A 72,089-nucleotide genomic window follows, 5' to 3' on the forward strand; every position below is an offset into this window, starting at 1 on the left:
GATATTGGCATGTCTGGCAAGCCTGTGAATGTACAGTATCGTAGCGCATACTAAAGCGGCTCATTTGACCAACTAAGAGAGGTGTCGTGAGGCTTTTCACTTTCCAAATCGTCACCCTGATCCACACCTCAGAGAAAGTTACACATTTTCCCCAAAAAGTCATACAGACTTTCACCTATAATTATACTTGCGGGCTCTATAACCATCCAGGCCGTCCTCTCAGACGTTCCTTAATTGATGTACTAAATTGCCTAGACGATAACGAGTGTTCCAGAGGATCCACGTGAGAGAGGTGGTTGGGGCATGTTTCCTTTCACCTCATGCAACTATTCACCTAGTAGTGAAAGTATGGGTATCTCGGGTGGTGGTGGGTGGGGGTGGGGGGGGTTAGGTAACTGTTGTGGGTTGCATCATGGGGAGGGTTAGTAGGTCATTCTTGGAGTGGGGGGGTGGGGGGGTGTCTCGATACAAGCCTAACGTGTATACATACATTGGCTGCCTGTCCCCGGCAAAACGAATAAGAGTAAAATGGAATGAACACACACACACACACACACACACACACACACACACACACACACACACACACACACACACACACACACACACACACACACACACACACACACACACACACACACACACACACACACATTTACCTGACAAATGGAATGCATTAGGCAGTGATGTGGTGGAGGCTGACTCCATACACAGTTTCAAGTGTAGATATGATAGAGCCCAATAGGCTCAGGAACCTGTACACCACTTGATTGACGGTTGAGAGGCGGGACCAAAGAACCAGAGCTCAACCCCCGCAAGCACAATTACGTGAGTACACAATGCTTGGGAGAGGATATAATTCCATCACTAACACCAGAAACACACACAAACAGGATAACATCAGCGGCATATGGGATGCTGGCGAACATTAGAACGTCGTTTAGAAACCTAAATGAGGACTCTTTCTAGGCACTCTACGCAGCTTTTGAAACACCAATATTACAATATGCGGCACCGGCCTGGAATCCTTACTTTGTGAACCATAAAACTAAAATTTAAAAAAGTACCAAAATTTGCAACAAGACTGGAGCCAGAGCTGAGAGGGTTAAGCTATGAGGATTAGCAGAGGGAACTGGCCCTCACATCCATGGAGGACAGACGAAACAAAGGAGACATGATCCCAGCATGCAAGATACTTAGGGAAATATACTTAGGGATACTTAGGGAAATCCTGCCCGAAACGCTTTGCGTAATAGTGGCTTTAGGCATTGTATGTACTAGCTCTATCTATAAAGCCAACAAACTTTGTAAAATCTCTTTATGTATGTACCTTTACCTAAATAAAAATTATTATTATTATTATTATTATATAAAAGGTGGACAAAAACATTGATTGTTTGATTAAGATTAAGCCAACCCGGAGGTGGCACGGGCATGAATAGCCCGCAAAAGACAAGAACAGCCTTTTTAAAGTGAAAGTATGACAACATGACACAAGTAGAAGCTACAAGCCCAAATGATTACGAATAAGGATAGACTTGTCCCCCTTTACAGGTGATTAACAAGTGGAATACGCTGGAAGTTCAAATGAACAAATCCACAAGGGCCGTGACGAGGGTTCGAACCTGCGTCCGAAAGCATCCCAGACGCTGCTTTAATGTGGATTGATCGGCCCTTGTGGATTTGTTCATTAGATCCATCACGCTATTGTCATTTCTGTGTGTACTGGAAGATCAAGTTGTGGAAGCCGCCTCCATCCACAAGACCTGGGGCCAGATTCATGAAGCAGTTACGCAAGCACTTACAAACGTGTACATCTTTCCTCAATCTTTGACGGCTTTGGTTACATTTATTAAACAGTTTACAAGCATGAAAACTTGCCAATCAACTGTTGTTATTGTTATAAACAGCCTCCTGGTGCTTCAGAGCTCATTAACTGTTTAATAATTGTAAACAAAGCCGCCAAAGATTGAGAAAAGATGTACAGGTGCGTAAGTGCTTGCGTAACTGCTTCGTGAATCTAGCCCCTGGCCGGCTAGCACAGGAATAAGAACATAAGAACATAAGAACAAAGGTAACTGCAGAAGGCCTATTGGCCCATACGAGGCAGCTCCTGTCTATAACCCCCCAATCCCACTCATATACTTGTCCAACCCGCGCTTGAAACAATCGAGGGACCCCACCTCCACCACGTTACGCATATCGGAACAGTTAAACTATAAGGAACCAACAGGTACAAGAAGGTGATGATTGATTGATGAAGATTAAGCCACCCAAGAGGTGGCACGGGCATGAATAGCCCGTAAGTGGTGGCCCTTTCGAGCCATCACCAGTATCAAAAGATGATACTGGAGATCTGTGGAGGCGCAACTGCACCCTGCGTGACGGGAGATGTCTCCCGGACCAAGTGGTGACCAAATGGACTGAAGAAGGTGAGTATAGGCGAGGAATAAAGAGCCAGACCTCACTTCTCCTTAGTCTTTACGGGCTATTCATGCCCGTGCCACCTCTTGGGTGGCTTAATCTTTATCAATCAATCTTTCTCCTTAGTCAGTGATAGCAAGATACAGATAAGTAGGCAATTACGCGCACACACTACGGCCTTTGTTGGGGCCTTGCGGCTGAGTGGACGCCGCTCGGGGCTCGTAGTCCTAAGGGCCACAATCAAATTCAATTTCTTTCTTTATTATGCACCCCATACCCATCCCGTGGGCGGTGGTGTAAAGGATTACAGAGGCACATAATCGGTTCAGGAACTGAACCCTCTAGTTCGTTTAGCTAAGCAAATAACTAACCGAACTAGAGGGTTGAGTTCCTGAACCGATTATGTGCCTCTGTAATCCTTTACAGAAGCACATAATCGGTTCAGGAACTGAGAATCGACTTGAGAATGGTCCAGGACGGACCGAAACGTCGTCGTCCCTTCACCTTCTAGTGTGTGGTCTGGTCAACATATTTCAGCCACGTTATTGTGACTCCTCGTCTGCCTAAGGGCCCGGGTTTGATTCCCAATCGAGGCAGAAACAAATAGGCAGAGTTTCTTTCACCAATGATGCCCCTGTTTACCTAGTAGCAAATAGGTACCTGAGAGTTAGACAGCTGCTACGGCCTGCTTCCTGGGGATGTGTGCGTGTGTGTGTAGAGAAATATATGTAGTAAGACATAACAAGAGGTAAAAAAACATGGCGGTTAGAAAGGCGGGGTCCAAGAGCTAATAGCTGGATTCTGCAAAGATGTACTACGATGTGGTGAGATGGAGTGATGGCGAGATGTTGTTGTTATAGATTCAGCTACTCGGAACAAGCTCCAAGTAGCACGGGCTATGGTGAGCCCGTAACTTACCTGGCACAGGAGCGGGGCAAGTAGCACGGGCTATGGTGAGCCTCGTGATGGCGAGAGAGAGAGAGAGAGCAGCTTTAAATGATTGTTGCTAAGACTGTGCATGTTGAAAGCTCCAAGTTTCTCACGATTTTCGCAAGAACTTGTACCTGCTACTTACCTCCCCCCCCCCCACTGTCTTCCCACCCTCCTTACACCTCTCTTCTTCCCGCCAAACACACACCGAAACTACGACGTTGGTACAACGTTCGAACAAGTTTTAACACCTCCTAACCAGTTATAACAACCTCCTAACACCTCCTAACCAGTTATAACAACCAATATAGCAAGTTGTAACAACGTTCTAATACGTCATAAACACGTTAAGCCAAGATGTAACAACTTTATTACAAGTTGTAACAAGCGGAAAATAGAGACAGTTTCGGTTTGTGTTTCCAGGGTTCTGTCTCCTCCTGCTGCTCAGGATGCCCCCTACCAATCCCAGACATGCGAAGTTTCCTCCCCATCAACAGGTCTTAGCTATCTACCACACTATCCTCCAAAGGATACCTGATCAACCAGGCTATGACTCATACGTCAGGCTGCGAGCAGCCGCGTCCAACAGCCTAGTTCATCAGTCCGGCAACCAGGAGGCCTGGTCGACGACCGGGCCGCGGGGACGCTAAGCCCCGGATGCACCTCAAGGTAACTCTAGTTCACTGCCCTTCCCGCTAGGGGTCATCTTATATTTCACTTAGTTCACCTTAGACCAATTCAGTCATCATTGAAATATGTAGGAGATATTATGTAAAAACAATATGGGGTCGTGAGTCAGTACATTAGACAACCGACGGTCAGAAAGGCGGGGTCCAAGAGCTAGCAGCTTGATCCTGATGGCTACAAATAGTAAACACAGCCACACAACAAAAATATCCTCCCAATTGAAGACATTCGCGTGACTAGTTTAGCTTCAATGATAATAAACTTGATCGTAATGCCTAGGCAGACTGTTGTGAATCATGAGTGGACTTGTATCTACCTCTATAATCAATACACTTAGCAGTATATTGCTGTAGAAGTGGCACCCTGTTTGTGGCACCCCTGTCTGTGGCACCCCTGTCTGTGGTACCCCTGTCTGTGGCACCCTACTTGTGGCACCCTACCTGTGGCCCCCTACCTGTGGCCCCCTACCTGTGGCCCCCTACCTGTGGCACCCTACCTGTGGCACCCTGTCTGTAGCACCCACTATGAATGGACATCAATAATTCAATGATATATATAGAGAAACTTGCTTTCTTCCTAGTGACCAAAAATTAGAGGTTTAGTGTCCTAGATAAAAATATTGACTGGTCAACAGAACAGGTTCGTATACTCCTACACAATCACGTGATTAGTCTAACCAATCACGTGATGTAACGTGTTTCCTGCACGAGAATGCAAAGTTTGCACGTATATACATCTCTGGTGCCGTACTGCCGAGATTACAGACACCGTGTAATCATTAACCGTCTCTGCTCAACTTTCTAACCGGAGGGGACAGTGCTTAGCGGTACAGACGGTCCCACCAAAGCACCCCTATAGCTGCAGAATGTAAGCCCCCTCATTCCCTCATTGCCGCTAAGGTTATTAGGAAGGTCTTAGGGGTAGTGTAAGTACCATAATTGGGCTAGAATATGAATATGTAGTTTATAAGTCATACGTGAGTGATGTGTGTGTGTGTGTGTGTGTGTGTGTGTGTGTGTGTGTGTGTGTGTGTGTGTGTGTGTGTGTGTGTGTGTGTGTGTGTGTGTGTGTGTGTGTGTGTGTGTGTGTGTGTGTGTGTGTGTGTGTAAATTGTATCATGGAAGTCAGTTCTGGTTATCCTTATTGTCGTTGTTAAAGCTTCGCTACTTGGAACAAAAAGTTCCAAGCAGCACTAGCTATGGCGAGCCCGTGGCGTTCTCTGGTTATGCGCCACACCAACCTCTTATCTCATGCACCTTCAGCCCCGGCCGACCATCCACCCCCACCAATCAGCCCCACAGGTCGGGACTCTCTCCTCTCACGAATGACGCATTCCCCCTGCTGGCCATTCTAAACATATCGACCTGAATTTACCTGAGAGGCCATCGTCTCGAGTGGCTTTCGACGAGGACAAGAAGGCGGGCGGTGTATCAAAGATCTTTCTATTGTTCTTGCTTTTTCAATGTCAGTCATTCCTTCTCTCAGTCCTATAGTTTCTTGAAGTTGTGTGAGTTCATGGGAGCTCAGACACTGCTTTTCAATGTCAGTCATTCCTGCTCTCAGTCCTATAGTTTCTTGAAGTTGTGTGAGTTCATGGGTGCTCAGACACTGCTTTTCAATGTCAGTCATTCCTGCTCTCAGTCCTATAGTTTCTTGAAGTAATGAGTTCATGGGTGACTGACATATGCTCAGATTGCTGTAAATAAAAACAGTGTTGATGTGAATCTTGAGTTATGAAATAGGTCCCTTTAAAAGGGTCATTAGACCAGAACTCTTGGATGGATTTGAAGAAAGTAGAACAGTGCAAACTGGAGCCAGCAAGTCCATTGTTTATCACAATGAAATGTGTGAAGTAAAACATGTGGATGGGGCAAGTAACAAAGTCAGTAGACTAACAGATGTTGTCACAGCTCGTATAAGACTTGGCTACAAGTATCTCTGGCAGTTCGGCTTGTATAGGGATCTAGATGAAGTAAAGTGTAAAGTGTGTGGACAAAGACAGGGACACACACTCGAACACTGTATCTTGGACTGTAATAAAATTGAGCCATTTAGAGATAAATCTAAACTTACAGTGGCAAACCACCTAATTACCAAGGATAAAATACCTGAAATCCTTGCACTATCTATATTTCGCTTCCGGTAGATAAACGCCATATGAGATTAAGAAACAAGTAGTGTATTGTGAAGACTAAGAATAACAAACAGCAGCTCCCGGATGACTGCAATATCTCCATAGGTAAAATAGTTATGTATTAGAGAAAAGACCTACCAGTAATGTACAATGATTTACTGTAAACATATAGCTATACTGAAACAGAATATTCTCTGTATCTACCTGGAGGTGCTTCAGGAGGCTTAGTGTCCCCGCGGCCCGGTCGTCGACCAGGCCTCCTGGTTGCTGGACTGATCAACCAGGCTGTTAGACGCCAATCTAGCTGACATTGTAATTATAATGTGTGAAGGATAGACGTAATTGTTAATGTAATAATCACCCTTGAGGTCTGATAAAGACCTTTTGTGCCCTCTGTAATCCTTTTTGCGCTACCGCTCACAGGATGAGTATGGGGTGCACAATAACCCAGCCGCCTCCGCCGGCAACAATCAAATAAATCCATTGAGTGCATTAATCAATTTGCCATCGTCACGGCGAGGTCATTTGCACTGCATACCAAAAAACTCACCATATACACGTTTAGAAATGTCAAAGTTACGTTAACTAAAGTTTACTCACTGTAATAAATCCACAAGGGCCGTGAAGAGGGTTCGAACTCTCATCAACAAAGTAACAAAGACTATTGCCTTTTTAACCGTGTTGAATCCTAATAGCACTAAGTCACATGTCTTACAACTTAAAAAATAAATCAGGAACTATTAGCATCATTTTCCAGTACCTATTTGCTGTTAGGTGAACAGAGGCATCAGGTGTAAGGAAATGTTGCTCAAACGTCACAGTTACAGCTATGCTAACTACTGCGCCAGAGGTCTTATCTATTAAGTTTCACGTAGGAAGACCTCACATATGGCGTTGTTAATGTCTAGCCATGTATCTTCTTGAGGTTATCTTGAGATGATTTCGGGGCTTTAGTGTCCCCGCGGCCCGGTCCTCGACCAGGCCTCCACCCCCCAGGAAGCAGCCCGTGACAGCTGACTAACACCCAGGTACCTATTTTACTGCTAGGTAACAGATTGTACGGCTAAAGATATAAATATATTCGTTATACATCGCAGTGTGTGTGTGCCTGGCTCCATATCTCAGCTAATGATATATTCATTCACATCTCATGTTATACTTTAGATTCAATGGAATGTATTCGTGGAATTATACATTTAAGAACTCGTACTGAACGTGAACATCTCTCAGAGGCACACCAAGTAGCCTGTTCTCCTACGAAGAACGTTGCATTTCGCTCGTATGCGTGACATAACGGCCAAAAATCGTCGTACTAGAAAATAGAAGCGGCTGGCTAAAGTGACATACTGTCCCGTTCTCTGTTTTGGGTTCTCTGGTAGGTTAGGACACTATAAATTGACCGTTTTCTTAACGTTGGGAAACCTTAGGAGGGCAGACTGTACCAAACACAGGTGTGGGTGACCAGAGGATTACGCTGACTGAAGCCATACTTTATGCGACCACCACTCACTACCAATTATAGACAAATACTTTAGTCACTGTTCTATTTTGCTGCAATGTAATTTTCTTTCATAACACCCATAAACCTAAAAATACTTTCGTCATGGCTTGCTAGTATAAACGTTTGGATACAGTCTAACTATCGAAATGAATTATATTATTAACAAGCAACAATTAATACAATGATACAGCGGCCGTAATGGCAGACTCAATGAAGCCATTCTGACAACCGCGCCTAAACCTCATTCTTTGTTTTGTTTTGACTAGCAAGAAAACAAATGGTTATCAGCAAGCGAGCCACGCTATTAGCCAACCACGTGTTCTCCATAACCCGACAGCCTGGCTGACGACACCAGAGAAAATTGCTTTGCCAAAGTGGTTGTGGGAAAATAAACACACATGCATGGGTATGCCATAAGGGGAATGAGAGAAAACGGATGTTTACTAGTGGTAAGGGAGGGTATAGTGAACCAGGTTACTGTGAGAGGTTAAACTTCACAGTATACGGGGAGTGCTGTGGTCCGGGCAACATTGATCTTCCTCCAAAACCACGCACCAACGCTTCCTCTTGAACCCTCTACTCAACTCGGAGGTCCAAAACTCCTTGACTGTACTTGAGGCTTTTATGTGACACATTCACCAACACTTCAGGTCATATACTTGACTCGTTCACAGGGGCCGCAGTCTTGTACTTGGCTCGTTCACGGGGGCTGAAGTCTTGTACTTGACTCGTTCACAGGGGCTGCAGTCTTGTACTTGACTCGTTCACAGGGGCTGCAGTCTTGTACTTGACTCGTTCACAGGGGCTGCAGTCTTATACTTGACTCGTTCACAGGGGCTGCAGTCTTGTACTTGACTCGTTCACAGGGGCTGCAGTCTTGTACTTGACTCGTTCACGGGGGCTGTAGTCTTGTACTTGGCTCGTTCACAGGTGCCGCAGTCTTGTACTTGACTCGTTCACAGGTGCCGCAGTCTTTTATTTGACTCGTTCACAGGTGCCGCAGTCTTTTATTTGACTCGTTCAACGCTTAATACCCTAACTTAGCTCATTCAATACATCAGACTAGCTTGGTTCGTTCAACACCTCACACACTAATATGGCTCGTTCAGTACCTCCGTTCAACACTTATCTCATACCTCAGCAACTCGGCCTCAGTATGTTCATTCCATCCAGCGGTCGACCCCAAAGACGCATTCAAAAATTTTAACATGCTGTTCATTCAAATTAGGAATATTCTCAAATATAAATTAATATATTAGCATACTATGCGTATTTAGGCATTGGTTAGGTTAGGTGTTTAGGTTCTGTTGGCGATTATTTGTATTTGTAGTACATGGGTGAAGCATTTACAGCGTTGTGGTTCGAACACAAGTCGTCAGTGAAGCATTTGTTCCAGAAGTGTTCGAACGTCATCAGTTGAGTCGTGTGAAACCGTTTTTCATTCATAAACGGGGGTTCGGCGGGTGCATGGAATGGCCTTTGGCCTTTATTTATAAGAACGCTGCCCAAACGCGTCATCCCGGCACTCTTTGTCCAAAGATGACAAAAAGAGTGCTGGGAAGACGAGACACCACGAGCGTAACTCTCATCCTGTAACTACACTTAGGTAATTACACACATTCATATATGACCACTACAAAAATTTGTATCATTACATTCACAATTGCCTGTACTGCATTAATAATAATAATAATAATAATAATAATAATAATAATAATAATAATAATAATAATAATAATATTATTATTATTATTTTTATAGTTGGAATTGAGTTCCCGGGTCGTGTACTGGGACCGGTTAAGTTATTCAACGGCATTATCATTACCGTTATTAGTGTACCCAGTTCGTGTGGTTCCTGACCTTAGCCTGTCTACCCACAACTGCTCGTTCAGGCTCCTGCACCTTTGCCTCCATGCAGTCATAGCCTGACACCTTTGTTGCCATAGTCACAAACCGCCACAAACAGTAATTAATCGTTGCCACATTTAGATCATTTATATTCTGATGTGAAAAATGTTCTGCCTTTACAATTTAAATAATAAATTAACAAATATATAACAAAAGTATTTTTAAAACGTTAAAATATTTTAGACATTAACTTCTATTTTTCTTTGTGTGTTCTAAACTTTTGTTTAAATGTCGAAATTTAGAGAATCACTGAGATCAGAATACCTAAAGCTATTCTATGTTCTAAAAAAAATGGCAAATATAGAAATTGTCCTTGAGAGAAATCTCATTTTTCACCAGAAAGATATAGCAAGTTCAAGGGTTAGTAATCCCTTTATGTAAGAGTCTGTTCACATGAGCTAGCCTAATCCCTTCAGCTGTATCTCTGTGTATCAGGATAAATACCCAGCGGGTTTTCTTCCTATTGAAAGGTTTTTGTTCACATATACTATGGCGGTATGTTCACTCACGTGATGAGTGATGCTGCCCTGTAAACTCATCCTTCCTTTCAACATGAAAATAAATCATTGTAATCGCTATTCAGTATCTAACAAATGGGAAGCCTAAGATATTGTGATTAGAAGCCTTTTGAAAATGCTGGCTCCACGTAGCAGCATTTACGAACGAGAGTTTCATCATCTTGTATCATCTAGATTCTGCAGACAAGGAGCAAGCAGAGGGTGTGGGAGAGCAGACAGGCAGCAGGAGGGAGGGAGGGTGTCTGCACGTAATGAGATGCCTCAGGGCTGTGGACTGTCACCCGGGCCTTCAATGTATTTATAGACGGGACAGGTCCCTGTGACACTGCAACTTTCAACACATTTTTGCGCCTTAATCATATTTAAACGCGTTTCTAATTTAGCAGCTACATTAAAATATATGAAAAGTTGGTTATGTCAAGAGTTGTGAACAAATTAAATCATTTAGAAATAACTTTTATCACAAATGTACATTCAAAATGAACTACTACTAGAAATTGGGGATATTTAGCTGAATGTATCTAGTTCGCTTACTATAAGGAGTGCATATAGGTGACTGTTCAAGTTCAAATACGTTTATTGAGACAATAAAATACACCTCAAAGGGTACACCTGAAAGGGATAGAGAAGATTAGGCTATTAGGTGATTGTAATCTTTACGGGCTACTCATGCCCGTGCCACTTCTTGGGTAGCTTAATCTTCATCAATCGATTGTAACCTTTCCACCGCGGCCTAGTGGATGGATGTGGGGTACATGACAGTCAAATTCAAATTGTAGGTAACCGACTCACCGCAGATGTCAGTTGCTTTGCTCAAAGTATATGGGAATGCAAGTGCTTTAACTTATTACAGTACTTGACTGTAACCCTTCTGATTCTATGTTAAGATCGTTATCTCGTGCGATGTTTTTTTTTGTATATATAGGTTAGACTCGGGAAATCTGTTGGCTAGAGTTGGAACACTTTTGGATAGATTATGAGGCTATCTTCAAAAATACGCTGCATAGGTCAAGGTACCTCATTATTTTATTCTGAAGGCTTTATATTTAAATTTGAATTTGATAAAGCTTTCAAAGTTGGTGCATGTTGACCAGACCACACACTAGAAGGTGAAGGAACGACGGCGTTTCGGTCTGTCCTGGACCATTCTCAAGCCGATTGTAAGAATGGTCGACTTGAGAATGGTCCAGGACGGACCGAAACGTCGTCGTCCCTTCACCTTCTAGTGTGTGGTCTGGCCAACATACTTTAGCCACGTTATTGTGACTCATCGCCTGCATTTGGTGCATGTTACGGGCCTGTGGTGATAAATGATAATGATAATTTGTGATCTACCAGTAACCCAACCACTGTTATGTTATAGGGCTGAGAGTATACTTACAACTTATATGCTAACACTCCTTCCAGCTGAGGTGAACAAGGCCTGCCGCCCTCCAGGGATAAGTAATCTCAATTCAACCTGTTAAGGTATAACAATCCATTACACACTGGACACAAATTATGAACAAGTAGTTGCCACTGTTAGCTTTATTATCACAAAACCCCTGGCGTTGCCTATTGACATTTACTCTTTGAACAGAATCTTCCTTGGATAGAGATTAATACAATTATAATATTCTAAACAAGCACAAAAACTTATGATGTAAGCACAGTGTAAAGTTCTGCCAAAACCCCACAATACATAATCCTTGTCAAGCTGATTAAATACAAACACTTTGTATTCTGCTTGAAATTTCATTATTATACTAACTATACATGTAGAGTGGTGGCCAGTAAATAATGAAAAGAGAGGACTTAACTGCCATATGAATTCGAACAATATACACAATACACCAAGCAGGTCAGCCAGTCAGTTCCCAATTGAAAAACAGTGTCCTCAACCAGCCACTGCCTGCCCAAAACAGTGTTCTCAACCAGCCACTGCCTGCCTAAAACAGTGTCCTCAACCAGCCACTGCCTGCCCAAAACAGTGTCCTCAACCAGCCACTGCCTGCCCAAAACAGTGTCCTCAACCAGCCACTGCCTGCCCAAAACAGTGTCCTCAACCAGCCACTGCCTGCCCAAAACAGTGTCCTCAACCAGCCACTGCCTGCCCAAAACAGTGTCCTCAACCAGCCACTGCCTGCCCAAAACAGTGTCCTCAACCAGCTACTGCCTGCCCAAAACAGTGTCCTCAACCAGCCACTGCCTGCCCAAAACAGTGTCCTCAACCAGCCACTGCCTGCCCAAAACAGTGTCCTCAACCAGCCACTGCCTGCCCAAAACAGTGTTCTCAACCAGCCACTGCCTGCCCAAATCTTATACAGCAACGAATAACTTTGAAATTGCATTACCACCACCAAATTTTTACAACTATAGCCTAATATGATAAAATCTTCCGGCTGTTTAATAATTAACTATTTTACAGATTTACATCTCTTAGAACCAGCCAGTAGCTTATATGGTATAAATTCATCATTCTGTACCACCGAACAATAAAATGGAACCCAATATGTTGTAATTAGTATCAAAATTTTCAAACGAATCAAACCTTAATTTGTTCACAGAAACATCATTTTTTTTTTATTTTCATTGAGTAACAACGTCCCTTAAAATTGATTTATAAAACTGGAACTGGAATCGCAAAGCATCAAATTCAAAACCTTTACAACAAGAAAACCGTAATAATATTTATCTATAAGTGAAATATCACCACTTTCCAAATTATTTCTTTCCCCGTAACTTGCCGCCTGAGAAGAGAGTTCAGCCCTAATTTCGACTTGACGCAATTTACAACTTTTTATTCACTCTCGTATTCTTGAAGATATCCTCACAGTGTACCCAAAATTTGCCAGTGTAGGCTACTAAACATATGGCCCTGTATGACTAACCATCTTGCGAGATGGGGACTTTTAGTACCACTGCTACCTTATTCACTCTTGTGTTTATATCCTCATAATACACCCAGAGTCTGCCAGTGCAGACTGCTGATCACACGCCTCTGTATGACTAACTATCCTGTGTGATGGGGACTTTTTAGCATCACTTAGCTAGCTTTTTGACACACTGTACTCCCCTTCATATAGTCTAGGGTAGCTGCACAAATGCAGATCTACCTAATGTATTAATAAAACAAAATTGACGCTATTTAAGCCTCAAGGCAGACTGGCAGAGGCTACTCTACGCTGTGTGAGTTGTGTAGCCTCTGCCAAATTATATGCACTGCAGCAATCTACAGCTGATGCCGGAAGTGCAATTGTTGTGGCTGGACGCCCAGTTAACACACTCTAACTGGGCTATACTTTATGCTCCGTTGCACTCGGCTGTGTTCATACTTAAAAGTTTTATATATTTACCTGATCGCCACTATCTTTCTGGAGGCCTCGACGAGGACAGGAAGCCGACGGCTTGTCGAAGGCCCCCCCCCCCCGCATTTGTCCTGATGATTTTGTTCAGTTGGATTTTGAGACTAAGGAGCTTTTTGGCATTTACGGCTTCGGCGGATAGGCGGTTCCAGAGGTTTATAACCCTGTGGGGTGAAAAAGCATCTCCTGTTTTCAATCCTACATTGTGGCTTGTTGAGCTTGAAACCTTGGGAGATAGGGGATGAAGGGGAGGTAAGGTAATCAGGAGAATGCGCTAAGCCATTACGACAATATAGCACTAGGCAAGGATATGTGGATAAGGAGTTAGGATAGGACGGAGGAATAGTGCGGTGTTCAATCCCACTTGGACGGTCGGGAATTGATCGCAGGCTTGCAAGAATCGAGATGGAGGTGAAGTGGAGGAGGAGGGCAAAGAGGGGGAGTGGGTAGTTGTCGGGATTTTGTTGTTGTTAAAGGTTCGCTACCTAGAACAATAAGTTCCAAGTAGCACGGGCTATGGTGAGCCCGTAGGAAGATGGAGGATATGGGGAGAGCGGTGAGGGAAGAGACAGACTGTCCCGGGCACCGCCGGCTACCCCTCCTAGTTAGTTATCAGTGAGTGTCATCATTTATTACTCTTAAACACTTTGCCTGGCCTGGCGGGCCACCCGCAGCGCACCACAGGGTAGGCCGGCCGGTGCTCGTCAGGGCACAACCACACTCCAATGTTTATACTCTTTCAAGTTTTCTCACCTCAATTTTCGTGCTACGTCGTTCATTTTGGTATCACATTGTTCGCAATTGAATGCTCTAAAGAGACATAGGCATATAAGGGAAAATAGAAGAACATTACCAATACCATAAGATAAAATACATAGTCATGTGAAAAAAAACTGCTTTTCTTCATTGTTTAGTCGTTATTCATTCCTGATATTATTTGTTGCACTATATCATTCATTTTAGTGTTGCTTCGTGTTTATAAAAGCAGTAACTAAACATACCTGAGGTCAGACAACCGGAACGGGCACATGTTTTGACCTGAGGATAGGCCTGGACAGTCACCATGAGCGGGGTCTGGAAAACACTGAGCCTCATCCCGCGCGCGCAGGTCTCATGACGCCACGTGCTATATACAGAGAATGGGAAAACGTTGGTGCGTATTTTAAAATAAGTTTCATAATAATCGGACAATAAATGGAATTTTTACAAATATTTTAATTGCTGACGAGGTTAACGTCAAGATGTCCCACACTACGTGTATTATTTTTAATGACTGCGAGAACGTCATCACGAAGCCAATTAATAACTTCCTAGATCAAAATTTTAGCATGCTTGATGGCTTTTATGTCTTAAGCCAGGTACATATATGAGAATTTTTTTTATAATTCAGGTTAGAGTCTATATCATACGAGTTTTCTCTCCTTTTTGCTTCCGATTGTCAAATAAAAATCAGCAAAGTATATACAATCAAGAGTTGTTTAAAACCAATGATTTCCTGTAAGTATTTCGGGAACAATTATATACAACGAACTATAGCATTAACCCCAAGAGAGAGAGAGAGACAGAGAATAATATCCACTGGCTATGCTATCAACAAATTACCATGCAGGAGGAAACTCCTAATATATGGATCATCCAATAAAATCAGCAGACAGATTGCATCACTCAGCTGCGATAGGCTATAAATATGGCTGGCAGCAGCACTTGTGGATGTTGAGCTGACCAAGCGTGAAATTTGTCAGCAAAACCGTCCCACACCATACGTCAATATGTAACTGAATGGAAAATATATGTATGTGTGTGTGTGTGTGTGCTGAATAATTACAAAAACACGTGATTCGGTCATGCGTTTGTATCTACAAGGAAAATGACTTTTTCGACATATACATCTTCCCTATTATGATTACTTCATCACTGGAATAATGTTCCAAAATATTCGTATTAAACAAAGGTTTCCACAGCAAATAGTCAGTCACAGCTGCAGTTTGTTCAGCTGAAATATCCATATTTCCGCTAAGTTCAGAGTCCCATAATGTGCCTCTTTTGAATTTAATTATTCATCATAGCCATAACTGGAAGAAACTTTTATAATATGTGAAAATGTAGATAAATTGAGAGTTACTTAATAATATGAAATCACGTGCCCTTAAATTATGATATATGACGAAACTAATCATGCACTAAAAGCAGCAATATGAAAACAATATATATATTTAGATCGAATAAAACAAAACATTTAAATAAATAAACTTTAATATGAGGTAACATTAAATTGTAAAAATAAAACGTAATATAGAAATAAATAACACGAAGTGTTTATTAAATTATTAAACACATACGCGCATTGAAGTTTAAGACAATTTAAAAACCATGTTTATATAGCTATTGTATGCATCGTTAAGTTTTATAATTTACGGGCTATTCATGCCCGTACCACCTCTTGGGTAGCTTAATTTTTATCAATCTTACATGAACGTCTATACGGGCTCACCATAGCCCGTGCTACTTGGAATTCTTGTTACGAGTAGTTGAATCTAAAACAAAACAGCAACTTAACATACTTGATAAGTGTCTGATAATTGTTTTATCAGGTTCACGGCCTTGACAGGGACATAAGTCCCCTGTCACAAGTAGAGACTCCTCATTTGCGCGAGATTCATTTTCCTTGATGGCTCTGAGAGCATTATCTTCTGCTGTTTTCTCTGCGTGTTCTAAGAATAACTTCAAAGTCTTGATTCGACACAATCTACGCTGTCATGATGTTTAAAAACAGCTTATTTGTGTAGCCTGCAGCCAGTCTTGTTATTCAAGTTCTATTAGTTTTTATGTAAGTTCTTGTTACTTGCGTTAAACTTTAACAAGCAACGTAATGTTAAAATCACTATGACATTGGGTTGGGATTGAACGCGCGTCCAAACTCTCCATATATATATATATATATATATATATATATATATATATATATATATATATATATATATATATATATATATATATATATATATATATATATATATATATATATATATATATATATATATATATATATATATATATATATATATATATATATATATATATACAAAACTCAATGGTACTGTCCTTTAGGCTTTTCCTCCGAATTTATAATTAAAATTATCCTATTAATTTTAAGATAAAAATTGACGAAGAGATAATTAAACATTTGTTTACCTACATAATCACTTATTGTTCACGTGTGCTAAAATTCTGGGGATAAAGGAATTCGTGTAGTTTCTTACTTAGAATAAATAATAATTCCCTCGCACGCATAGTGTTCGAAATGTCACCTGTGCTGGAGTCATAACTTTAGAGACATGATGTTATATTTATACCTGACCAGCGGCCACGATATGTCAGTGACAACCAGATTATATTTGACAAAGGTTGCAAACTTTAGGATCACACTTTATGAAGGTCGAACTCGATAAAGCTCACGCTTGATAAACGGCATAGCGGATAAAGCTCAAGCTTGATAAACGTCATAGTGGATACAGCTCACGCTTGATAAACGTCATAGTGAATAAAGCTCATGCTTGATAAAGCGCTCTTACATGATAAACTTCACACTTAAGTGTGTGAGGAAAAATAAAAAACTTCAAATACATCTGGGAGGTGAATTGAGCAAGAGAGCGGGAACCAATTTATCGTAGCACCTGCTCTGGCAGCTGTGACGCATAAATTGGTAGTCTGGTAACCAGCAGTAGCCTCGTTCTCTCTCCCTACTGATAACAATGATAAGCTCACGAGAAACCTTTAGGGATGGGCATGATAACAGCGGGAATAAGCACAACAAGGCACTTGCCTCGACATTATAATGGCGGTATTAAAAGCCTCAACTCCCGTATGATTAGAAAGCGTTACAGGGTTAGATTAAGTCACTTAACAAGTTGTAATGGTAGATTGTGAGTCGTCAACACCTTCTCCTACCCCTTAGGTCAGTCTTAAATCACAGTAAGGCTCACAGTTACAGCTTTACATGTTTATTGTTCAACATACTATTGTTTGCGTGATAGGGTGTACATAACCTTGCCTAGTCGTGCTTATCTTTATGCGATAACACTCTCCCACACACCTGTACAGCCCCACCCAACCATGTACACTTGTATACAGCTGGTAGTCACACCTACACATACCTGTGTATCCACAAACAGACCTCAGAACCTCCCTATAATAAGCCTACTTATCCTGGAGGGAGGATAAGGGAGCCGGTCGGCCGAGCGGACAGCACGCGGGACTTGTGATCCTGTGGTCCTGGGTTCGATCCCAGGCGCCGGCGAGAAACAATGGGCAGAGTTTCTTTCACCCCATGCCCCTGTTACCTAGCAGTAAAATAGGTACCTGGGTGTTAGTCAGCTGTCACGGGCTGCTTCCTGGGGGTGGAGGCCTGGTCGAGGACCGGGCCGCGGGGACACTAAAGCCCCGATATCATCTCAAGATAACCTCAAGATCCTTATCCACGGAAATCTGGATAGGCTTGGTGTTGGGCGTAAGGTTAATCTCTGGAGGGTTATTAAGGCCGCCTTAAGAACTTACTAACCAACGAGCGAGTATAATTTAGTCCTGAATATAGTCCGGGACTAAAGGAAATTCAGGATGTATATATCCCGTGAGCAAATGAACATTTACATATTTGTAAAACTATGTGGCCGCAGATCCCGTTTCTAAGCGCGCCAGGATGCATGTGATCGAGTGCTGTACTCAGGATGCATGTGAGTACTGTACTCAGGATGCATGTGAGTACTGTACTCAGGATGTATCTGAGTACATACTCTCGTCCACACACGTGCACATCCACTCACTCATATACATACATACACGATGAATTTCTTGACCTTATGTATACCTTCTAGCCAGAGATATCTAATTTCTTTCTGCCTATGTATACTCACACTAAATCCCGCTCTTCTCTCAGTTGGAATAGTGTGAATACACACATGACTCTACAACCTCAATTACGGGCCAAATTAGGAGCACTTTTGGGTCCAAGGGATGAGGTTCAGGTCTCTTATCATGCATCTCAACACTAGTTTTATGTGTCAATAGCGGCATATTACACGAATTATTCACTAATTTTAATTCTTTCTTAAATTTCTAGATAGCGTTTACATCCTAATAACACAACTCAATCAGAACTCCTTGAAAACTCTTATGCGAGTTAAACACAAAATAACTAGCTAGAGATTAAATTACAATTTCTTCCATACTCTTATTTCTTCTAAATATATGTATATAAGCCTACCCTTATTTGCACGTATTATCCATTATTCACATTTTTCTAAATACAAATATCATAAGAATAATTAAACGTAAATCAGGACATTATGTTATATTCAAATTAAGCCTAGCAATAAGCCTAGCAATTAAGCAATACGCCTAGTCAGTTCACTTTGCATACGGCTTACTCTCACATTTGCATATGCAAGATGCATAAATGTGCTTACGGCACGTCATCTTAGTAACGCCTTTACTTAATCACTAACACTCTCGTATGTAAAATAACATAGACGATTTCAAATTCCGGGGCAGACATGATATGTGACAGAGCAGAGGAGGCGGGTCTCTCCTGGAACAATGCATGGAAGAGTGTGGGAGCCCGTGTGGCAGGACACACATATGATACATATGACGTGTAAAATGCAGCCACACCCATGGCTGTGGTTGGAGAGATAAGCCAAGCATCACACTCATGGAAGCCATCATGCGGCTGAGGACAGAGCATCTCCTCTCCCAACATGTGCAGGAGAGAGAATTGAGTCATTGTTAGGCTCTTTATACTGTATATTTATATATAAAATAGTAGCTTAAAAGCTCTCCAGTTGTATAAACCGAGGAATTAACACATCACACACTCTTTGCACAATCAAATATGTTTAATCAAGCGCTAATACTATATAACCCAAGCATAAATATGAGGACAGCTATTTCCTGCTGGTCTGTTGACAAGCACAAAGGCAGCTGCGGGCCACGTGTCTACTGCCTGGTCAAGGTCATCATTTGTGTGGTGTTCACACTAAAACATTCAGGCAACTGTACAAGCGTTTAACACCTATAAATCAATTAATAAAATGTTTATGAGCAAGCTAATATGACAATTATAACAAAATTATGTTAAACACCTGATTTAGACATAATTTTTATGAAAAATTTTAATTAACATTGCTAACGTCAATAACCCGATCACTCACAGATGTTCGGGCAGCTTGGCTTGGCTTAGAGCAAGACAAGTAGGGTAGTGTTTCAAGTGCAATGTTTATATATAAGTATGACTATGACTACTCTCTTCTGCTGCTACACACACTAATATTATGACTACTCTCTTCTACTACACACACACACTAGTACTACGACTACTCTCTTCTACTCCTATTACACATGCTAGTGAAATGCAACAAAATATTAACAATTTACTTTTACATACCAAGTTTTGTAAACTGAAAAAATCAATAAATGTTATTTTATGTAAAATACTGATGACTTGCGGGGGTTCTCATCTTCCCTGGAACCAAGGGCAGTTCATTTGGAGGTTTTAATAATTTTATTGGCAAACATTTTGAGCATGTTGTTAATGTCCATTTTATGTGGGATTTAGAAAATGATTTAATGGTTATCTGAGTTTTCTTATTCACAATTGGGCTTCCATAAATATGGTAGGTGTACTTGAAATATCACGTCCGGAACGCTTTTCCTGTTAATAATATATATATATATATATATATATATATATATATATATATATATATATATATATATATATATATATATATATATATATATATATATATATATATGTCGTACCTAGTAGCCAGAACGTACTTCTCAGCCTACTATGCAAGGCCTGATTTGCCTAATAAGCCAAGTTTTCACGAATTTCACGAAGTGGTCTTTCTTAGACCACTTTCAACCGTCGCAAAATAGATGGATATACGGTACATGATAAGTAAATTAATTTATATGTAACTACAAACTCACCGCAAATATTAATTGCTAAATGGATATATCAACACTGGGTACAGGACCTGGATCACAACAGTCTACAAATTAAACTGTATAAATAGCTTATCTAGACAGAAGTTTGCTTGACAAAATTCTGAACCCATTATATGTGGCTCTGTAATCATTTCCACTACCACCCACAGGATAATTATGGGGTGCAGCAACTGATCTAAATAAAAATGGGACCACTTTCTCCTGCTTCCGACAATATAAGGGGTGCGCCATATGAGGATATTTTATGCACGATTGTTTTCTTAATTACTCTTAATAATATATCCTCCTTTCTATCTTGAGTTCCTTATACAATCTATGCATATATTTCAATTTTTCTTGTCAAATTGCAAATTTAAAACTAGCATATATAATATATGTTTTTGATTATTTGCAAATATACATCTCCAGTCATATTTGCAGCTACAAATTAGTTTTCTAAGATAAATTCAAACTAGTTCACATTCACACTGTGTCTTGTGCTACCCACTACTCCCACTATTAGTACTTAATACATGCAACTTCACCTGTAATAATTTCCATCAATTTATGTGTAGTTATTATGTTAAACTCAAATTTTGCTCCAATGTACATTTTAATAAACATATCTGTTAGATGCTTTGCAAGAACGTAAGAAGACATATGTTATGAACTCTCACAATCCTATTGTACCTTCTTGTATATAAATAAATAAATAAGAGTAATGTTATTGAGAAAATCAATACATATAGTTAGTTTAGTTCATTTACTATGCACCCTATACCCATCCCATGGGCGGCTGTGAAAAACCTCACAGAGACACATCATTCACCAACTAAGCAAGTTACAGTCACGATGAGGTAGTTACAAAGTGTAATGACCATATAGTTATACCAAGAAATCAGTAATAATAATAATGAAGACAGGACATTTGCCCGAAGTTTGAAGACATAGCATTTGCCCGAAACGCTATGCATGCTAGTGGCTTTACAAGAATGTAAAATCAACTTAATTTCTATGTTCTCTGTTAACCCCCAATGTACCTTCTTGTATATAAATAAATAAATAAATAAATAAATAAATAAATAAATAAATAAATAAATAAATAAATAAATAACGAAACGCTATGCTTTTTTGCCCGAAACGCTATGAGTATTAGTGGCTTTAGGTATTGTATGTACTAGCTCTGTCTATAAATCAATCAGAATGTTTGTAACTCTACATCTATATATGTACTTTTCCTAAATAAAATATTATTGAAATTGAAATAAGTTAATTGAGGTAAAATACACACAAAGGGATGAGGTAGCTCAAGCTATTCTCACCCCATTCAGTACAACGTGTTCATACATATATAGATACAGACACATCACAAACAATAAACATATTGCCGAACATTCTGAGAAAATAGTAATAATATTATTATTAAATGTTTCCTGCCCGAAACGCTTTGCGTAATAGTGGCTTTAGGCATTGTATGTACTAGCTCTGTCTATAAATCCATCAACTTTTGTATCTTACCTTGTATGTATGCACTTTACCTGATTAAAAATGTGTATTTGTATTTGTATTGAAAGGGTACCACCTCTGGTGCAAGTGTAGGGACCCATAGCCTCGGAGAAAAAAATAAAGAGTCCTCAGAGAAGACCTTGTGGATCCTCACTGAACACTTAGATATTTTCTTCTCCTACCACCCCCTATTCTTTTGGTATGTGTGTGTATATTTATCAAACTTTACCTTTATTTGTATTATTATTATAAGATTATATATTCTATATTATTAAGATTTAGTCATTAATGTTTATCATACCCGAAACGCTTTGCGTAATAGTGGCTTTAGGCATTGTATATACTAGCTCTATCTATAATTCCATCAATCTTTGTAAAATCTCTTGTATGTATGTACCTTACCTAAATAAACATTTATTTATTATATATTATTTATAAATGAAGAGAGGGCATCCGTTTTCTGTGATGGAGACTTTCTCCCGGCCGCGGTGTGGTGCTGCAGTAGTCGCCTGGATGTTGACGGTGTCGGCCTGCAGCAATGGCCTTCGGTGGTGTTATTCCTCTTTATAGCAAACGCAGTGCACCCTGGGCTCTGAGAAGAATATTCAGATCGAAAGAGAAAGTGCTAATACTGTTGGTGTGCTTGACTTTCCTGTTTATATGCATAGGGCCTATATTTTTCCTGCCAGATTTGCGAGGGGGTCTGAGCACCCGAGTAGACCATGTTTACAAAGTGTACAAACAGATGCAGAAGGCTGGACCCGAGCTTATACTTCCCCCTCCCCCGCCGCTCTCAGGGGAGGAAGGAGCTGTCAGGAAGCACGAGGGAGTTTACCATAACTTGGTGGAGCACAATGATGTCCATCTGTCGGACGACAAGCAGAGGTTAATGGAGAAAATTAACAGTGACGATGAGTTGCGGCATTTGAGAGTGATAGAGAAGCCCGTGGTGCTGACGGTGAGCTCCACGGCGGCTAGTAAGGTTAACCCCATAGTGGAGCAGGTGGACGAGAGTGCCAGAGTGCAGGGTGGCAGTGGGGTGGAGGCTGAGAAGGCCGGCCTGCAGGTCAAGAAGTCGCTGCCTGTGGTCCAGGCTGGGGAGGATGCCGACCCCGTTGCCAGACAACGGAGGGAAAAAATTAAAGAGGTAAATTTTGCATTTAGCTTTTGAGTTAAATTTAAGGTGTCGTAATCTGTTGTATTCTACGCAGGTGGGGATTTGATTCCCCCGTCGTCTTGTGGTTGGGTGTTATTCCTTCGATCCGTCCTCGGATTCGAGATCCATGTTCTCGTGTCCCTTTCAAGGGCTGTATAGTCGTACTGGCTTGGTGCATTTCCTGATAATTACTTTGTCCGAGCACTGAACCTTTACCCGAACAGGTCCACGGAGATACGGGATAAACGTCCGAGTATGTGTTAAATGGTTGATTTGCCCAGCTGTAATATTCCTATCCCCAGGTTCTTTAACCCCATCTCATAAATGTAATATTTGAAGTGCCTTCTACTTAATTTTCAAAATATAAACATTCTCTGGGATGTCAGCTGTCTCCTGTTACTATTAATAAAGGCCAAATATTCAATGACGCTTTCTTCTACTATACTGCTGTAAGTTTTATGATTGCTTGGCCACTACAGATGCAGCATTGGGATAATGGATATCTCCCGGTAGATACCTATGTGTATGCAATGGGTAATGACTTTGTCAGAAAAATAGTTCTATGGTTAGTTATTAGATGCTTGCATAGGACCGTGCTCAGCTGATCTGTGTTGCAAAACTGGGAGCTGATGTGCAATATTACACCTTGGGTGAGGCGAGTGAGGTGTGATCACGTCACCTGCCACTATTTTACGTTAAATTGGTTGGTAGGACATAAGCAGAGTTTACGAGACAAGTTTATCCATTTGTTTTCGTTTGTGAATAGTGGAGTGTGCATGAAGCATATTTAAAACTATATAAAATGTCAATTCTTCACATATTTTCATTTTCATGATCTGACAAATGTAGGGTAAAGTTAGGGTTGCTGGATACCTATGAAAGTTGTTGATATTTATGATGGACTAAATATATATTTATATTAGGTTTATTGCAAAACTTATGAGTGAAAAAAGGGAACATTGTTCTATAAAATGTGTCTGAAATGGATATTATACATGCAAAAACCTACAGAGAGATTAACAAAAAAATTGGAATGTCAGAAGTTTTATTGGACACAATCCTCTACACATCCTGGCACTGGTCTACAGATGGCGAGACATATCACTCATTTGTAAGAGAATTACGCTAGTATAACCACGTATGTTAAGATGTATTTTATTCATTCTTTCATTTCTGTGTTATTAGGTAACTGTTAGGATCTGTGGGGGATTGAAAACCAGTGCCAAGTATCATAGTGTAACGCTTGGTACTCCCCAAGCGTTAGCTCGGGAATACCAAGTGAGCGGGTTCGAATCCTCCTCATGGCTCTTACGGATTTTCTCCAATTGTTCAGTTTCTCATTTCTTGGGACTCACAGTTACGATCTGTTATTATGGAAGGTTTTACCTTCTCTTCATCCCATGCAATTGAAGACTAAATAATTTGTTTGGAGATACATTCCTTGGTAACAACTCATTATAAAATATGATATTAATATACAGGGTAGCATGGTATGTTTGGCATGCATCGGTGACTCAACCTTCGTACCCTTGAAATAATTCTGGGTCGTACTTTATATAAACATGCACAGATTTCATTGTCAACTGAAAGGAGACGATTCCTGTCTTTGCTTTTGACACTAGTTAAATGAGAAAAATTCAACACAACAGTGACTCCAAAATACATTTGCATATGATTAGAATTAGCCTATTTATCGCTATAATGGAACCCCCTTAGTTATCTTGGGGTTCTATGGAACCCCCGTTGAGAAAAGCTGATATAGCTCAACACCTAAATATATCACACTACAATAACATTTTGCGTAATTTTTGTTTGTCACAATTGTTTTTTTATCTAGTCTTCATTTATCACAAGAAAAAGTATCAATATGTATTGTTAACCACCAAAAAGTTCACATTTTGCATCATTGAATTAGCCCAAATGGCATTCTCTTAAATATAAAATAAAACTGAAAGAACTGAACCTAGCCTAACCTGTCCTAGCAATCTTAGGCTTTATATAACGCATATACTGTATGTGTGCTACTAGGCCTAGGAATATTTTAAGTTTTGTGTTTAGCTTTTTCCCCTCGACTCTCTAAAATTAAAAGTACAAAATGTGATCCTTTTGGTGGTCCTGCACTATATATATATTGGTACTCTGGACCAAATACTGTAGTTACTATAAGTACAGTACTGTCGTTTTATAAAAATCGGTTGGCATGCTACATTATAAATTTTAGTTATTTTGTATCCCATATTATGCAACGACCTGTGGGTTATCCAAACAGCATTATGATGTGTGACAGGTTGTGGTATCGCAGCTATACTGAACCAAGATGGTGTGATTCTCCCTCACATAAATAAAAAAATAATGCTGCTATTGGCCTTGCAGTGTGTAAGTCACAGGTGGAAACAAAAGAAAATCATTAAATAAATAATTAAAACAATTCACTGAAATATTAATGAACAAAAATGGCACTTGAAAATACTTGGCTATTATGTAATGCAAAGGTGAACTAGATAATATGACATTAATACAAAAATAAACTATAAGCAATGAATACAAAGCATAAAGATATACTTGTGTACTGTAGATGGCTACCATACCACCCTACACGTTGCGTTGGCTGCAGGCAGACCAAGGTGTTCCAAGAGCACTAAGAGAGAGAGACTGCCTCTCCAGGGAGGCAGTGCCCTTTATATAGTCCGGCGGTGATGACTCATTCAGTGTCAATGCAAGGTGGACATCTGGTCAACTAGCAAACTGCTCGTTGTGGCTGGCGGTGCCTTTGTGTTGAGCTGCACCACTGTCAGTTGAAGGTGGCTAACTGCTTGTTTGTGGGGACAAACTACCAGTTATCAGTGGCGCCCGGCTTGCCTCTTGAATCGTACCAGGCCGTGCCAGGCCCTGGGGGGGGTATGGAGAGGTGGCAGGACTCATCTGGGCTGGTGTAGAGGTAGACTTCCAGTGCAGAGGCATTGAAGGTGAAGGGAAAAGGTAGTTCCACTGCTATGCAGGAGATTCACGTGACAGATGATTCTTACGAATGACAGTACTATCCTCAGTGTTTGTATAACAGCCAGGAAATATTTCTATACTGAGGGCGTCTGACAGCTGAATGGACAGCACTTCGGATTCGTAGTCCTGAGGCTCCGGGTTCGATCCCCGGTGAAGGCGGAGACAAATGGGCAAAAATGCTTCTTTCACCCTGATGCCATTGTTCATCTAGCAGTAAATAGGTACCTGGGAGTTAGACAGCTGCTACGGGCTGCTTCCTGGGGGGTGTGTAACAAAAAGGAGGCCTGGTCGAAGACCGGGCCGCGGGGACGCTAAGCCCTGAAATCATCTCAAGATAACCTTACACTGTCCAAACAATTTTGTTTTCATTATCACATATTCCCTGAAGCTTGTTTCCAAAAAATGCAATGCCCCTTGTGCTTCTATCCAGCGCATAAGCAAATCTTAGATAAGAGTTTATTATTGAGCTATTCCTTGAGTAATGAGACTATTCTGCAACATAACACAAGAGTGAATGCTGTACACTCAACACCATAAAAATACAGTATTACAATGTTTGGAATTGCAACATGTATCATTTGTCTTCATATCCCAGTTGCAGTATCCATATGGTGAGACATACCCCCACATACGTAAGGGATGGTCAACTGGGATTCGTAAGGGATAGTCCTGGGGACCATTCAGGCTTGTTCGTACGCATAAGGGAATCTTGCTTGTAGGTACTGTACATACATAAATAACGTTTCGTTTGATTAGTTCTAATGCTTGTAGGCGAGAACAGTTGTGAGCACCAGCTAGCACACAAGTACAAGAGCGCCCAAAATACTTTTAACTCAAAAGACATGTAAAGACAGGTGTGTTGCTTCTGACTTTGTCTTTATTAATTAATATTACATACTGTATTAGGCATTTACCTTTAATAATTATTATTATATACAAGTATAACTACTGTATCACGCAATAAATGTAATAGAAGTTTACCCCAAAACTGGCCACAGTCTTGTGTATTGTGCGTTCGGTCATGTTTGTGTGCATTCAGATGTGTAGTGTTTAGGCTGGCGGGTGTCTTTCTTACGAAGCCCGGATTATGTTTATTCTATCACTAAACATATTATGTTGGGGTTTTAATATTGAGCATTTATATACAATACTGTGTATACGAAACTTACAAATTTTGTGTCTGAAATGGTGAAAATATGTGCGCGCAATCCGTCCTCTGTACCAAATGTGTAATATCCTGCTATGAGATTAAGGCAGCTCAGTCGATTAAAGCAGTGTCTGGGATCCTCTCGGACGTAGGTTCGAACCCTCGTCACGGCCCTTGTGGATTTGTTCATCCTGCTATGAGGCTTAGAGTCGCTTCTCGAATGTCCAGTAGATGGGGTGAGAGTCCCTACGAAAAGTAAATTTAAAACTGATATCTTTTTTCTCCAATAAGATATATTTCCTGTTATGCACTGACAATATCGAATATATAACTCCATCTTTTTGAAGGCATGTGATATTTTAGCCTTCATTAGCGTATCTCAGTTAATTACACAATATGTCGGCCAATGCGTAGGCTTCTACACTCCATGACCGACAAGCTACTGGACCCGATTATAAAAACACATGTATCTTCACTTGAGCTTTAAATATGTCCATGGTAAAGGACTTGAAGTGAAGCTTATATTTCAACCTTTCCTGAGACATATAAAACATTCACGATTATTAACGTATTTACATGATATAAACATTTTTCAGAGAGAGTTGCTCTGTCAATTGGTGTGTGCGGGGTCGGTGCTCGCCGATTATAAAAATACACGTACAGTATGTTCGTTTGAACTTTAAACATGTCCATGGAAAAGTATTTAACATGAAGCTTATATTTCTATCTTTCTTGAGGCATATAAAACATTTACGATTACAGTACAGTATTAACATATTTATTTGAAATAAACATTGTTTTGAGAGTTGCTCCATCAGTCGATCTGTTCGTCGGTTGGAACTCTGCGGTGTACACATATCTTTGCAAGAGTTTGAAATGTGCTTATGGTAAGGTATTTAAAATGAAGCTTATATTTCTATCTTTTTAGCAACATATAAAGACACTTAATTAAATTCATTAATGTTTCTACGTGAAATAAGCATTCTTCTGAGATGAAGGTGATGAGTCACAATAACGTGGCTGAAGTAGTTTGACCAGACCACACACTAGAAGGTGAAGGGACGATGACGTTTCGGTCCGTCCTGGACCATTTATATATATTCATCTCAAATTCTGAGATGAATATTGTGGGTTCCAAGCTCGACGAGCAAGGAAAATTGCAACTTTTATACAACTTCATATATCTTCAGTTTTACTTAAAATATTTTTCAGATAGAGGTTTTGCATATAGATTATGTTTCCGTTTTTCTTCTGACATAATAATTTTTGTTTAACGAGTTATCATTTTCTTGAAAATTATCTTCAACAATTTTCTTTGGGCGTTTGTCTGTTCCAGCATACAATAGTTGCACATTTTTAGAATCCGATACATTGGTTGACCCACCTGATACTTGGGTCAGATTCCAATATGATTCTGAACATTTTCACCTAACTATGTACTGTACTCATAGCTCACAAGTGTGCTACAGAAAATTACATTTATATTAAAATTAAAATGATTTTATATTGATTAATTAGTTTTGCGTACATACATTATATATTTTTATTTCCCTTTCCGATATATTAGCCCCATATAATTTCTTTCCCCTTCTTATACTGCATGCCAAGGGGTCCAGACACTGACATTCCAAGGGATTCATATACCATTGGTGGCCTGTTTCTTGTGAACCACTTGGTGTTAAGATGCGATATAACTAGACACATTAGCAGAGTGTACAGTATTAATATTTGTCGTGGTGTTCCATGAAAAACTGAACACTAATATTTTTTCTAGCATTTTTGTATTAGAGAATGTTCATGTTTTAATGTTAGTGTTATAATCAAAGAGTTCTCTTACACTTTTGTGGTTTCGTTCTGTGCACTAGTGCAGGTGGTATAGGCTTTCTCAGTGCTGTTGTCTGATTACCAATGACTGGATATAGGCAACTCTTCCCTAACCACTTTAGGAAAAAGTTCTGTAGCTGTCCTATACAGTGTAATTTTGCCCAACCACTTGGGCTGGACGGTAGAGCGACGGTCTCGCTTCATGCAGGTCAACGTTCAATCCCCGACCAGCCAAGTGGTTGTGCACCATTCCTTCCCCCCCTGTCCCATCCCTAGTCCTTGTCCGTATCCCTTCCAGGTGCTATATAGTCGTAATGGTTTGACACTTTCCCCTGATAGTTCCCTTCCCTTATGTCAAAGTGGTATGTTTTATTTAATGCAGTTCAGTGACTAATTAAATAAGGAATGGACATTTTTTTATGAAGACAAGTATAAAGTGATATAATATGTAGTTCTGCTAACCACAAGTTACCAAAACTATGAATGAAAAAGTCTGCAAATTGGGAGGGTCTCATGCATAGCATTTTTACAAAACATGTCAGGATATGTAAAACTACATAATATGCTTTAGCTATGTAAAATAAAATATATGAGTGTAATGAAACACTACTGTGCTATGGGTTACCCCTCTCTTCCCTCTTCTTGCTAATCTCTATATGGAGTACTTCAAAACTGTTCTTCCCACTATTGATATTCATCTCTTTCTCTGACTTGTTGACATTTTTGCTCTATGGCCCCCATCTGGTTGATACCTGGTTGATGGGGTTCTGGGAGTTCTTCTACTCCCCATGACCCTAGTCTTTTCCAGCCTTTCCACTCTTCTCATAACAATCTCACTCATATCAATTTCAAAGATGAATGGGAATTTAACTACCTCCTTCCCTTTCTTGACGTTTATGTTCACAACTGTGTCCTGTTTCTCCCTCTCGCTATTTACCTCAAACCCACGCACAGTGGTACGTACATTCACTTCTTTTCCTACCATCCTCCTTCTGTTAAGAAAAGTGTTCTCATCTCTCTCCCTCCATGCATCAGTGACCCTCAGTTTCTTGATTCTGAAATTTCTTTTATTTCCAAATCTTTCTCTCGCTTTGGATACCCCTTACATTTGATCAACTGTGCCTATTCTCAGGCTAAACATAATTTCTTTCACCCCTAAACCTGTTTCCAACACTAGTACCGCTGTGCTCTTCTTTCTCTTCACACCCCTAAACCTGTTTCCAACACTAGTACCGCTGTGCTCTTCTTTCTCTTCATATCTGAACTCAAAAATCTCACTAATACCCTTCGTCCTCTTGACATTAAGCTTGCCTTTTGGCAAACTAATACTCTTTGTAGTAATCTGGTTCACACTGCTCCTCCTGCTTCCAATGTTGCTGGTGTCTACTCTATTTCCTGTTTGTCTTGTCCTCTCCAATACTTTGGTGAAACTGACCATACACTTAATGACAGACTTAAGGGACACACACAAAAGAAGTGTTAAGTCTGCAAACACAAACAATGCTCTTTTGTCATGTTAGGGACTCTTAATCATCCTATAGATTGGTCTTCTTCCAAAATAATCTTTCCTGCCTCTACTCTTCACAGATGCCGTCTTGTTGAATCAGCCCAGATACACACCCTACCCAACATGAACCTTAGTCCTGGCTTTGTTGGTGTTGACTCTTCCCTTTCACAGTACTGTACATACAGTACTTAAATGCTCTAACATTCTTAACAAACATGATCTGACTTGAGCTTTGACCCTGTTTCTTATTCCTACCTCTTTTCTTATTCTTACCTTACTCTTATTCTTCCATTCATGCTATTCCTAGCTTATTCTTACCTTTTACTTACTTGTTCCTGACCTCTCCTCACACTCTTACCATATATATTTACCTGTACCTTCCTCTCTTCAGTTACATGACTTGATAATAGTCAAGGATGGGATGAAACATCGTCGTTTCTTCACTTTCTGATGTGTGGTTTGGTCATATCTTCAGTCACATTGTGATTCATTGTCTGTATGTATCCAAAAGGCTTTCTTGTGCGGGACTCCATAAAAGGTTGGCCTAAGGAACGAATGAGCCTAGGAACGGTATTTGCAATCGGCCCATCCTTCCCTGTCTTGCAATGTTTGTAATTGTATCACAGAAATGAAGTAGATTTGTTACACAAGACCTTCCCATTTGAAATCCAAACTAACTATTCGTTATCATGTTGTTACTTTCCAGGTACTCTGTCCACTTGATCTTAATTACTTTTTGTAGTGTCTTTACTACCCCATTTATCTATGATATAGGTCTATAGTGTGGGATGTGCATCCAGAGGGCAAGCATATTTTGTACGTTTATTATTGTCATGATTACTACCCTATATGTCCACAAGAAATCACTTGTGTATTCAGTTGGAATGTATGAATTGTAACATACCACAAACCAGTTTTGTATGTGTCATAGACTATTGGTGCTCAAGCAAATGGAGGTTGAGTTTGTGCTTGAATCTTTGGGTACTAAGGAGTTTTCTTTCAACTAATGTACTTTGGCTAGTTGGTGGAGTGATGGCCTTGCTTCTTGCAGGTCCGGGCTTGTTCCCAAAAGGTCCAAGTGGTTCAGCACCGAGCCTTCATCCCATCCTCATGTCCCAGCTCCTTGTCATCACTTCTTTCAAGTGCTATATCACATTGGCTTAATACTTTCACCTCATAATGAGCATCAACTTCATTTGCTATAGTTTGAGCATTCTTTATCATTCCCATTTTTTTGTCATTTTTAATATTTCAGCTCATTTACTTTTTTTAGATGGTGCTGCATGCATGGCGAGGCTACAAGACTTATGCATGGGGCAAAAATGAATTACGGCCTGTGAGTAAGCGTGGTCACACGGCAGGAATCTTTGGTAGACAAGATATGGGGGCTACAATTGTTGATGCATTAGACACACTGTATATTATGGGATTAATGGAGGAATTCAACGAAGGGCGTGCCTGGATTCAATACCACCTTGATTTTAACCAATTGGTAAGTATTTGGATGGGAGGGATTGCTCCCTTACTTTTCAGTTTGGTATACAGTATTTTCCAAGGTTTATCTATGTGATTATCATTCAATTCTCTCTCTTACTGCAGTTTATAAAATTTTATGATGAAAAGCACTCTAGTACATGACTAGTTTCCCTTACCATGCTTGTTTGTTTCTGCATTTAGATTAATTCATGCAAATAATTTCAGAGATCAGAAATGTCCGTTTTTGAAACCAACATTCGATTTGTGGGAGGCCTTCTGTCAGTCTACTCTCTGACAGGTGATCCACTGTTTCGAGACCGTGCTCTACACATAGCTCGTAAACTCCTGCCAGCTTTTGATACTCCTACTGGGATACCATATGCCCTGATTAATGTTGGCAATGGGGTAAGACGCAGGTGTTTCATCTTGTTGTACGAACTAAGTGCTGAATCTTCATAGGCTTCTTGTGTAGCGTGACAGGTGATAAATTATATTGTATCATGTGCCATTATTGTTTGGTCTAGTAGGCTACCATGTTTTTTTTAGTTTAGTAATGTTTAATTTCAAACTAGTAGTAGGCATCATCCATCAGTCTCAGGAGACTATGGAGTTGCGCTCTGGTTGCTGGTCTGGAGTGGCCTCCAGACCGACAAGGTGTCAAGTATAATCCTCTACAACAAATGTTCAGGTGTTTCCTCAAATAAGTACAGGCTATATTGTAAACTTGAGACCAGCATTACTCTATAAAGGTATCTCAAATAAGACGTTTAACCACAATTTATGTGATTAAATTGTCAAATTTACTTGTGTCGGTTAATGGAATGTTACAAGTGCATGTGATATTCATTTTGATTTAAGTAAAAGTAGTAACTAAATGAATCTTAATATTGTTTATAAAACTTTCCAGATTGCTAAAAACTATGCATGGGCGAGTGGTGGCTCCAGCATTTTATCCGAGTTCGGAACATTGCACCTCGAGTTTGTTTATCTCTCTGACATTTCTGGAGATCCAGTATTCAAGGAAAAAGTGTTCAGGATTCGGGATGTCATAAGGAAGACGGAACGTCCTGATGGTCTTTATCCCAACTACATGAATCCCAAGACAGGAAAATGGGGCCAGCGTATGTATTTTAATTTTTTTTTGCCAAATATCTTTTGATTCCTGTAAGTTTCATCTTTTTGAGGATATGGGAAGGCACTCATTAAGTTAATTCAAATATGATTCAGCTTTGCTTGGGAATTAGCAGCACACATTATGTATTTAGAGTATATTCAAACAACCACATGCTTTCTGGACACCTCGGAACCGAGACAAATTGAATAATCTGTTGTGTCCGAATAAGTGGTTCATCATCCTGAAAATCTTGAGGAACAATTTGAAAATTTGATGGAAAAAAATTGAAATTTCACCTCTAAGCCGTAAGGGCTGAGTAATATATTTGCCAACACAAACTGGTCTCATTAGCATTATAAATTTGCTAAGGAGATACATTTTCATCCTCCACAATCTATGCAAATTTACATAAATATTAATCTGCACCAGCGGCATCAACCGAATGCCTTTTGCCACATTAATGTTTTTTCTAATGCCATGGCAGAGTTTAAAGTTTCTGAGCCATCAATCAATGTAACCACTGCTCAGAAATTTTTATCGGTTTGTGAAATTCTCGGGCTTTTTCCATGAAGAACCAGCTGGCCACTGGCTTTTTTGTTTCCTTACGCTTCTGCCACTCCGACACTGCATTATCAGCAATCTACACCTTGGCTTTTTTTGCTACTTTCTCTTATGTATTGCTTTATCACTTCTAGCAAAATATTCGAAGATGGTAGATTTAGCATTAATAATGTCTGAAAGCATAGTCTCAGTCACATGATACACCCACCATGACATGGTCAAGAGCGTTGCTTGGGAGTTCCCAGCACTTAGCTTCGATTCCTCCTCATGGCTCCTACTGATTTTCTCGTTTATACATCACGTTAATGTGATTTCTTTGAACATGTATATGTTGAGATAAGGTGGGATATAAGATTGTGGATATCTCCTTAAATTGCTTTAATGTAGTTGAAACATATCTAATTTCATTTATTGTTAACAAAATGGTATACATGTTCAGTTTTATTATGCTTTATTTCAGGTCATACATCTGTCGGAGCACTTGGCGATAGCTTCTATGAATATCTATTAAAGGCCTACCTACAGTCAGGTGGTAAAGATGAAGAAGCGCGAGATATGTACGTAGAAGCTATTGCGGCGATCACTAACCGCTTGGTCCTCAAGTCTAACACGGGACTGACTTATATTGCTGAAAGCAAATTTAATCGTCTGGAACACAAGATGGATCACTTAGCATGCTTCTCTGGTAAGAGTTTTGTTTGCTGCATATTGTAAATTATCTTTCATGGGAATATCTTAGTTATCTTCAACTATCTTGTACTGTACTTCTCAAAACATGTGTAGTCATTGTTAAAAGTTTATATTTTCTTGTGCTTGTTTTGAGAGCAGTGTCACACTTTGAATACTATTGTACATATTTATCAGTTGTTATCAGTTTTTATCAGTTTGAAATGGGGTTCTTGAAAAATCTGCCATCATCATTGTTGTGGCACACAATCCACAAGCCATATACACTCAGGAAAGAAGATTCCGTTACATTCAAAGCCTTATTTCTATACTCGACGCACTTGTGCTCCCGTGCGTAATAATCCCTGTGGCCAACCTCGGCAGGAGGGAAATTACATTAATAAAAGCAACCGGGGGAACACTTTGCTATGAGAGACAGGTGGCAGATATTTCTTATTTTGATACGACTACTGTTATTTTCTTCTTTGTTGATATCCAAAAAAGGCTGTGTAGGTAGAGTTGAAATATAGGTAATATGGTTCTTTTATATATGTATATTTTTTTATTTACCTTTGGCATTTCCTCTTCTTTCCTTCTCTGCTTGCTTTTAATTTTCCCTTCAGCTCGGTTTTCATGCTTTACTTTTCCCCACTTACACCTTGCTTCCTCTGACCTTACCATCTATCTTGCCTTATAATGGTTTCCTAACCATTTTTCCTGAGTGTTGATGTGATGAGGGGACCAGGATGGACTGAAACATTGTTGCTTTCATTTCCTTATTTCAGTTGCATTGTGTTCAGCCACATTGTGACTCAATCTTTGCAAAACAAATTCAGATCTCTTGCTTCAATACTAGCAATTGATTAATAATTGTTAGAATTGCATTATCGTACCAGGAATCTGCTTTGCTAAATGCTGTTATAGTACTGGCTGTATGGTACATATTCGTTTTGTTATCCTTCTGGACACGAATAGAACCTGTCACCCAGTGCTACAGTATGTTGCATTTCTCGTTTGATCACCGCTTAAGTTTATTTTTAAATAAACTGCTGCAGCAGCAGCAGCTACTAATACTACTACGTACTACTAATACTTATTCTAATCATCATCAATAATAATAATAATTATAGTAAGGTCAGCTGTCACTGTAGAGTCTATTATTACTTTTTTCCTTATAGTGCTCTTCTCTTTTCCACTGAGCGTGTCTTCACCTTATAAAAGTACATTCACCATGTTAACATCTTTCACTAAACCAAATGTGATTTTTCAATTGGTTCGTGGATTCTGTTTGTATACTGTATTATTGGATCTGTAATTTATTATATGCAGAACTGCATTGTGAATTTGCAAAGAAATTAGGTTTCTAATGATTATACAATGTTTGAACCTTTTTTTTCTAGGTGGGATGTATGCTTTGGGTGCGAAGAAAATTGAAAGTCAGTTGTCTGCAACTCACTTGGAGATTGCAGAAGGTTTGGCGAATACGTGTCACGAGTCGTATATTCGTACTCCAACTGGGCTCGGGCCAGAAAGTTTCCGGTTCACCGAAGGAATTGAAGCCCGGGCGCTGAAATCCTCCGAGAAATACTATATTCTAAGACCCGAGGTTATAGAGACTTGGTTCTACATGTGGAGAATAACCAAAGATCAAAAATACCGAGAGTGGGCGTGGGAGGCTGTTTTGGTACGTCATGTAATTCATATTACTTTTTTTTATTCATTGCAATGCACTTTCATTTCAGTTTTATTTTGTTCAATTTTTGTTGTAATCCTTGAATTTGGAATGTAATTATTTGATAGTTATCTCAATGGAAAAGGTTAATTGAGTATAAGATTTGTACTGTATTAGATATCCCTGATAAACTAATTACTCTTCATGAGGATTATGGAGTAAGGTATACTTTTGGAAAAAATAGAGTAGATAAAATTTGTAAGCATTGGAGGAAATTACCCTGTATATAAGTGAAACTTTAGTGTGTATTAGTAGAGTATATATTTAAACATAGGCTTTTCAGTGCCATATCTTGAAAGTTAAATTGAAATTCATTGGTTAGTGCATGATGGGAGCCGGTCGGCCGAGCAGACAGCACGCTGGACTTGTAATCCTGTGGTCCCAGGTTTGATCCCGGGCGCCGGCGAGAAACAATGTGCAGAGTTTCTTTCACCCTATGCCCCTGTTACCTAGCAGTAAAATAGGTACCTGGGTGTTAGTCAGTTGTCACGGGCTGCTTCCTGGGGGTGGAGGCCTGGTCGAGGACCGGGCCTCGGAGACACTAAAAAGAAAAAAAAAATCAGCTCAAGATAACCTCAAGAAGATAGCTTAAAAATACTGCTTCTCTGTCTTAATATTAGGTGTTATAATAAATATGTCTGATTTACTTAGTTACAGGAGCTTCATATCCAACTCGATACTGAAAATGAAGAATCGACGACGTCTCGGTCCGTCCTGGACCCTTATCAAGTCATGTAATTAAATGAATTGATAATGTTCCAGGACAGACCAAAACCTCGTCGTTTCTTCATTGTCCGTTGTAAGTTGGATATCAACTCTTCGGCTACATTATAAGGATTCATTGTCTATATACAGCAGCTTGTGGTTCCTTTATTCACCACACCTTTTCAGGCCTTGGAAAAACACTGTCGGGCAGAAGCAGGCTACAGTGGCATTCAAAATGTGTACATGGAGAATCCTCAGAAGGATGATGTTCAACAGAGCTTCATCTTTGCTGAAACTTTCAAGGTATCTATATATATATATATATATTGCTCAGATATTTTAAATTTTATTCTGCATTATTAGCAAAATTATCAGTTATTCTGTGCATCATACGGAATATCATACACATATACGGTATTCCAGGAATACTGTATATGTGTATGATTATTATCATTATTATTATTTTTAATTATGTCAAGTCTTTCAAACCCTGTGGGACACAGTCTTTACACGGGTTGTAAATGGTTAAGAGAGATTGACCTCTCTCACGATTAGGAACTAGTTGAACAAATCCACAAATCTTGTGGATTTGTTAATTTGATGCATCACGCTCTTGTGATTTCTGTGTGTTAGGAAACTAGTTGAATGTGACTTTTGGCCTTTGGATAGAAAAAGTACTTTGCTGGTTAAAGAATGGGAGACATTTCTAGCTAAATGGTAGGAGACATATTAATTCTCTTCATTCATGCCAGGATGGTAGGCCTAACTTCTTAAAAATGGAGGAATCGACAGGTTGCCATCATGGGGGGGGTGGTGTTAGGAGAATAACTACTTGTTTCATTCAAGTGTTGCCAGAGGTATATGAACTTGGCACATGCAGCACAGTTTTAGAGTTGAATGACTAGTAAATCATAAACAGTAAATCAGGACAAATAAACAAAAGGGGAAATAGAAAATAAATTGTGGAAAACATAATGAAAGTGTTAAAGTTGAGATAGAGAGCAGAACACTGATGGTGCTGCAGTGTGACTAGTTGCATAGTATTGCGCCGTCACCGAGAGAAAAGGCTCGCCTTTACTTTGTCGATGTAGTTTGTCTGATGTTTGTTGCTTCATTCTGTTAAAGCTTCCCTCTCTGGAGAAAGGGTTTCTTCAAGTAGCACCTTCCTCAGACACATCTTCCCAGTTCTTGAAGAAATATGTCATCCAAGGACAAGCCTTTATTTTCAGAGGATGTTTTGCTCAGTGCAGATGTAATCGATATACTAGACTGAAAACAGGTTTGTCTTTGATCAGTGATTTTAACACACTGTACTTGCCAGCAGTTCATTCTCCTCAACCCTATGGTTGTGAAACATATTTAGTGCTTAAAAAATTTGCTGGGGGAGTGATTCACTTAGTGGGTTTAGTTTATAAATAAATGATTCAAATATAAACGTTGTTGATTAATCCATTTGTCTAGACCTAATAAATATTAACCCTATCCCATTAGCAGGCAAATGAGGTGGTTTTTTATACATGGTTTACTCAATTTTTTATGCAGCAAATGGCATAGATAAAGATTATTTGAAGTTATTCAACTGATAAGAATACTAGTGCTATTCCCTTTTTATTTCCACAGTACCTGTACTTGATATTTTCTGACGACTCGCTCCTGAGTTTGGACGAATGGGTACTAAACACAGAAGCTCATCCAATACCTATAGCTGGAAACAATGCATTTTACCGCAAAGCCGAAGGTATGCTCTGAGGTATTGATTTTGTATATTTTAGAGTTGAACGGTGATACTGAATTGTGTAAATGCATGGCGTCATTTATAAACAGCTTTATTTTTTTGTTTTCTTTGAACGTGTACCATTTTTATTTATTTTAATTACAGTACTTACAATACTGGGTATCACTGAAAATTACTGCTGTCATTTTCTTTTGACATGTGAAAGATTTCGTATGTCATAAAGACATGCAAAATCTTTCACATGTCATAAAGAGCATGTGAAATTTGTTTTCACATGTTCTTTTATTTTAAGAAATTTTTATCATTTGAATTTATCGTGTGAATTTGATCATGTCGGTGCTAATTTATACAATGGCACCAAAATGCCATTTCATGTGAATTTTACCTGAATTTTATGTAATTCATGTGATTTTTATCGTTTTGGTGCCAATTTCCATACACACACCTCCTTTCCCATCCTTGTGGGACCTCACTAGTGGCTTGTGGGACCTCACCAGTAATTTATGGGGCCCCATTAGGGATTTGGGGGACCCCTCTAGTGACTTGTGGGCCTCGCTAGTGACTTGTGAGACCTTGCTAGTGACTAATGGGGCCTCGCTAGTAACTTCTGGGGCCTCGCTAGTAACTTCTGGGGCCTCGCTAGTAACTTCTGGGGCCTCGCTAGTAACTTCTGGGGCCTCGCTAGTAACTTCTGGGGCCTCGCTAGTAACTTCTGGGGCCCTCCTCTTGGAGTGTTTACATTCTCGACTCACAATTGAGGATCCTAGTTTGATCTCCATGCAGGACAAAAATGGCTGGGTATGTTTCACTTGATGCAGTAAATTCTGCAGTTCACTAGCAGTAAGGAGGCAACCTTTGTGGGTTGCATCCTTTTAAAAGGTGAGTAGTTCAACCCAGCCCAGGTACAGGTTTCCTGTCTCTGGAGAAGGTTCCGGGAGTTCTTCTACTCCCCGAGCCAGGCCTGAGGCCAGGCTCGACAATAACCTGATATGTAACAGGAATTATATCAACAATGATATTGATGATATAATGATAATTGAGAGTAGGTAATTTGAGGACTTTAGCGCATATCTTTAACGTTCTGGGTAGCATCTGATCTGCTCCTGCTCTGTTTGTTATACGCAAATTATCTTTCTACTTCATCCTGTAGCTATTTATTTGGATTCCATCTCCTTGAGATGTTTTAAACATAAGTCATTTGTCTTTCTGAATTAACTTCAAAACTTTATACAAGTTGCCTCCCACATTTCTTCCCATTCAAAGTTAAGAAATTGCTTACATTATTCAGCATGCATGCAGTTGAGCTTGCATACCTGCGTATATGTTTGTACATACTTGTAAATTGTTATTTATGTACTGTATTTGTCTATGTATGTTAACATTTTTATATACAGTATTAATTTATTTGCAATTAATTTAATACAAAAAATATATGTTTTTTCAGTTCTGCCCTCACCTATTTTTTTTGTTCAGCTACATGCTGCATTTGTATCAATGAATTATTTTCCACAGTTCGTCGAGGTACCTTAGTGGAGGCTTCTTCATGGTGGTGGTGGTGGGGTTTTTTGATTTTCTTCCTTCTTCTTTGTGTAATAAAGTGTTATTTTGAAAAACAAGAGTAAGTGGTGCACTTTTTCAAGGGTGTTGTTTTGCTTAACTATTCTAGAGTAGCTCAAGTGTCCCTGAGGTACAAGAGTTGTAGAAGGTGTGTGTTTCCTTTCCTTCCTCCTAACACCGTACATTGCTATTTCATTTGTGTCTTTCTCTTCTGCTCTATTTCATGTTTTGCCCCACTCTTCTTCCTCCATCTTCTTTCTTATTCATCCCGTTCACATCCTCCTCCTCCTCCAGTCCAGTGGAAGCTGACAGGATATGCCTGCTATTTAGAGTTCTTGACGGAACTACTCTTAGCGGTGTCATCGGTTCTTTGTATTGGGTCCCAGTGACTGTGTATTTTGGGATTCTACATGTTTATTTGGAACGCTTGGGGTAGGGATATTTGGATATTACATGTTGTTTGTCATAGTCTCTCCTGAATGTTGTCCTCTTCTTTGCCCCAAGCCTGCTCCACCACAAAAAACCAGTTAATCCATTACTCTGCACTCATTTTCGGAAGATGTTGGGCAGGACGCGTTCAGGGTGATCCATGCCTTGAGGTTTCAGTTTTCTCTCCAGTAATCAGGGAGGACTGTCATTCTCATTGAAGGAACCTTGATTTATGGAGGGTCAATGTTTACATTCCTTGACCAGTCTTCTGGATAACTAACGTGACTGGTTCACTAGGTTGTTTTGAGCCATTTGTGCAACTAGCCCCCATAACTATTCCTGTGCACGCAATAGATCTGAAGGTCATGCATGTGTGCAGACACCTGCAGCCGACTCGGTTTAGCCACTTCGGGAATCATTCGAGGTGGTCATGTTATTGTGCATAGTCCTAGGAATCGTAAAGAAATTGTCTGATGTCACATATCCCTCGAGCAACAACATAGCAGTATGAAATACTACTCTTCACTCTCGTGTGGCCAAGTCAAAAACCACCAACACACTGCATCACCACCTGTAAACAAATTGGAAAAATACAGGAACACTCAAAGATCTGTATTCAACCTATATCTGAAAGTGTGTATAAATATCCATGGGCCCACTTGACTGAAAGAGTTTCATAAGATGATACAAGCCACTTAGCCAAATTATGATCCACACATACCCAACCAACATGCACGGCAAAGAATATAAGGTGACTCGCCAAGGGGAGGGGGACCAATTTTTGTAGGGTGCTGCCATTTAGTGATGACCAGAGTAGGTGGGTGGGTAGGCCAATTGGATGTTAGCTAGAGCACTCCTGTGCAGTCTTTGTGGTGTCATTCAATCTTTGTCATTCATTCAGTCTTTGGGGTATTCAATCTGTAAAATCCAATTTTAATAGTCAAATGGTTAAGTCAAACACAAAGTGTCAATATATTGCAGAGATATTGAAAATAGTTTCATATTGAAATATTGATTTCAGAGATAATAACAAATCCCTAGCATATCACAAAATATATTTCCTGTTGGAGAAATTCATCATTCTTCTAGTCCATGATCAATCCGACTTTGTTTCTGTTCTTACAGCACGTTATCCTCGAGTGTAATTCTTCCTTCATAACAAGAATGGCATGAAACCCTTAACATTGTTAATAATACAGCTAAATTCTTCCCGATCAAGGAATTGTCTTCTCAGTTGATGAATAAATAGGCTATTACACGTAAAATTGTAAGCAAACTTGAAATGGGGAGCTTCTAAGTGATTGTAGCTAATACTGTAGTTGGGAATTGTGGTAAAGGGCTGAAATGATTGTGGTTAAGAAGGAATATTGAAGTACTGTACCTGTATTTCTGATAAAAACATACACAGATAAATAATACTTACGAATGCCACTATCACTGCTCTTGCTTTTATTTAAAATATAATTATAATTCATTTGTGTTGGGGGACAGGCAGCCAGTTATATATACAATATATGTTAGGTCCTCGAGGTCCCCTCAGTGTCGAATCCCTCCCTAGGACGCAACCCCACAACAAGCTCACTAACTCCTGGTATCTATTTACTGCTAGGTGGACAGGGGCATTTTCTATCACATTCCTAATGTGATAGAAAACTCGTCCAATCATTTCTGTCCCTTACCTTGAAGTGTTTCCGGGGCTTAGTGTCCCCACGGCCCGGTCATTGACCAGGCCTCTTGTGGTAAATCCCACCCGGGATTCGAACCCGGAATTCTCGATTGTGAGTCGAGAACGAACCTGACTGCACTACCAGGACCCTTAATGTGTGAGGCGTCCACCTGTGGATTGCACAAGTACAGGAACTGTAAAATATCCATAACATTTCATATATCTTTTATGTATGTCACAGGTTCCCAAAATGAGTTCAAAATATTAGGAAAGATTAACGATGTTTTGCATACAGTAAAGAAATATGGATGAAATATGAAATCAAACCTCCTGTGGGTGTAGTTTCTCTTGAAAGATTACCCGCCCTCTTGCCTAATAGATCACATTTTTAATATAATCGACTTCTGTCAAAAATGTGACATATTTGTAAAAATGAAAATACTGTACCATTATATTAAAGTTTTTTAGTGCATCGGCCTCTTATTGGTTAGTGGGGGTTGTTTGGGTTCGTTCATTTCTGGTTAGATCAAACAGTTGCTTTTTTAACGTATTAGCATATCGAGAGAATAGACTTTATGATGAACCGACTAAGAATGTGTTTCTTAAAAAGAATGTCATATTGCTGGAAAGTGTGCAAGGTTTACTACTAGACTGTACAAACATTTGCTTGGAACTTATGTGACTAAATTCCCTAATAAAAGTAATACTGTACAGTCCAAGGACATTGGCCTGAGAAGATATTATTGTGTATTGGGCTACAATAATGCGTATGTAACTTGTGATTCATCAGTGTGGGGTATGGGTTTATAACCATCACAGTGCTAACACAGTTTGAACTAATCTAATGATAAGCCTGTTCGTGTTGAATGCTAAGTTATGGTATGAACATTACACATACATGCATACACATATAAATGAGAGGGGTAGTGTCTGCCATAACCATTGGAGCCTTCAAACAGTCATAGGACAGATTATTGGGAAGGTTGAACACCGCAAGTGTAACTCCCACCCCCGTAACCCCATTTTGAGCATTGCCATATTGGTAATTACTGTATAAAAACATTCATTACGCATGCATAAGACTGAACATTCATGTTTACAAATACATACACAATTATTAGCATGCACATACACCTATATAGTAGGAACATGAACACACACATACTTGGACATTTGTAAATCCATGTATTTTCATTGTTTCATTCCTGATTCAACTGCTTTTAATTTGATAAATAATACTTAAATGTAACTTCTATAATGTACTGGGTACTTAATTTGATTTGAAGATGCCAATATTAACCTATTGCCCTTTTTTTTCTTTTTAGAGACTGAAAACCAGTGGTAAACAGCTGAACGAGAGATGGTGACGTGGTGACTTAAAACATATTACAAGGTATTATAGTATCAGATAGGAAAAATAAAGTAGAATTAATATATTGGTAAAAAAAAATATATATTTATTGAAAACTCATTCTTGTCTTGGAATGTAGAGGCTTCTTACTGTAGAAGATCATTGGAAGGGGGTTATAAAGTGGCATCTTATGATGACAGTATGAGCACAAGGCCAATTAATTTACCGATTACCGTAACGTGACTTTGTCGTTGTACTCTCCAGCTGTGTATATTACATGAGAGGGAAGCTTGAGAGAGAGAGAGATAGGACCTGCTCACACTGACATTGATGTTTTGTCACATGCCCGATTAACTTTTCTACGGAGGCGAACGTTGCCTCTCGGATCCTCTGAATACATCGGTTGCTTGTTAATACAGATACAAGATTCCTACTTACTCTGCCCTGTCCTTTATTGTTGACTTGTGAGAGTTGCAGTACTAGTGATTCTGACTCCTGCACCATCACTTACATTTTGCAGTATCCAGAGGATATTTTGTGAGCACAAGTACGTGTTGTCAGGTTGAGAATGACTGGTATTACAAAAATATACAGTGTGCTCGATAACATGTTATGATCATCCCCCTCACACTGCTCCTTTGTTATATTTTCACCATTTGAAATCTTTACAAAAAATAATAATTTATATGATTAAATAAAATTGTAAACTTTATATGCAGAAAATATTGAATTATATTTATTTAATTCAGTTATAGAGTACAGTGCATGATTATTCCTTCAGTCACATTAACAATTCTTGCCAAAGTTGGGGGTGTTGTTAGCTCGCAAAAGTTGTTTTTTTTCTTCTGCTTTTAAGGCAGTGTTGTGTGAAAGTCGGTCGGCGTACATTTGTACATGTTATCCCTCTTCTTGTCTTGAGATACATTCAGTACTCATTTATTCTCTCTTACGTTCCTTTTATCACCATCTTGAGTCCACTCTAAAATTTCCTTCATAGATCCTTCAGCTCATTGTTGTTCAAGGTTCATAATCCATCCATTATTTTATACATTAATCTCCAGTCCAAGTTACAGCTGCTTGGACTGCTGCTGCTGGCCAAGCAGCAGCAGCAGCGGCAAAAATAAGCTGCTTATTTTGTCTTAAAAGAATTTGAGTTTTGGTTACATATCAAGGAGAAGGTATATGTAGATTAGTATTTTTTTTTACCTCGATACTTTTTTTTTTTAAGAATTATACAGTTATTACATACTAAAGGAACAGTTGCAGTCTGAAATTTGAACACAACATTTTGGACAAAAAAAAAAAAGTTTAGGAATACACGTAGTAGTAAAATACATCATTGATGTATGATAATACATCATTACATGTATGATGGTAAATGTACATCAGCTAGAAACTAAATAAATAAATAAATAAATAAATAAATAAATTCACACACACACAAGGTGAGTACACACATTTTAGTTGCATAAATGTTAATTTTTCCTTCGTCAAAAAAGTTTTCAAGGCACTTATTTGTATCTCTAATAAGTTTCATAATTACATCAATCTATTTGTTTATTTGGATAAATTTGGACCAGCCGTGTCTGCTGTGTCTAGAGATTCATTTAAGTCTGGGACTTTTTTGGGGGTTCAAAATGTTATTTTATTAGCACTAATAATAGAAGACATATTTGTGCATATTTTTATACCCAAAACTATGTTTTTTTTTTTTATAATGCATACAAAAAGAATTATTGTAGATTTTGATGTATATTACCATAGAAAATCTAAATACAGTACTGTAATTGGGACTATCTCATTTATATGCACAGTAAATTGAATAATCAAAGTACAAGTAACCATACAGTAATTCATATTTGAATTGAAGAACATTTCAGTTATTACATCATTTATATGCCGTTACATAGTAAACTAACTGTGTCAAAGATCTCTTCCATTACGTAAACAGTTAACTTGAATTTAATTAGTTTTCAGTTTTTTTGGGGGCGGGTATCGTTATATCACTGTTAGTCGTGCCTCGCAGGGAGACTTTTAACAACTTCATCTGAAACTAATGCCGTCATTACATTTTTAAAATATGTATTTTCATATTTTGAGAATTACGTTTACTCATTGGGCAGTAAAGTCTTTTTTTTATTGTTATTTTATCAGTTGTTTTTATTGTTGACTATTGGAACAAACATGTTTGGTCCTTTGCTTCTCATGTGTATTTTATTGATTGGAGTCTGTAGAATGTGTATAGAAGCCTTTAGCCATTTAAGTACAGCTGTTAAATAAATTCTATACTTCTCTCTGCATATCTCTGATGCCTTATTCTCTCTAAGAATTCTTCCTGCTTGGGAGACCACTACAGAAGAGACACTAGTTAGCCCAATTTAAGCATAATGCAGCATAAACAAATCCACAAGGGCCGTGACGAGGATTCGAACCTGTGTCCGAGAGCATCCCAGACGCTGCCTTAATCGACTGAGCTACGACATGAAGGCAGCGTCTGGGATGCTCTCGGACGCAGGTTCGAATCCTCGTCACGGCCCATGTGAATTTATTAATTTGATGCATCACGCAATTGTGTGTAATAATGCAGCATGTTCTATGAAGAGTACATTCCCTTTTTCCATACAATACCCATATGTTGTTTTTTAACTTGCTTTGCAAATCCCCTGTACTTGGCTTTGTCACGCCATACTTTACATGACTCTCCTTTTCTATTACCTCCCTCCCCATATTCCATACACTTCTCTCTTCCATGTTCCTTTTACCTACTTGTAACATGCCAATTTCTTCAATAGGTCATATTAGGAGCCTGAATTTGAGTTGTCATGCATTGTCCTTGTTCCATTTCTCTAGATCTAGGTTGGAAGATGTACTGGGGTACGTTTTGTATAAATTCTTTGGTATTACCGATGCTTTTCCCTCCATTACAACCATCCATTCCATCATTCTTTGTTCATTCCGTATAGTAAAGCAAAGTCCACCATTTCCCTTTCCAGCAGAAAAAAAAATCGCCTTATTACTGGCATTTGCCTTCACCTTTTGTTGATTGCATGCATGCTTACCACTTTGTAACACACACACTCTATGTAGCAGGCACTTTCTGCCATCACTACTGAGGTGTTCACCAAAAAGACGGGTCAACAGAACTATATGTTGAGCTCCAAGTGTGTTCCTTTCTCTGCCCACTCTTACTTGCAGCCCTCTATTAAATCCAGGTTGCAAGGACATTACATATTCATGTATTAATCCATTACCTACTTATTCTAAAACTTGCTCTGTCTTCCACTCATCTACACTGCTGTGCTCCAATTTTATGTGACTATTGTTGCCAGTAACTTGCCTCCAGCATCAGAAATTTGCAAGACCTCATATGCCATTCCAAAAAACTTACAGCCTAGGCTGTTACTTGGTCTATGACTGCTACATACAGTATTTTTCTCATTGCTATATACATTCTGTGTATTATCCTAAGTGCAGTGTAGTATTCCTTTTTTAAAAACTGCCCTTGATCCTTGCTTACTCCACATTGTTGTCAGTTTCCTCGACTTCTCAATTACAGCCCGTCCGTGCGCATCTCCTAATTTACTTTATTAAAAGTAATAAATTATGATCCAGAAAGGATGTGTGCTTTTTGGAAATGTATAAGAACATTTAAATTGTGCCATAAATCAATCGCATCTGTCTTACTAATAGACTCTTTCCAAACCATTATAATATCTTGGCCATTTGTAGACCTTCATTAATCAATCAATCAGTAGTGTAGTTAGAATATCTCCTGAAGAAGAATGCTTGTTTTGATTATGTCTCGTGTAAATGATTCACTCATTATTTATTTGTGTGATACAATGTGAATGGAAGAAGAACATCAGGGTTCAGTATATGAAAGAAGGATTAAAGATTCTTTCAGTAGAAGGTGCTATTTCTTGTTGGTATCTGGACTTTTATACCATACATTAGTTTTATCATTTGTTATGCCTTACTTAATCATTTTAGGCTTGGCCAACATTTTTATTAAGAAAATAAAAAAGGCGTTCAAATTTTGCAACCTCTGTAGATGTTGTAAACCAGCACAGTCATAATTTCTGGAAGCTGTGTTATGTGTGTTTTTGTTTAGTTCTTGACAATCTGAATTAAGTTACTTGATGTTGACCAGACCACACACTAGAAAGTGAAGGGAAGACAATGTTTCACTTGAGAATAGTCCAGGACGGACCGAAACGTTGTCGTCGTCCCTTCACTTTCTAGTGTGTGGTCTGGTCAACATTTTTCAGCCACGTTATTGTGACTCGTCGTCTGTGTAGTCACTTGATCGTTCATCATCTGTAGCTTGTAGTCTGTGCATGGCAACAAGTGCTCCTTTCAAAGATTATATTGTATACTGTAGATTATAGTAAGTGTTATTCCCTTTTTTGGGGAGGTATACTGCACCTGTATATATATAGTATTGTAATATTGTTCTCCCCTCCTTCCTTACTCCCCTTCCGTAGCCCCCTTCCTTACCCCCCCCTTCCTTACCCCCCTTCCAACTTCCACCTTCCTTCATTAAAAGTATCATGCAATATCTCTACATTCTCTCTTCCCAAATATTTATTTTCTCGGTTCTACCTTTTTACATTCACTTTTCACATTTCTTGTATAAATAGTTATGTTTTGTTTTTCAATCTTGAGAATCTCGGGACTATTCTTCATCCTGAAGTACCTGTCATAAATGTATCGCTTGATTTAATAACTGCCTGTTGTCTGTCCTTAACCTTAACGTCATAACTGATCATAACCTACTCTGTGGCAGAATTTGTACTATGACTGGAGGCTAATTGGTTTATTTTGTCAAAGATCAATTTGTTCAAAATAATTTGACCTAGAATATATATGATCCTGTAAGAACTACATACATTTGTGTTTTTAGCTGTATTTTTATTTGTTACGGTAAAGTTTATGCATACGAGTTTCCAAGATATAAATAATGTATTTAGGTAACATACCATACACTATTACAGTGCAAAAATGAGCACGAGGTAAATGATCATAATTGTTTATCTGGCAAAAACTAAATTATTCAGACCAAGGTTTATTGTTAATAAATAATTTATGGGCTATTTTTATAAAATCTTTAAAGTGACAAGCTGGCTTGTTGAGTATTTCTTCATTTATTTTGGAAGGGGGAGTTGACGATCAGACAAATGTCGATCTTCGATGCGTGACAGCGAGTATGGAACGGATCACAGCTTTTTTTTTTTTTTTTCCTTTTAGGTATGCGGTTGTGTAGTAAGGTGGTGGTAGATACCTCATGCTCTAGTTACAGTAGTGATAACTTGATCATTTACTTGATATCATACATCCAAGGTCAGATGTCATTCATACTTTGGTATGGTAGTGTTCCAGTATATTACTGAGCAGTAGGGGGAGGGAGGGAGGGGAGGGGAGGGGCGGGAAGATCAATTATTACCCACCCGTTGGCAGGTGGGATGCACCTAGTTACTGCACGAGCTACCCATAACTTGCCCGAGTAAACCTGCCCGCACGACAAATACTGAAACTTGCCCGATTGAAAATGATGCGAATTGTGTGTTCTGTTGTTAGCTGTGTTTCAATTCTACAGAATTGTTTGTGTGCATGAGCAAGCGTTCTCAGGTGAGGTTTCAGTATTTGTTCAATTTTACCCGAGGTTTAACTTCTGTTCCTGCGATTACATTTAATATGATATACTTACTAAGTCATGAATATTAACCAGTAATTTTTATATATATATATCAATATAAATATATATAAATATATATATATATATATATATATATATATATATATATATATATATATATATATATATATATATATATATATATATATATATATATATATATATATATATATATATATATATATATATATATATATATACCTGTATATATATATATATATATATAAATAAATAAAGGTTTAGTTGGCAAAAATATAAATGATGTAATAGATATGTAACCAGTACGTTCTGGTGATTCCAGCCATAGCACTATATGATAATTCTGCACTAACAGCATCAGTATTTGGAAACCCCAAGCCAGGTTACCATCCAGGATAGTACTGCACGTCGTTTAATTCGGACACCCCTGTCGTCGCCATTTAATTTATACAAATATGTACATTGGTGCCACTTCATGCAGCTGGTATTGAGAAATGCAACAGGTGGTGTCAAAAGGCGAGAGTTTGCTATGTTTTCGCCTGACTTCTCTGTGTAGCAATAATACAAGATCTGTCTCATGGGTTTAGGTGTTCCATTTTAATGTTCTGCTGTGAATATAAATATATATTTTTATATTTTTGGTCTTTTTTTTGAAGACTGTAGCCACTTTGAATATTTATTGCATTTATTTTAAGCGTGTGTCTGAGGTAAGTAGCCTGTAGTGGTCACATGGCATTCCGTAAATTTTCTTTTAAACATAAAGGAGTGTACAAAATAAAATGGACTGCCGATGCAGCTCTCTTTTTGCACTGTGCAAAGCATTTACTGTAGTGGAGGATAGAAGGCAGGAGGGATCATGGAGATACATTTACCGTAATGGGTTAAAGGGTAGGCGAGGGATCACAGAGATACATAATTCATGTCGTGAGATTTCAACAAGTTTGTATCCTGTATACAAATTATCATAACATTCTGCGAGGTGAATTATGAACGGGTTGCATAGGTTACAGTGCTTGTTCTAGAGGCTGAAACATATCCTAAAAAGAAAAATAATAATTCTCGCGTTCTTTCATCCTCTCGGCTTGGAGATGTGGAGTTGTATGTTGTAACTGGTATTTCTTAATATTTTAACATGATGTACAAAATTGTTTTGCTCTTTACAAAACAAAATAGTGTGCTAAAAGCTATTTATATTTTTTTCTTTACAGTAAAGTTCCATTTGCCTTGTCACACGCAAGTTCTCAAATGAAGTGTCCGCGTTAGTGAATGAATTTGCACACAATGTGTACAGTACTACTAAGTGTAAACTTTAAAAGATGCCATTTTTGCTTATGGATATTGGAAACGGTGCTGATACCTGTACCATACTATACTATACCAGGCAACGACCGCACTCGAGTCTCATAACAAATTCAATTTTTTTTATTAGTAATTAATGGTTTCTTTTCACCTTCCCTCATCCAGTCTGATTAATATTATTGCTAGACATATGCAGGCGATGAGTCACAATAACGTGGCTGAAGTATGTTGACCAGACCACACACTAGAAGTTGAAGGGACGACGACGTTTCGGTCCGTCCTGGACCATTCTCAAGTCCATTCTCAATCGACTTGAGAATGGTCCAGGACGGACCGAAACGTTGTCGTCCCTTCAACTTCTAGTGTGTGGTCTGGTCAAAATTGCTAGACATTATTACTTCTCCAAATAGTCCAAGTTAAAATAGGGTAATGTAGTTTTTGAGTTATGTTAGTTTGAGTTATGACCTGTTACTTATACAACTGATGTATATATATGGATGTACAGTAATACATCTATATGGATTTAATGGTGTTAACCTAGACCAATAAAACTATTCTGTTATCGATTTTAATTGCTTACTATGTAATGAAGTTATTGTGTACTGGTAGCTTAGATTGTCAAATGACAATTTGGCCTCCTCCTGATTGTTTGAATCTGTTTCTGGGACAATGTTCCCTGACAGAATGGCAGCAAAGGAGCAGGTTGCAAGACACTTTTGTGCTGTGGCAGGAGCAAATTTGTTTGTAATACAGGTGTACATATTACATCGTAGGTCTACCTACCTACCTACCAGCTTGGATGGGAGCCGGTTGACCGAGCGGACAGCACACTGGACTTGTGATCCTGTGGTCCCGGGTTTGATCCCGGGCGCCGGCGAGAAACAATGGGCAAAGTTTCTTTCACCCTATGGCCCTGTTACCTAGCAGTAAAATAGGTACTTGGGTGTTAGTCAGCTGTCACGGGCTGCTTCCTTGGGGTGGAGGCCTGGTCGAGGACCGGGCCGCGGGGACACTAAAGCCCCGAAATCATCTCAAGATAAGCTCAAGATAACCCTGTGGTAGTTCCGAAGATCAAAGTCCCCATGGCCCGATCACTATTTTTGTCAATTAGGTGTACGTAAATTAAGTTATTCCACACTGTGTAAACTAAAGTGAAACAGCACTAACATAAAATCCCTTTAATATCATAACGAAACAAGTCTAAATTTGCAAGCCTCTGCAAATTATCTCGCCAAGAGTCTATGGACGCACTGACTTCCCAACTCTGTTTTCTCCCAGTGTGTACAAAATAAAATGAAAAAATTCTCTCAGGCAGTGGCACCTTTCATGATAGCCGCATACCAAGGGTTAATTAGCTACATATCTCATAAATACGCGTTATTACATTATTTATTTCAAGCTATTTTGAAGTTTGTCATAAATTTATACAGTATTTTTATTTAATGTAATCATTGTTGAAGGGAAAGCAACACATATAAGCAGACGAGGAGTCACGGTAATGTGGCTGAAATATTTTGGCCAAACCACACACTAGAAAGTGAAGGGACGACGATGTTTTGGTCCGTCCTGGACCATTCTCAATGGTCGATTCACAATCGACTTGATTGTGAATGGTCCACAATTCTCAAGTCGATTGTGAATCGACCATTCACAATCAAGTCGATTGTGAATGGTCGATTCACAATCGACTTGAGAATGATCCAGGACGGACCGAAACATCGTTGTCCCTTCACTTTCTAGTGTGTGGTTTGGTCAACAACACGTATAAGTAGCATTGCTGGAACGAAAGTGAATGCTTTTTTTTTTATTTTTAATAATTAGATAAGTTCCTGCAGGAAGTGTCAGACCAGCTGGGTTGATGTGGATATGTGGGCCTGCAGGTTGCTCTAAGCAACATCCGACTAGATCCTGTTGTCACAATCCTGGCTCCAGGCTGAGCTTGGGAAGTAGAACATCTCCAATAACCCACTCCAGGTATACCTTTCCAGGGCTGTAATCCACAACAGTTATCAACATCTAACTCCCAGGTCCCTATTTACTGCTAGGTGAACAGAAGCATCACATGAAGGAATCAGACACTAGTGCAATAACTTATGAACCAACTACAGTACACATCACAAGTTCTTGGCTCTTGTGGGTGTTCATCTCTCCTGAAGCATTCAGATGAGGAGTCATAATAACGTGGCTGAAGATATGGTGACCAGACCGCACACCAAATGATGAGGAAACGATGACGTTTTGGTCTGTCCTGGGCCATTATCAACTCGATTGTCAACTTTATTATGGTGCAGGACGGACCGAAATGTCGTCGTCTCCTCATCTTCTGGTGCGTGGTTTGGTCACCATAAAGTACATACTGTACTCGGTGTGAGTCCCCTCAGTTTTGGTAATAGCATTTAAACATGATCATATATATAGAATGCTAATGCTCCCACTTCTTAAACAGCCATTATTTGTCTTGTGGACTTTCAGTATTTAAAAAATATGACTCGGTAATCTCAATTTATTAAAAAATGTCAAGCTTGAGCAATACAAAAAAACCTCAAAAAAAAAAAAGTTGAAAAAGTCAACCTCTCCCCGCCATATCTTGAAATTAAAATTTTAAATTTAAATTATTAAAATGCAATACAGGATTTTTAATTATACAGACAGTACCTGAACAAGCTGTGGCAAAAATGGGAATACGGCATTGGATATTCCTAGACAGGTGACGATTATTTTTTTTTTTTTTGAGATATATACAAGAGTTGTTACATTCTTGTACAGCCACTAGTACGCGTAGCGTTTCGGGCAAGTCCTTAATCCTATGGTCCCTGGAATACGATCCCCTGCCGCGAAGAATCGTTTTTTTCATCCAAGTACACATTTTACTGTTGCGTTAAACAGAGGCTACAGTTAAGGAATTGCGCCCAGTAAATCCTCCCCGGCCAGGATACGAACCCATGACGTAGCGCTCGCGGAACGCCAGGCGAGTGTCTTACCACTACACCACGGAGACTGCTATGTTGCAATAGAGTAGTTAGCATTTACAGTCGAATGTAGTTTTGAAAATGGTTCAAATTACTGTACGCAGTGGCATTTCCCAAATCCAGACCTCCGTGTAATGAATCCATCTAAATAACTCACTAAATTTGGCCAGTGGATTTTTCCCCTTTAAATTAAAAAATGTGATTGAAATAAGTCTGGATTCTGGACAAGGGTCCCTGTGAAATTGGATCATTAGGCAAAGTAATTTCCTGTCGTATATATATTTTTTCTAAATTTTGTATCTTTTTTTGGGATGAACACAACAGAAACTTCCTTACCGTGGATAATAAAGTCGAGTTATTAGAAACTCGACCTTATCACAGTCGTCACAATTATAAAAAACGTGATAATGGCTAAGGAGGAAAGAAGCTGGCAGAGGAGTATAGCATTGGTACTAGTGCTGATTCTGACAGTTTTTAAATACTGAAAAATAAAGAGCAGTGGTGGAAGGAGTGATATTAAAACTTTGGAACCTTCTAAGCCTTAAGAGTTCGATGCTGATGCTTTTACCAGAGCCGCACTGTAGCTTAGGGTGAGCAGTAAGTCTGAGTCTGGCATTGACCATGAACCATAAAGACTTCATGCTGACTGCGCAAGTCACCATGACATAGTGTTATACTTAAATTTTGCTGCTGTTTATGTTATCAAGACCAGCCGATAAAGGTAAGAAAGCACATTTTGTTTAAATGTTTTCATTCATAATTATCTATAGGCACAGTAAACCATTAATTATATATTATTTGTGTGTTTGAATGTATATAGACATTTATTGCCTCAGTTGTTATTTGCCAATGTAAAAAAATGATGATAAATTGCCTGAAAAGGTAACATTTATAGAAATTTGGATTTTGTGCTAAACTGTATCAGGTCGGGAACAATACAATCTGGATTTTGTAGGTGTGCGTGTACCTGTAATTTCAAATTTGTTCCGTATACGGTATTCCTGCATAATTATAATTGTTTTGTTTCATTCTTAAAGCTGCTGTGACTTATTGTGCTCTTCATGTTTTCATAATCTCGCTCTTCATTGTAAATTGCTTCATGGAAAGTGGACCAGTTTAGTGAACATGTAATACATTAGTACAGCAGAATATATATCCAGTAAGTTCCTTTATGAGCATTAAACTGCTGTTTTTCTTGTTTTGGAACACCTACCCCCATGTTTGACACGTATTACTGTTTACCTCAGTGATCACAGAAAACATAATACTCATGTTTTGATTGGCTTTGTCTGTTTATTTCCTAAAACATAATTATACTGAACACTATATGCAGTATGTGTATAGGCATTATTTGTGTATATACAGTATGTGTGTATATATGTGTATATGAAGTACATGTGTGTATATGCAATACATATGTATATGTCAGTGGTTCCCAACGTTTCTGTACTCGTGGCCCAATTTTATAACGCTCATAAGTCCTGCAATCCCCCCCACCCACCACCCCACCCCACCCCACTCCTGCCATACACTGAACACACAATGTGTTCAATCGTGTCGGTTTCGGCACTGATCTTTGGATGTCTAAAACTTGCCCTCGTCCCCTCCCCCCCCTCCTCTTCCTGTGGACAACCCCAGCCACTTCGGGAACCACTGGTTCTATATGCAGCATGTGTGCATGCAATACTGTATATAGAATATATAAACAGTGTGTATATGTATATATATATATATATATATATATATATATATATATATATATATATATATATATATATATATATATATATATATATATATAAATACTGATAATACTGTTTACATTTATTTATTTGTGCATTAACCTGATAATCTTGCAATTATCAAATTTAATTTTATAATTACACTGTAAATTGTATTTTAGTGGTTTTATAAAAGTTTCTGTACAAATGCCCCTTACTCTTTAGTGTGTAAGTGATATAGTGGATTGTGATATGCAGATTCTTAAATAATAGAAAAGTAGCAGATGTATATAAGGCATATTTTGGTGTTACAGAGAGTGATGACGATGTATATCCTATTTAAATATGTTTTGTTGACGATGGATTACTTTTGGCATTTGATGGTACAAGTCGAGCTGTTATGATTTATTTATGAACCAAGTTTGCCAATTGTATAAAATACCTGTGTAAATGTTACATTTAATGAAACTGTGCTCTGACAAGTGACTCAAATGATGAAGGTGGACATGTTGGTCACAATTCATATTTTTGTTTGGATACGTGACTGTTACAGGTACCAGAGTTGCTTTGTTATGTTTTGTGTGACCGTGTTATCTTTTTAGAGTTGGAAATAAAAGTTCACCGGTTCTGTAAGTTTTATGTACATACTTTCATAATAATTCCAGTTGTCATGGACAGGAAGCCTGTACATAGGTTTATCGAGGTTTCCGCTACACCAACTACTGACCTTCCCCAGGATGCCACCCACAACAGTTGGCCAACTCCCAGTTACCCATTTACTGGTAGGTGAACAGAAGCATCACAGAAAGGAAACATGTCCAATTATTTTTGTTGTCCCCCCACAGGATCAAGCCCGGGATCATCTTTTTTTTGTTTAACACTGAAGATCATTTGTTAATCTTTAATAAGGCACAATGAACATGAGAAATAGTACTTTATTTGAATAATTTACTGTATATAGAATGTAGTGCAGTTGTATAATTTGATTTGATTTATAAATTCATCTACAATATGTCTTCTTCATGTCCAGTATTGATAAATTCTTCTACATTTTTATTTTGATGTTTGTACATTTTACTCATGGAGATTATCGCAATTTATCCTCACACCAAGATAAATATGACCTGTATTTCTCGGGTACCTGCTCAGTGATGCATAAAATGCTTTATGCTTTTTTGTTTTTCCAATTTTTTTTTTGTAAGTTAAAATTGTAAATTTTGTGTAAAAATATCAGAAAATGAAAGCTCTAGAATATAGAATATAGATCCACATAAAATGTTTGTTCCGAGTAATTTATACATGGCATCAATTATCTATGAGTGAATGTGTGTGTTTGTTTCTCTGGCCAAGGTTAGAGGCCAGAGACTTGGGGCTAGTCTCACCAAACTTTGCAGGGGAATGGGATGGGCATAGGTCAGTCCGGGTCTGATTCAGTGCCACACTAAGAAATGTCAGCTTCTAACACCTACCCCTGGTGCAATTTTCATGAAGTCTGAAATGAAATCGTGGATGTGTTTTATATAGAGGATTGAAATTATTCTCACCGTTTACCCATGCATTTTCATGATTTAGTAGAAAACGGTAACTGAATTCATTCTGGTTATGTTGACAAGATAGTGGAGGTGGTTACAGTGATGAAAATAGTATATACATTGAAGATATTATGTAGTAAAGATGTAAGATGGTGAGGGAGGTGGGGGAAGATAGACAAGGGGGGTGAGAGGAGATGAAATGGGGGAGAAGAGAGGGCAAGTTTGTTCCTGAAGTAGCACCCATCCTTCGTATTCTTGGCTCAAACTAGATTCAGTCTTCTTCGTTATTATCATGGGTTCTTAGCTTCATCCTATCTTCCTCACTCAAATCTCCTTCGAATGAGTGAATCTAATTCCATTGGCATCATTCATCCTATCTTTCTGGTCATGTATTGGCATACCGAATGATATCTGAATTTTCTATAACAGTCCTTTGGTTACTGGTTTTGTTACTTTGGTTACAGTAATCTGATACTGGTTGTATCTTTATTTTAATAGTTTTTAAGAGTAATTAATATTACTTTATTAAAATTAATAGTTTTACTGGATTCCTTGTCATGTTGTCCAATCATTTGGGCTTGATGGAAGAGTGACGAATCTCACTTCATACAATTCAGCGTTCAATCCCCAACCGTCCAAGTGGTTGGGCACCATTCCTTCCACTCCGTCCCATCCTGAATCCTTATCCTGATCCCTTCCCAGTGCAATATAGTCGTAATGGCTTGGCACTTTTCTCCTTATAGTTCCCTTCCCTTCTAGTCATGTCAGTATAGCCTCCAGTGAACTGGTTAATGAAACAAAATTTGTCATTTGATCACACTTCCTGTTCTCAAAACTTATTCATTTCACAGATTACTATCATATCCTAATTTTTGTCTTTTTTCACGATCTAGAGGGTTTTGACCAAGGTACTACAAGTTGAGCCTGGCCCCAGGCTAGGCTTGGGGAGTAAAACTCCCGGAACCCCCTGCAGATATGCTCCAGGTTTGGGAATCTAACTAATTACAAACTTCATGCCATAAAACCTGACTTATTTATTCTGCATTCTTCATATCAGAAGTGGAAACTTACAATTTTCTTAGCCTGGTCAACATGTAATTAGGTTAACACTTTCGCTGCCTAATGTTGCATATTCCGCCATAAAGCGGAAATATGAAGTGTGCGGGATGACGGGATTTTTTATTTTTTTTTCAACTTAATTTTTAATCAAGACGCCTGACAACTGGGTGGACAGCGCTTTGGATTCGTAGTCCTGAGGTTCCGGGTTCGATCCCCGGTGGACGCAGAGACAAATGGGCAAAATGTTTTTCACCCTGATGCCCCTGTTACCTAGCAGTAAATAGGTACCTGGAAGTTAGTCAGCTGTTACGGGCTGCTTCCTGGGGGTGTGTAACAAAAAGAAGGCCTGGTGGAGGCCCAGGCCGCGGGGACGCTAAGTCCCGAAATCATCTCAAGATAACCTTCAGATGACAAGATAACGCAAACGATGTCATGCAAAAATTTGCAATGACTTTTTAAGTATAAACATTGTGAGTGAATGAGTTTAACATTGGGTTGTGTGCTCACTGGAATGCTTAGTCTGTCTTCCAGTGCGGTTTGGGTGCCCTGCCAGGCCAGCGAAAGTGTCATCTCATGGATAATTGAGGAAAAGGAAACCCGCCGCTTACTGTAGCTGACTACATTGACCCACTTACAATTTTGCATCACTTAGTTTAATGTCCTCCTTTTCTGGACGAGGGGAACTTATTGTATGCTTCTCAGATATTGCTTCACAGCATCACTTAATACCCCACTCAGTGATTTGCGATGCCTTTAGTATAGGTAACCTTATGTCCTGCTCTTGTAATGGCATCTTGAGTAGTGTTGAAATCCTTTTATTGAATTTTACACCAAAGTGCTATACAGTAATACCATTAGAACTTTACTTTGATAACTGTTTACTTTGTTAAATATTAGTTACCTTACATTAAATGCTGCATTCAGTAATTTATTTATATAGGAAAACTTTTTAAAAATTCTATTGGTTGATGTTTTATTCTTTCTTACAAACAAATTTAAACTTCTTTAACAGTAAGAAACACACTTGGACTTACAGCCATTGTTGATAGCTTTATTTTCCATATAAAATCTTGTCTCAAACAAGTGAGAGGTTGTAGAGATACTGTAGAGTTCATGACATAAATAGTATTAGAATAACGTTTATTTGGTTATTTACAAGGTACAGTTCATAAACTTTGAATTAAAAAAAAAACTTAGGGCAACCAATTTTCAACTACAGTACAGTATTTAAGTTCCATCACAAAGAATGAAGGTACAGTCCCCGTGGCGCAGTGGTAAGACACTCGCCCAGCGCTTCACGAAAGCTTTGGCCTGGGTTCGTATCCTGACCGGGAAGGATTGACTGGGGTCCTGCCAGTCCTTAACTGTAGCCTCAGTTCACCCAGCAGTGAATGGGTACCTGGTTGTTAAACAATTTGGCAGGTCGTATTCCGAGGAAAATTTGGATTAAGGACCTGCCTGAACTGCTATGCGTGCTAGTGGCTTTACAAGAATGTAAGAACTCTTGTATATATAAATAAATGAATAATAAATAAAGCATCATAGATAACTGATACACTTACTCATACAAACTCTGCAAAAATAATTACTGTAAAATAAATATAAAACGACCATTTTTTACCAGTTGGTGTCACTATACTGCTATTGTCTTGTAGTGCCTTTTTTTTTTTTTTTTTAATTTCAGTATATTGTAGTATCTGTACATTGAAAATCTGGAATATAGTCCAGTGAATTTAACACTATACAGTATTCCCATTATTGAAGATGGTAGATAGCTTCTGTCATTCGTGATTACGCATACACCAATAACAAATATATATCAAGCCTATGGATTGAACATTCTAATTATTATTTACAAAATTGTGTATATTTATAACTGGTATAGGATAAAAATTCCACAAGAATAGTGCAAATGTAACTTGTCCTTACAAGCATTTTGATTCTTATACAACTGTTACAGACACTGCGTGTTCTCTGGCTTTTGTTTTCCGATCTTCCTATAAATATCAAATCATATTTTATCAATTTTCTTTTCTGGGCCAAAGCATCCAAGTTCAATACTTAATCCCTAATGTTTTGATCACCTCTTACTCTGTTTCATATTCCCTCTTTTAGTGCAATATCCAACCTGTGTGTATTGGTTCGTATAAGCACATCAAATACCTAATGCAACGGGCATCTATAGATAGGAAATAAATTGCCATTCATTTTCATTGTAAAACTCCAATTTATATAACTTCATCCTTGCATTATACTGTATACTGCCTTGCTCCTGTAACTCATGAGCATGTAATGGAACACAGACCTGCACTTTACTCTCAGAATTGCATTCTTCCACTTGGTCACTCATCTAATATAATATCTTAATTTTCATTAACTTAAAATTTTGCTTTTCTCTTTTCCTACAGGCCACAAGTCTTGCTATGTAATCCTTAATCAATTTGACTCTTTTGATATTGAATATTTTGTCTTTTTTACTCTTAAGATTAGCATTCTGAACCTCTAGGATCATTGTAATGATCTGTAGTGTAGATAGTGTTATACAGAACACTGGCATAGAGCTTTCTTTTGATAATTACTAGTTTACTCTAACCTTCATTTTGTTTATGCTGGTCGCTTCTTGTCTAGGAACGCTTTTGCTCTTTAGTAAACTATTTCCCTTCAATAAATACATTCTAGTCTGGCATCCTTCATATATAATGGAATAATAATAATTACAAAGTTATCTTTGAAATAATAATAGGTTAGATTTCATGTAAGGTATGTATAGTGTGTGTGTGTATATATCTATACTGTACACAGTACAGTATATAAGTATGGTAGTTATACATAAATTATACATAACCGTAGTATTATACACACATGCTGGAAATGACTTTACGTGATAAACAGGCAGTCTAGATTTCACTGCTGAAATTTGGTCCGCTGGCAAGAGGGATCCTTAATACAGAGGTCTGAGTTTTGGAGGGTGTACTGTATAATATTAAAAACTTCCTATTTGTATTACTTGATGTTTTCAGTTATGAATTATCATTTTAGTTAACTGATGGTCATATTTTAATACAGTATTGTAACATAATGTACTGGATTTTTCCTCTGGTGTGTTTTTCCTTTCTCTAGAGTCTCTTGGTAATTCCTCTGTAAATATTTGCCTTTTTAACTACCAAATTTCTGGGATTTCATTTGCATTTTTAAATATCAGGATTTGAGTCAAATTAGAAGCACTAAGCATGTCACTCACCTTGCCCCAGGACAGAGCAATACCTAGTCAGTTCCGGTAAAAAATCTGCCATTGCATAACACGGATGTAATGTAACAGCATATTTAGACTCTTTGGGACACATTGGCATAGACCCATTGGGGCTGTCTTTGTAATTTTTAATGTGCCACAGACTGAACATTTAGAATCATAAAAACCAGTATTTATTTTTTTTAATTACTGTACTTCCTAAGCGTAATAGGCACTTGCCTAGGGAACACTATTGAGTAATCTGACACTGGGTGGGAATCTTTTCAGACTGTCCCTACTAAGTCATACTGATGCTAGAGATGGAAAATACTCAATCCATTTTGGAGAGAGTTCCAGAAACTACGTTACTTCATTTTAAAGCCCTTCCAATCATTAATTGGCAACACTGAACGGCAAATAGCAATCTCACAAATTTCCATTGCTTTATCCAACTGCTTCACTGGACCACAAAACTGCATCAACTGAGTTAACACAGGGTGCCCTGACTAGAGCCACCTCATAATTGAACTGAGCCGCCAGGAATACTGTACTACTCAACCCCATGAGAGCTCAGACAAAAGGTAAGGTCTGATAGCAACCAAGTGACTTAATTAGAAAAATTATTTCAAATTTACTCAAAGCTTGATTTCATGGCAGGAATATCCAGTGGCATCGGAACTGTGTCCTGGCATTTAAATCCCTTGAGCAGCAAGAATAAGCATTCAAACGTGACTGATGTTGATGAAGGAGAGGGATTTAGGGAAGGTACTGCCAACATGGTCAATTTTCAGAAACCCTAAGCTCAAATGTCTGTATGGAATATAGCATGAGAGTACTCCTGTGGGAAGATTGTGAATTTTGTGCCAGAAATACAGCACTGACATTTGATAACACATATTTTGGTATAAGACATTTTCCCAAATACAGTAGTGTACTGGTGACAATATAAATGAAAGTTAATGTTTTATGGCTTATTTTGATGAGCTGTTCATGACACATCTTGGGGAAACCAACCAGTATGCAGTGCAACTCGATACAGTTGGCTTATTACTGGCTTCATATTTGACACGTAGGAAAGAAACTAGCTGAAATGTATGTTTTTCTTGGGCTGTGTATGATGATGAAACATGTCATCCAGGATTATTGGAACACACAGAGCATTGTTTCAACTCCCGGTATTTGGGAAGTACATGTCACATGACAGGTTCCTGCTACTTCTAAGATGCCTATATTTTGAAAACAATGAAAATGTGGTTCAAAACAATAGACTGAGGAAAGTGTTCAGTGATCTCAGAGAAAAGTTCTGAGATTTTTTGTACCAGGACAGAATATAGTGATTGATGAATCTTTAATTCTGTTCAATTCTTTTCAAGAGGCATCTTGCTTTGAAGCAGTATATCCCATTGAAATGGCACAGGTTTGAACAGAAATTCTATGTGCTCTGTGATTGTGAAATCGGAATAGTGATACTGTAGATATGATATTATATTTTGGTGCTGATATAGACATGCCTGGTCACAATCCTCATGAGTTTTCTGGCAGTGTGATAAAAATTCTCATGGAACTACTACTGAACAGGGGGCATATTCTGTATATTGATAGTTATTTTACCAGCCCTTTGCTATGTTCTTTCTTGAGCAGAAGACTAAAGTCTGTGGCACAGTAAAGCCACATAGGAGAGAAATGCATATGTTTGGTACTGGTATTTCAGTGGGTGACTGTCAGTTCAGAAAAAGCGACAATGTTTTATGAGTGCGTTGGAAAGACATATGCGAAGTTAATGTTGACAGTGAACCACACTGGTGAAATGGTAGACAGTGGCACAGTGAACTTTGCAACACATGGTAAAGTGTATAAACCAAATTGTGTCATGGACTACAATACTGAATACAGTAAATATGCGATTAACAGATAAATGTGATGTGATGGTTGGCACTGTCGTGTGCAGAAATTTGTGAAATGGATCAAGAAATTGTTTTTCACCTTGTGGATGTAATTGTTGAACTATTTCAACATTTATTTGGTGAAATTAGGCAACAAACCACTAATTGATAATTTTAGTCTTGCTCTGTTGTCACAGTTGTGAAGTTTGGCCAGGAAAATAGTGTTGTGACGAGAGCTTTTGTGCCAACAATGCCTCATGCTGCTCCGGACAGACTGGGTTACAAAGATGCCTTTTTGCTACACATGCTTGGTTACAGGCCAAGTACAGGAACACGTGACAAAGGTAAACATGCTTATGTTTACAAGCACACGCAATAAAGAGAGAGGAAGTGAAAAATCTGTGTACTTGGTGCGTAGAATGCAAATTTGCCTTGTGCATCATTGACTGTTTCAGAGATACACTCAATATGTATATACTGTACTGATTGTGTCGTTTTGTGTAAATATAGTGTGCGTTTGCTGCATGGTAAACCTTTGGTAAACCTTTCATTTCTTAAGTCACTCAGCCGAATTCTGGTCCTACACATGGCACACACAAAGCACACTGGCTAGTCAGATGATGTAGCTAATGTCAAGGAAAGCTTTGTTTGTGAGATGGTGGCAGTCAGGTGTAGTTGCTGGGTGGGTCAACCAGCAATTAGTAAGAATGCTAACTGCAGTCCTCAGATTGCCAAGTAAGTGTTTGAAAGAGCTTTTGCGTTTTCTGGAATGTGATTTCTGGGCATAACTCTGGGCTGGATTGAGTATTCTCCATTGTGTGTAGCATAGCATAACCCTGCAGGTAGTCTTCAAAGATACCTTCTGCATAAAATGCAAATTGTCAGTCTACCACAATTAACCATAAACATACTAGGGAGTTTGTTTGCTTTAGGGAGTAATCTAGTTGTATAGCTCATACATACATTAACAATATAATTTTATTTGAATTATCCGCTATTGTGTCTTCCTCTTTGTCTTGAACATCTGTTCCCACTGGGTCTGACAAACTATAGCATATCTGTATCATTTTTTGATTGCTCACTTGCACAAAAATTTTGATTTTCAGAGACACTAATTAATTTACATTAAAACATTAGAATGATACAACATTCATATAAGGGCTTTGTCAATTTACCTGAAAAAAAAAGAGGCATTTACATAATGTTCAGCCCTAAAACAAGGCAAACTACTATACAATATAATTATAACTTGTAAAGTGCATGCCAGGAAACAAACACTATAACCAACTTTGAGTATAATACAATACTGTATTGTACTTCCTACATTTAAAAAAAAAATCTATACAAATGTTTAAATGGCTTTCATTAAGGTAGCTGGATTCATTTTTCTTCAAAACTAAATAATTAGTCTTCCAAAAACTACTATTAGATGGGCTCTCTTCCCGTGAACAAAGGAAGTAGGGAGATGCATTTCTTGATCAAATATAAAATAAACCTCTTAAAAAATAAGAGGGGGAATACAAAAACCTTCTGCTGCTCATACAGCTTGAAGAGACAAGAAAAAGGCTGTGAATAATTATTTCAATTAATCACACCCGACAAAATCTAGTGGAAGACTTCCTACCTACCTTTTGTACAAGCACCAGTGTATTCTTAAAAACGGTCCAGGCATATACTATTATTTAATGTGCAATGAAAATATATACTGTAATTTTAATGAAGGTTGAAACCATACACTGTACTACTACTTACGGACAACATTTATAATGACAAATTAACAAGAACTTAACCAACTATTTACGGTACTCCATTTACACTGCAGTGTGATAATGGAAAATCTGGTTCTGAGCTTGTAAGTTGGGGATTGCCTGGTTACACGCTCTCGGAAAATCGAGACCATGTAAGCTACAGTACATATTTATTTAGTCAAATTATTAATAATTTGCTACCTAATGCATGGTACATTAAACCATTATTCAAATTAATTTTTCAATTAAAATGGCTATAAATGTTGAGATTACTCAAGAACTTGTACAGTGCTAGCAAAATCAAGAATTGATAGACTGAATTGTTTCTAATCCCTTGCATATGATGTGTTATCACATCCTTATTAGTCACAATAATTAATAATATATGCCTAGACTAAAACTCAAATCATTTTGATAAAAAAGGCAGTATAAAATGTCTTACACCACGACCCTGGTACATTTTCCAACACCTACATTGATTGTCTTTATGGAAAAAATGCTAATATAATTATAATCTTAAAGTATTTACAAATGTAAATCGATATGCACATATAGTCATTATAAATGCAAGTTTTCAAATACTATTTATTGCATTAAATTCGGCTATCATTCTCATATTTCAAACAAAATCAACATGGTATCTTAAAAGTATAAAATAGTTCCTTAGTTTTAAACCTTTTACAAGTTTAAAAACAATATATATATAATTCATAAATGCCTGGCACAGTTTTCATATCCAGGCTTCAGAAATTAGTTCTTGGTTATCATGATTCCCAAACAATTGTCTAAAGATTTTTGACATTATAGTTGGCAGCAGAATCAAAGTATAAAAAAATACACCTATGTTTAACATTAATTCAATACTACTATATTTTCTCTAGTACTGTAAAATAAATAATTTTCAAATTACCAAAACTGTAAATGTTAACAAGAACATTGTTTCTTAAACCATTTGAGTCTCCAAAACACCTGACTTAGTATGGCATTGTTGGCACCTGAACGTGGCCACAAAAACCATTTGTGAAATGTGTAGTTTTCCTGAAAATAATACAGGGGCATTTTCAAACTTAAAGGTACATTTGTGTGTGTCGGTAAAACAAATATATAAATTATATACAAAATGAGGTATAATGCAGGAAATTACTGTATTCACACCAGATATATCATTCTCTGATGAGGATAATTTTTTGCCTTATTTTAAGAGCCAAGGGCTGAGGCTTTTTCTGCCACTGACTACCACGTCAATAGCTGTCAAAGACACAAGGGAAACGGAAAGGCGATAACATGGAACCATAAGGTCCACATTAAGAAAGGCTTGTTGACTACCTATCTTAAATTGTCTTACAGTAACTTTTAATTACCATAAGTCTGCTCATCTTGAGTAATATATATCAAGAGGGCACAGTAGGTACAGGTAAACTCTTAACAACTGAGTCATGTACAGCACATCTCCTATTGGAGACGTAATAATTTTATGACAAGACCTAACAAGTTTGTAATTTCAATGTGTGGCTAGAACATCAGGTGTTGTTTTAGGTGATTTGGTAGGTTCATAAGGTCCTCGCTCCCTCATCTCAATAACAGCCTCAGCACGGTATCTTTGAGCATAAGGGTCATCCGACTGGTCGTCTACTTCATAGGGATCATTGTGTCGTGGTTTCGGTGATCTTCCATAAGTGACATAGTGATCCGATGGTGGACCCGATGGTCCTGCTTGAGTACGGCCATAATGGGAACCAGGGGGAGGTGGTGGTGTGGGCACTGAAGGAGGGGGGCCAGGACTTAGTGGTGGAAGGCCAGGTGGACGTCTATTTGGTGGTGGTGGTGGGGGAGGTGTCATGGGCAGTTGAGTCTGACTTGAATCTCTCTGAGTGAGTAGTGAGTCCCTTGTTTGACATTCGCAATCACGCATTTCTACACAAGATTCCTCCATGTCATCAATTTCCTCTTCATCCTCATCCTCATCACCTTCACTCTCGGATTCAGATTCTGGTCTAATGCAGGGATGGCCATTGGTTTTAGCGTCAGAAATGTACCAAGGACCACTTTCATTCATTGTGGGTCGATGAACTGCCTGAGGTGATGCTGTGAGAGACATGCTCTGGCTCCTCTGACTTCGTTCCTCCAGTTGTTCCCGGGATCGACGAATATTTTCCTGTGAGAAATGTAAGTATAAAGTTACTGTTTTTAATATTTACAAGCTTCTTTAAGTTTATGTATAATATCCACTTTTACATTAGAAGACAACTTTTATTACTTTTTGTTTGTATAAGTACAGTACCAAAAGTATGACACCGTACATTGGCAATTTTGAGTTTCATGTAAAACTAGGCAAAAATGGCATTTAAGCATAATTTGTCAAAGATACTGTATACTGTAATAATTTGTATAGAATCATTATATATGTCTGAATAGTAATACCAAGTAAAAAAAATTTTTTTTACATTGTCTAAATTAGTAGATACGGTGTCGCAATGAGAACCTATGTTTTTATTAAGAAGGTTTTAACACAAGAGTACAGTACTAAATTGACTATTAATATTACTGCAATAATATACTGAAGGAAAATGTTGTGTCATGGTCACAAACTGGATAACAAACCTTTGAAATAAAAGATATTGGGTATCAAATGGACTGGGAATATATGGTGGGTAGTGCTGCAATTTCGGCTGTTAACGCACCTTGACAAATATGCATATTTTAAAAGTTCTTTATATTGGACAATTATTTGCTGACGTAAAGAACATTGATGATTATAAAAAAGTTGTGTTTATTGAGAATGTGTTTACCACAGAATTAATTAGGTACTACAGTAATGTATTCAGTGTTGGTTAAGCTGGGAGAGTGTTGATAATGTAGGTGTAGTACAGTAGCAAAATCACTAACTAGTAGTTATGGTGTATTATTATACCATACATCTAAAATCTTACATTTTTCAATATTGAACAGCATTTGCTAATCTTTGTTGTGACCCAACTGTGTTGACCACTGTTGTCTATGTTTTACTCCTTGTACATGCATAATATGACCTGGCATCTTTCTTGATGGTTTGTGGTAATTTTCTTTCCTACTCAGATTTCTTGTGTGGCTGCATTCGATGCCCCTTTTGTGTGTCATATTTTACAATACAGTATTTTTAGTGGATTGATACTTATTCCAGAGGTTGACCTTAACTGTTAAAAGTTCATTAACTTTCTCCAAGAAATGTTTTACAGTCACTCTCTCATTCTTTGATAGTCTCTTCAGAAGCAAAGCAGTCATCATCTTGAACCTTCATAGAAGTTTCTGGGCTTCTATTCCCTCTCATTATATAGGAGCTGTTTATAAGGGTGAGGTGCTCTTCTACCCGGATTCAATCAATGCTGCCCTCTTCTGTTGTTATCATGACATCTAGAATGCTGTCTCCTCAGGTGGGAATCTCATGCTTTGGGACCCACTTTCTCTTTCTTCACTTCCTTGTATCTTTGATATGTTCCCGAGGACTCACCTTGCTAGATTTGGGGCTTTCCTGGTTAACATCCTGTCTTTTTTCCATCTTCCATGACTGGGAGAACTGTAAGCTCTGCCCCAATCTCCTCTTTTGTGGCAGACGGCCTCAAGGATTTGGGGTTGCCGAAGGCGTCATTCGCTGCCTTTTGACCCGCTGTGGAATTTTTCTGACTGAGGGTTTGTTTTTCAGAATGGAAGTGCTTTCTTATGCCCCATCCCAGTATGAGCTGGACTACTACTACTTACCCATGTGTGCATTTCCAAGTCCAAATCCACGAGCTGGATTACATCCTCCTGCACAGGCTTGAATTATCTGGTTTTCCTCCAAGTTTGACTAATGGGGCTGACTTTTGTAACTGCTACACAACTGGGCCCCTTGCATCTGAACTGGATCCGGAGTCTTTTAAGTTTGGATTCTCTTCCTGGTTATAATTAGGTCCCTGACTTCATCATTGTTGCATACAACCTTTTATTTTCTTTGGATATGTAACAGCTTTTTTACTGTATACAGGCACTTGGCTAGGAGGAGGTTGTTCGTATTTCATATCTGTTTTGGGGACTTTTCCTTCAAGCTGGTAAATAGTGCCCTGTTTACTCGAATACTTCCCAGGTTATTAGAGCTTGGCAGCTTCATGTCCAGGTGTCTAAGATGCCTTCGGCATTGATTGCAGAGGACTCCAGGGCTCATACCCACTTTGCAGAGATTCCCTATTCCTGTGTAACTCATAAGAACTTCTTTGAGCTGCAATAGGTTGGTCTTGGGGTTATTGTCTGGGGTTTCCTCAGACTTGTTGTTAACTGCTACTTATCTTGAGGTTATCTTGAGATGATTTCGGGGCTTAGCGTTCCCGCGGCCCAGCCCTCGACCAGGCCTTCTTTTTGTTACACATCCCCAGGAAGCAGCCCGTAGCAGCTGTCAACTCGGTTGTCAGGCCCCTCTACTACTTGGATGCAGTTCCAGGCTGGTAGAGCTGCTTTGGCAGAATGCAGTGACAGATTCCTATGTGGTTCACCATGGCTACTGGCTTATCATTTTGGATTCTTTTCCAGGGTCCATGTAACACACTACAAAATTCACCTTCCTTCTCTGTAACAAAGCTTCCCTGTATGCAGGAGCCTGGCCATAGTATTAGTTGCCTCTTCCCCAAGTCTAATCCCTTGCACTTCAATCTTTAATATTCCTTCTCTTTATTATATTTTACATGTAGAAAAACATGTTAAATTTTACATGTAGAAAATTTTACGTGTATATTTTACATGTAGAAAATTTTACGTGTATATTTTACATGAAGAAAAACAATCATAAATTGTTTCGTTTAATCATCTTCACACCCCAGACTTCACATTTTTATACTTCTCTGCCATGCTGTACTGTATCTTTCACACACTTAAGAAGGATTATCAGCTGGTGAATTTTAGAAGACAAAGCCCAACTACTAAAAAAGTGCACATCATGTGAGGATAAAAAAGGAAAAACTGCAGAAGACCTTCAACATTATGCATTGCAAGGGATGTGAAAAAAAAGCTTTCTGGAAGTATGTTTGGCACGAAGGTAAGAAATTACCTAGAGAAATTTATGATGAGGAGGATATACAGTACTGACAAATCACAAAAATATGTAAATTGACACGAAAGAAAACAAAGATTAAAGCGAGAGAAAGAAAACATACTCCTTAATTAAAAAACAAACCAAAAACATACATGTATCTGCCTGCCATCTCTGATGAGTTTTCTAATGCAGTTGAAGCACATAGCGAAGCACATACCACCCAGCAGGCCACACCCGAGCGTCAGGATGATGATTATGTGTTCAGACCGGATGTCGAACTTTAGCTTCTTCAGTGACTGCAGGAGGGGAAGATTACTGCATGTCAGATATTTGATAGTTATTAGTAGTTTTTATAGAACAAGTCATAATAAGGTTTATTGAAAGTTCCAAAATATAAAAAGTGGGGGAGAGGGGGATGACGAGGAAATGCCAACTCTGCTCTTTCTCTAGTTCACAATCGTTCTTCAGCCTGTTACAACATTACTTTTTATCTGGCAATATTTTTTTCTTTTCTCCTGTTCCACCCTAATTTTCATGTTGCTTCTATCCTATTTGCTTTCTCACTTTCTTTCACAACATTTCTAATTTTCATTTGATGCCTCTCCATTATGTTTTCATCTTTTTTGTGCCCTTGGCTGGTGTTTTGACATGGCAAGGGAGGGCTTTGAGTGTTGTGATGATCTGAGGGAGAGTCAGGAGTGGCTTGTCAAGTTCCTCCTGGCCTAAGGTGAGGAATGAGAACAATTTTCTCTTGTGGTTTCACACAACCCATGTGCTTGTTGTATATGAAGACCTGTATTATTCATTTCCCTTCATCTGGGAGATGTATCAGCTTTTGGATGAAGAATACTACTATGATAGAGGCAAAATGGGATGTTCAGTGTGGCCTGGCAGACTCAAATTACTGATCTAGCTGGGCTAGGGTGAAGCAAATATTAAGGAATCGTACCCATATTGGTTCCTGGTGTTCGATCAGACTCCTCGATGGTGACATTTTTTTCCATTTTTGCCTGCATCGGAATGTAGGTAAAGTCTTTAGTTGTTGATTTATGCCTTTTTCTTCATCTTCCAAGACCCATGTAATGATCAGCCTAAGCCGCAAATCGTCTTCCTTTTGAAGATTCACTCCCTACCTTGCACTTGAAGTACCTTGCTTTGTGATCCAGTGGTTGTTGCCACAGGAAGCCCTGACCCTCACTCCAGATATCTTGCCATCTTTTTTTTCTTATGTTTCATCTTCTTACCTCCCCTAGAGCCCTCTTTCCACTCCAACTGCCTCCTTCCCTCATCCTTCAATCTTCTTCCCTTCCCCTTTTCATCCTCTCAACCCTTTATTCTTATCTCTACTCGTTTTTGTTCTTCCTGTCTTCTTCTCTCCCTTCACCATTTCTCCTTATCTTCTCTTTCTCCCCTTCCCATTATGCTTATTGCCAACATGACGGTGTTCGCAATGGTAGTGTTTAAAATATTACCCCTTTCCCCTCTCTCAAAACAAGGGTGTATTTCTCCTTTATTCAGCCTGGTCTCCAGTTTGCAGTTAATAGTATTCCTAGCTTGTCATTCACAATACTGTACTATCCTCATTCACTGGTGATTGTTAGCTCTTATGAATAACACATTACGTATCGTACTCTTAAATGTGACTTGACATATTCCCATAGCCTAGCTTCCTCCTGCCACCAATACAGGAAGTAGGAAACGTATGTGGGTACGTAACGTGCTGACCACCTGAAACTAACTGGTGGGCACTTATTGAAACAAAGACCTGCACATTACCATCACAACTTCACTGTCCTATTAAGTCTTTGTGTGTCTTAGCATTTCCCAATTTTCAGGACCAGAACTTTTTTCCCCCGCCTGCTCCTACGAGTCATGTGTTTATTGATAAAGTTCTTAATGAATCTAACTCCTGTGATATTATTTTTCTTGTGTTTTTACTCCTGTATTGACTTTATTCATGATATACAGTAACTTAGCTCTTTTGATAATTGTTTGACTTTATTTTTTATTCACTAACTTCTAATCTATAAAGTTTTTAAACTTTTTGCCAGTTCTCAAGTAAATCTCTAATAAATCTCTAATTTCTCTAATAAATCAAATGCAAGTTAAATTGGTAATTCAATATATCACCCATTTTTTTATTGTCAGTTGGATGACCTGACTGTTCTCAGAAGCTAGACCTCAACTTCCCTTCACCACATCACCACCACCATTAACCCTTCACCACATCACCACCAGTAACCCTTCACCACATCACCACCAGTAACCCTTCACCACATCACCACCACCAGTAACCCTTCACCACATCACCACCACCAGTAACCCTTCACCACATCACCACCACCAGTAACCCTTCACCACATCACCACCAC

General features: G+C 38.7%; 2 protein-coding genes across 4 annotated transcripts in view; one reads left to right on the forward strand and one right to left on the reverse strand.

The window, feature by feature from the left end:
• Positions 1 to 22,438: 22,438 nt before the first annotated feature.
• Positions 22,439 to 56,284, forward strand: alpha-Man-Ia (alpha-Mannosidase class I a). Of its 3 annotated transcripts, none has more exons than XM_069309579.1 (10): positions 22,439 to 23,086; positions 31,847 to 32,065; positions 32,275 to 32,454; positions 32,957 to 33,170; positions 34,185 to 34,409; positions 35,791 to 36,074; positions 37,014 to 37,130; positions 38,448 to 38,565; positions 43,540 to 43,607; positions 55,894 to 56,284. In XM_069309579.1, the coding sequence occupies exons 1-9, from the start codon at positions 22,478 to 22,480 to the stop codon at positions 43,557 to 43,559; spliced, it is 1,986 nt and encodes a 661-aa protein (XP_069165680.1). In that variant the 5' UTR covers positions 22,439 to 22,477; the 3' UTR covers positions 43,560 to 43,607; positions 55,894 to 56,284. The 3 variants fall into 3 exon arrangements, with proteins under 3 accessions (XP_069165680.1, XP_069165679.1, XP_045619329.1); XM_069309578.1 differs by lacking the exon at positions 55,894 to 56,284 and adding an exon at positions 50,448 to 55,854; XM_045763373.2 differs by lacking the exon at positions 55,894 to 56,284 and having other exon boundaries at positions 43,540 to 45,858.
• Positions 56,285 to 60,540: 4,256 nt separating this feature from the next.
• Positions 60,541 to 72,089, reverse strand: part of LOC123771069 (neuropilin and tolloid-like protein 1) — a 152,756-nt gene continuing 141,207 nt past the window's right edge. The window contains exons 7-8 of the mRNA XM_045763372.2: positions 69,870 to 70,013; positions 60,541 to 66,834 (exon numbers count right to left, since the gene is read on the reverse strand). Coding sequence (XP_045619328.1) covers positions 66,181 to 66,834; positions 69,870 to 70,013 — 798 coding nt within the window. The 3' untranslated portion in view covers positions 60,541 to 66,180. The remainder of the gene's footprint in view (positions 66,835 to 69,869; positions 70,014 to 72,089) is intronic.

The sequence above is a fragment of the Procambarus clarkii genome, chromosome 65 (genome assembly GCF_040958095.1).
Source record: "Procambarus clarkii isolate CNS0578487 chromosome 65, FALCON_Pclarkii_2.0, whole genome shotgun sequence".
NCBI classification, from domain to species: Eukaryota; Metazoa; Arthropoda; class Malacostraca; order Decapoda; family Cambaridae; genus Procambarus; species Procambarus clarkii.

Excerpts from the sequence above, each read along its gene's own strand:
- alpha-Man-Ia (XM_069309579.1), top strand. The coding sequence starts at position 22,478 with ATGGCCTTCGGTGGTGTTATTCCTCTTTATAGCAAACGCAGTGCACCC. Across the intron at positions 23,087-31,846 it reads GGAGGGAAAAAATTAAAGAG|ATGGTGCTGCATGCATGGCG; the intron begins GTAAATTTTGCA and ends TACTTTTTTTAG. Across the intron at positions 38,566-43,539 it reads ATTTTACCGCAAAGCCGAAG|AGACTGAAAACCAGTGGTAA; the intron begins GTATGCTCTGAG and ends TTTTCTTTTTAG.